Raw genomic sequence first — 70,939 nt, forward strand, 5'->3', positions numbered from 1 at the left:
AGAGCAAACAAACACCAACAAAATGTCACAATATTCCAGCACACCTGTGATAGTCTGACCGGTCCCCCATACAAACCCTAAACAATAGACCGGTCCACTCACACCAGCCAGTATGACTGACCTTTGCCTCCAGGCCGAACCATTGGTGGGGGTAAGTGAGACACAGAAGCAACGCACAATAAGTACAGAGTTGTTTACTTACACAACTTTGAATAATAGTGTGTATGTCAAAGCTGAGGGGAATGCTATGGAGAGACACAGGATCACTGCCATAACTAGATAACACAGCTGCTATCAGAGTAGCTGCCAGCCTGGGTGATGCAGTTAGCTGTGTGAGAACAGGTTAGAGTGGGAGACTTAGTAGGCAGCGTTTAGATGTCTGTATGGTCTAACTGGAGTTGACACCTCTACTCTCTTCACCACTACTTTCCCTCTAACATATCTTCTCCCTTTTACAGCCCTACTGCCTTTCTCTCAACTCTTCAAACATCTGCTGATGTTATCCTGTATCTGATTAGTAGTGAAAGTGTGGTTTTGGAGAGGGATAGTGTGGTTTTGAAGAGTGATAGTGTGGTTTTGGAGTGATAGTGTGGTTTTGCAAAGTGTTAGTGTGATTTTGGAGAGTGATAGTATGGTATTGAAGAGTGATAGTGTGGTTTTGAAGAGTGATAGTGGGGTTTTGAAGTGATAGTGTAGTTTTGAAGTGATAGTGTGGTTTTGAACAGCGATAGTGTGGTTTTGAACAACGATACTGTGGTTTTGGAGTGATAGTGTGGTTTTGGAGAGTGTTATTGTGATTTTGGAGAGTGATAGTGTGGTTTTGGAGAGTGATTGCAGAATCACGTAACTACTCTCAGAGTCCCAAATAACAAGTAATCTAGTGCAGTGTTTCTCAACCCTGCTCCTGGACGCCCACCTGCCCTGCATGTTTTAGATCTCTCCCTGCTCTCCCATACCTGATGTAGCTCTTGAAGGACTTGATAGTGAACTGATCATTTGAATCAGGTGTGACAGAGCAGGGAGAGATCTAAAACATGCAGGGCAGGGGGGCGCCCAGGAGCAGGGTTGAGAAACACTGATCTACTGCAACACTATACAGGGCTCTGGTCAGAAGTTGTGCATGAACTATGACTAGACTTGGACTGTCCCTTAACAGCCCTTCATTATAACACCAGCTAGATAATGACACACCTCTTCCCTTCATAACACCACCTAGATAATGACACACCTCTCCCCTTCATAACACCACCTAGATAATGACACACCTCTCCCATTCATAACACCACCTAGATAATGACACACCTCTCCCCTTCATAACACCACCTAGGTAATGACACACCTCTCCCAATTTTAACACCACCTAGATAATGACACACATCTCCCCTTCATAACACCACCTAGATAATGACACACCTCTCCCCTTCATAACACCACCTAGATAATGACACACCTCTCCCCTTCATAACACCACCTAGATAATGACACACCGCACCCCTTCATAACACCACCTAGATAATGACACACCTCTCCCCTTCATAACACCACCTAGATAATGACACACCTCTGCCCTTCATAACACCACCTAGATAATGACACACATCTCCCCTTCATAACACCACCTAGATAATGACACACCTCTCCCCTTCATAACACCACCTAGATAATGACACACCTCTCCCCTTCATAACATCACCTAGATAATGACACCTCTCCCATTCATAACACCACCTAGATAATGACACACCGCACCCCTTCATAACACCACCTAGATAATGACACACCTCTCCCCTTAATAACACCACCTAGGTAATGACACACCTCTCCCCTTAATAATAACACCTAGGTAATGACACACCTCTCCCCTTCATTATAACACCACCTAAATAATGACACACCTCTCCCCTTAATATCAACACCTAGATAATGACACACCTCTCCCCTTAATAATAACACCTAGGTAATGACACACCTCTCCCCTTAATAACACCACCTAGGTAATGACACACCTCTCCCCTTAATAATAACACCTAGGTAATGACACACCTCTCCCCTTAATAATAACACCTAGGTAATGACATGCCTCACCCCTTAATAATAACACCTAGGTAATGACACACCTCTCCCCTTAATAACACCACCTAGGTAATGACACACCTCTCCCCTTAATAATAACACCTAGGTAATGACACACCTCTCACCTTCATTATAACACCACCTAAATAATGACACACCTCTCCCCTTAATAACAACACCTAGATAATGACACACCTTTCCCCTTAATAACACCACCTAGGTAATGACACACCTCTCCCCTTAATAATAACACCTAGGTAATGACACACCTCTCCCCTTAATAATAACACCTAGGTAATGACATGCCTCACCCCTTAATAATAACACCTAGGTAATGACACACCTCTCCCCTTAATAACACCACCTAGGTAATGACACACCTCTCCCCTTAATAACACCACCTAGGTAATGACACACCTCTCCCCTTAATAATAACACCTAGGTAATGACATGCCTCTCCCCTTAATAATAACACCTAGGTAATGACACACCTCTCCCCTTAATAACACCACCTAGGTAATGACACACCATTCCCCTTAATAACACCACCTAGGTAATGACACACATCTCCCCTTCATTATAACACCATCTAGATAATGACACACCTCTCCCCTTAATAATAACACCTAGGTAATGACATGCCTCTCCCCTTAATAATAACACCTAGGTAATGACACACCTCTCCCCTTAATAACACCACCTAGGTAATGACACACCATTCCCCTTAATAACACCACCTAGGTAATGACACACATCTCCCCTTCATTATAACACCATCTAGATAATGACACACCTCTCCCCTTAATAATAACACCTAGGTAATGACACACCTCTCCCCTTTATAACACCCCCTAGATAATGACACACCTCTCTCCCTCTTTACAACACCACCTAGATAATGAAACTTCTCTCTCCTTCATAACAGCACCTTGATAATGACATACCTCTCCCCTCTCTTTCATAACACCACCTAGATAATGACACACCTGACTCTCTACTTCATAACACCACCTAGATAATGAAACCACTCTCCTTAATAACACCACCTAGATAATTAAACCACTCTCCTTCATAACACCACCTAGATAATGAAACTTCTCTCCTTCATAACACCACCTAGATAATGACAACTCTCCCCTTATTTTTAACACCACCTTGATAAATGAAACATCTCTCCACTTCGTTATCACACTAACTTGATAATGACACTTGTCTTTTTCTTTATAACACCACCCTGATAATGACACCTCTCCCCTTCATAACACCACCTTGATAATGACACTCCTGACTTTCTATTTCATAACACCACCTAGATAATGAAACCTCTCTTCTTCATAATACCAGCTAGATAATGAAACCACTCTCTTTAATAATACCACCAAGATAACGAAACCACTCTCCTTCATAATACCACCAATATAATGAAACCTCTCTCTTTCATAACATAACCTAGATAATGACACACCTGACTCTACTTCGTAACAAAACCTAGATAATGAAACCACTCCCCTTCAGAATACCACCTAGATAGTGAAACCTCTCTGCTTCATAACACCACCTACATAATGACACCTCTCTCCCCTTCTCTATAATACCACCTAGATAATGACAACTCTCCCCCATTTTTTTAACACCACCTTGATAATGACACCTCCCTCTTCTTTATAATGCCACCTAGATAATGATACATTTTTCTCCTTTATAACACTAGCTAGACAATGTCACCACTCTCTCTCTTTCTACATAACACCACCATGATAATTATATCTCTCTTTTATAACACCGCCTACATAATTACATCTCTTTTTCTTTTATAACACTACCTAGATAAAGACATATCTATCTTCCTTCTTACAACCCCCAGATAATGACACCTCTCTCTTCCTTTTAACATCATCTAGATAATCACATACCTCGTTCTCCTTTATAACACCACCCAGACAATAAAACACCACCTACATAATGACTGACACTTCTCCTTCACTGCAAAACCATTGAGATAACAGCACCTCTATCTCCTACATAACAGGACCTAGATGAAAACATCTCTTTAACATTCTTTATAAAACCAGCTAAATAATGACACCTCACTCTCCTTTATAACACCACCTAGATAATGACACCTCTGTCCTTCTTTTTAACATGATAACATCGCTCTCAATGAGAGAAAGGCAATGAAACCTTTCTCTTCTTCATAACACCACCTAGATAATGGCATCTATCTCTGCTTCTTTATAACACCACCTAGATAATGATACCTCTGTCTGTGCTTCTTTATAACACCACCTAGATAATGACACTTCTGTCCTTCTTTTTAACATGATAACATCGCTCTCAATGAGAGAAAGACAATGAAACCTCTCTCTTCTTCATAAAACCACCTAGATAATGTCATCTGTCTCTGCTTCTTTTAACACCACCTAGATAATGGCATCTGTCTCTGCCTCTTTATAACACCACCTATCTCTCTCGCTTCATCATCAATTAATACTAATTAATACTAATTAATACTCATTTTAACCACAACATTATGTTGCCATGACAACGACGGTGAGTCTAAAGTACGGTAGACAGCGCAGGCCTGTGGTTGGCAGGTGAGGGGAGAGGGGAGGGGCTGCAGCGGTGGTTAGGATGTAGGCGTGGTCTTGAGTCTTCAGTACGCGTGATTGGCCACGTAGAGAGACTGTCCCGCTGCTCCACTCTCTCCTGTAGACTCGTATTTCCCCTGGGCAGCCAGACCGTTGAGCTGAAGGTCATCAAATTAATAACAGAATGTAAACAGACAGCCAGACAGAACCCCTCCACCCACCTGGTACCAACCCCTCCACCCACCTGGTACCAAACCCTCCACCCACCTGGTACCAACCCCTCCACCCACCTGGTACCAAACCCTCCACCCACCTGGTACCAACCCCTCCACCCACCTGGTACCAAACCCTCCACCCACCTGGTACCAACCCCTCCACCCACCTGGTACCAAACCCTCCACCCACCTGGTACCAACCCCTCCACCCACCTGGTACCAAACCCTCCACCCACCTCGGCCCGTTTGATGAACTGCTCAGCAGCAGCCTTCTCGTTTTCTCTCTCTCCCCTCCAGGTGTTCAGCGCCGAGGCCTGGAGAGCCCGGCCGTAAGAGAAGGTGAGAGCCCAGGGCTTCCCCAGAGGACACAGGTTGATGGCATTCAGGTTAATACTGGCCTCCTCCTCTGATTGGCCACCTGACAGGAACGTGACACCTGGGGGAGGTGGACATGTCTCTGGTAGCAGTCCTTAGCTGTGGTACACTGGTCATTACATTACAGTGTTTAGTGTACGTGTGTGTGTACATGTGGGTGTGTGAGTGTGTTTAGTGTACGTGTGTGTGTACATGTGGGTGTGTGAGTGTGTTTAGTGTACGTGTGTGTGTACATGTGGGTGTGTGAGTGTGTTTAGTGTACGTTTGTGTGTGTACATGTGGGTGTATGAGTGTGTTTAGTGTACGTGTGTGTGTACATGTGGGTGTGTGAGTGTGTTTAGTGTACGTTTGTGTGTGTGTGTAGGGTGTGTGTGTGTGTGTGTGTGTGTGTGTAGGGTGTGTGTGTGTGTGTGTGTGTGTGTGTAGGGTGTGTGTGTGTGTGTGTGTGTGTGTACCTGTGACGGCAGGGGGCACGGTGCGGCGCAGGGCAGTGACAGTTGCCATGGCAATCTCCTCGCTAGTGTATTTCTTGGAGCAGGCGTGTCCAGGGGTCACCATGTTGGGTTTCAGCAAGGTTCCCTCCAGATACACGTGATGGTCAGAAAGGGCCTTATACACCGCAGCCAGGACCTACACAGACACACACACACCCCCAACACACACGCACACCCCCAACACACACGCACACCCCCAACACACACACACACATAGACCCAGTGGTTGTTGTATGGCTCTCTGAGCGAACACCCTCTCAGCGCCCCATCCATATTAATATAACAATATACACAAAAATAAGACTCATAAATATCAAAACAAAGTAAAGACAAATAGAAACAAATAATACAACATGAATATAATACAAATAAAAAAGATAATTAAATTCTAATACCACCAACAAATTCCTAACATATTGAATACTCATCATTATGCACAATTTATGAAACTTTCAGAAAAGAAACTTAACAAACCATACAACCTCCTTCGCTAATTCTAGGCATAAGACACCCAAAATGAGTCAATATATCACAAAATATACAAAATATCAGCATAATATAGACGTCTTCTAAGTTAGCCTACAGCATTGGAAATTCCCCTTACTGAGCTCAGGACCTAGTCAATACAATCACAGAAAGCCTTTATGATGTCACTCAAAGAAAGTTAACCAAGTCAATAATGTGCTAGTTAGGTTGTATCGTTTTGCTGCAGGCTACACACATTATCATGATGAAACTGTGTGAAACCCCTAGCACTGCCAACCAAGTGTCAATACATTACCCATCCCCTAGCACTGCCAACCAAGAGTCAATACATTACCCATCCCCTAGCACTGCCAACCAAGAGTCAATACATTACCCATCCCCTAGCACTGTCAACCAAGAGTCAATACATTACCCATCCCCTAGCACTGTCAACCAAGAGTCAATACATTACCCATCCCCTAGCACTGCCAACCAAGAGTCAATACATTACCCATCCCCTAGCACTGTCAACCAAGAGTCAATACATTACCCATCCCCTAGCACTGCCAACCAAGAGTCAATACATTAACACATCCCCTAGCACTGCCAACCAAGAGTCAATACATTACCCATCCCCTAGCACTGCCAACCAAGAGTCAATACATTAACACATCCCCTAGCACTGCCAACCAAGAGTCAATACATTACCCATCCCCTAGCACTGTCAACCAAGAGTCAAGACTAAACCAATTAAATGCGGGGGAGTGCAGACTGATTTTAGTTTATTCTTTTCACACATGCATCAGTATGTTTGTGAAACTATATATTGCAGTATTATCAATGAATTGTGGTTTAGTCTGTACTATTTTGTAGTGTGACTGATTTTACTAATTGCATTAGTACTGTACAAAGATAGAAGTAGGGTCAGTTCTCCTTCCCCACTAAGTTCTCTTTATACACTATAAATCAAATTTGATATGAGGAATGGATTTTCAAAATTTTCCCAGTCTCCTCCCGTTTTAAACTTTAGGAAGACATGAGGTCCTGGTCCACATCTGCGGAGTACCTGGTTTGGGGGGCCTGTTGCTGTCCCTGTCCAAAGTCCTCCTGGTTGTGTTGCAGATCAAGATGATACCTGGTTTCAGCTGCCACTGTGCTGACACCTCCCCTCCCCTGTGTTGTCTCTGTCCTTGTCCATCTGGTCATGCTTCTGACCGGGTCTAAATTCAAATTTAGCCCACATGCATTTATTAATTGTTCCGATTGGACTCTTAATATTTCATCCGGCACAGCCAGAAGAGGACTGGTCAACCCTCTGAGCCTGGGTCCTCTCTAGGTTTCTTCTTAAATTTCGGCCTTCTAAGGGAGTTTTTCCTAGCCACTGAAATTCAACACTACTGTTGTTTGCTCTTTGGGGTTTAAGGCCGGGTGTTTTTGGAAAAGCACTTTGTGACTGCTGATGTAAAAAGGGCTTTATAAATACATTTGATTGATTGATAAAGTACGCTATTTGATTGATTCCCCCGCTCCCCCTGCCTCAGGCTTCCAGTAGGGAGACCTACCCATCTCCCCCTACCTCAGGCTTCCAGTAGGGAGACCTACCCATCTCCCCCTACCTCAGGCTTCCAGTAGGGAGACCTACCCATCTCCCCCTACCTCAGGCTTCCAGTAGGGAGACCTACCCATCTCCCCCTACCTCAGGCTTCCAGTAGGGAGACCTACCCATCTCCCCCTACCTCAGGCTTCCAGTGGGGAGACCTACCCATCTCCCCCTACCTCAGGCTTCCAGTGGGGAGACCAACCCATCTCCCCCTACCTCAGGCTTCCATTAGGGAGATCTACCCATCTCCCCCTACCTCAGGCTTCCAGTGGGGAGACCTACCCATCTCCCCCTACCTCAGGCTTCCAGTGGGGAGACCTACCCATCTCCCCCTACCTCAGGCTTCCAGTGGGGAGACCTACCCATCTCCCCCTACCTCAGGCTTCCAGTGGGGAGACCTACCCATCTCCCCCTACCTCAGGCTTCAAGTGGGGAGACCTTCCCATCTCGTACTTTTGAGTGGCAGACCTTCCCAGGCAGTGATCTGCCTAGCTCACAATCCAGAATCAAGGCACCTACTGACCCCTAGTCACGCAGGGTGACATGATATCATTTACACGACATGCAAATGAGCAATAGAAAACCGATAACGCAAATATCACCATTCCAATTTTCTTTGTGTGGGCATCTCGTGCCGCCCCCATGCAAGATGCTGCCCTGGGCTGCTACCCATGTCGCCCATACCTAAACCCGAAGCTGCACACACACATGTACCATGTATTCCATTTTACTTCGCGTTGCAAAACAAATTGCCCCTAGGAGATAATAAAGTCTCTGCTCTGCTCTAGTTGAGTCACTGTTAGGGTGGTCAGGTTGGGTCAGTGTTGCCAGGTTGGGTCAGTGTTAGGGTTGCCTGGTTGAGTCACTGTTAGGGTGGTCAGGTTGGGTCAGTGTTGCCAGGTTGGGTCAGTGTTAGGGTTGCCTGGTTGAGTCACTGTTAGGGTGGTCAGGTTGGGTCAGTGTTTCCAGGTTGGGTCAGTGTTAGGGTTGCCTGGTTGAGTCACTGTTAGGGTGGTCAGGTTGGGTCAGTGTTGCCAGGTTGGGTCAGTGTTAGGGTTGCCTGGTTGAGTCACTGTTAGGGTGGTCAGGTTGGGTCAGTGTTTCCAGGTTGGGTCAGTGTTAGGGTTGCCTGGTTGAGTCACTGTTAGGGTGGTCAGGTTGGGTCAGTGTTGCCAGGTTGGGTCAGTGTTAGGGTTGCCTGGTTGAGTCACTGTTAGGGTGGTCAGGTTGGGTCAGTGTTGCCAGGTTGGGTCAGTGTTAGGGTTGCCTGGTTGAGTCACTGTTAGGGTGGTCAGGTTGGGTCAGTGTTGCCAGGTTGGGTCAGTGTTAGGGTTGCCTGGTTGAGTCACTGTTAGGGTGGTCAGGTTGGGTCAGTGTTGCCAGGTTGGGTCAGTGTTAGGGTTGCCTGGTTGAGTCACTGTTAGGGTGGTCAGGTTGGGTCAGTGTTGCCAGGTTGGGTCAGTGTTAGGGTTGCCTGGTTGAGTCACTGTTAGGGTGGTCAGGTTGGGTCAGTGTTGCCAGGTTGGGTCAGTGTTAGGGTTGCCTGGTTGAGTCACTGTTAAGGTGGTCAGGTTGAGTCAGTGTCAGGGTTTAGATAGTGTCAGGGTTGGCAGGTTGGGTCTGTGTTAGGGTTGCCAGGTTGGGTCAGTGTTGGGGTTACCAGGTTGGGGCAGTGTCAGGTATTAGATAGTGTCAGGGTTTGCAGGTTGGGTCAGTGTTGGGGTTTCTCTGGTTGAGTCAGTGTTAGGGTTGCCAGATTAGGTCTGTGTAAGGGTTTAGATAGTGTCAGGGTTTGCAGGTTGGGTCAGTTATAAGGTTTCCAGGTTGGGTCAGTGTTAGGGTTGCCAGGTTGGGACAGTACCTTCTCAGTGACGTACTGACAGCGCTTCAGGTCATGGTCTCCATCAGGAAGGATCTCGGGCTCTACAATAGGAACGATGCCGTTCTGAAAAGCACACACACACACAGTGTTACACACACCCACACAGTGTTACACACACCCACTCCTGAACACTCGCACTCACCCATTCCCACACACCCTCACACAGTTCCACTCACACCCACATCCACCCACATCCACTCTCAACCACACTTCCACCCACATCCCCTCCCACCGACCCACACCCACCCACAATCCCACCTACCCACCCCCACCCCCACCTACCCACCCACACACACTCCCACCTACCCACCCACATCCCCACCCACACACACTCCCACCTACCCACCCACCCACATCCCCTCCCACCCACCCACACCCCCACCTACCCACCCACACACACTCCCTACCTGTTGGCAGATGCTAGCATAGCGTGCCAGCACATTGGCATTCTCCATGATGGCCAGTTCGGACGGCGTGTGCTCGCTGATCTTCAAGACGCTCCGCCACTTAGCAAAGTCTGCTCCGTCCGCCTTATACTGAGCACAGCGCTCCGCCAGACCATCCAGACCTACACACACAGGTTCCATTAGGGTGAGCACCAGTGTTACTCTGTGTGTGTGTGTTATCCTGTGTGTGTGTTGCCCTGTGTGGTGTTACTCTGTGTGTGTTATCTTCTGTGTGTGTTACCCTGTGTGATGTTACTCTGTGTGTGTTACTCTGTGTGTGTTACCCTGTGTGGTGTTACTCTGTGTGTGTGTTATCCTGTGTGTGTGTTGCCCTGTGTGGTGTTACTCTGTGTGTGTGTTATCCTGTGTGTGTGTTGCCCTGTGTGGTGTTACTCTGTGTGTGTTATCTTCTGTGAGTGTTACCCTGTGTGATGTTACTCTGTGTGTGTTACCCTGTGTGGTGTTACTCTTTGTGTGTTATCTTCTGTGTGTGTTACCCTGTGTGGTGTTACTCTTTGTGTGTTATCTTCTGTGTGTGTTACCCTATGTGGCGTTACTCTGTGTGTGTTACCCTGTGTGGTGTTACTCTTTGTGTGTTATCTTCTGTGTGTGTTACCCTGTGTGGTGTTACTCTTTGTGTGTTATCTTCTGTGTGTGTTACCCTGTGTGGTGTTACTCTGTGTGTGTTACCCTGTGTGGTGGTCTCTCCATCTGTTCCTGCCAGAGGCACAACACCTTTATCTACCTAAAGACACAGAGACAGACAGGCAAATAGACAGACAGGCAAAGAGACCGACAGGCAGAGAGACAGGCAGGCAGAGAGACAGACAGGCAGAGAGAGAGACAAGCAGGCAGAGAGACAGGCAGAGACATGTCATCAGTTACACATGTCATTCACATGTTAATACAGTATATGTTGTGTGTGTTTGTGTACAGGTAGATGTAGATGTGTGGGTGTGTGTTTAGGTGGGTGTGTGTGTAGGTGTAGATGTGTGTGTGTATGTGTAGATGTGTGGGTGTTGGTGTAGATGTGTGGGTGTGTGTTTAGGTGGGTGTGTGTGTAGGTGTAGATGTGTGGGTGTGTGTTTAGGTGGGTGTGTGTGTAGGTGTAGATGTGTGGGTGTTGGTGTAGATGTGTGGGTGTTGGTGTAGATGTGTGGGTGTGTGTTTAGGTGGGTGTGTGTGTAGGTGTAGATGTGTGGGTGTTGGTATAGATGTGTGGGTGTTGGTGTAGATGTGTGGGTGTGTGTTTAGGTGGGTGTGTGTGTAGGTGTAGATGTGTGGGTGTAGGTGTAGATGTGTGGGTGTTGGTGTAGATGTGTGGGTGTGTGTTTAGGTGGGTGTGTGTGTAGGTGTAGATGTGTGGGTGTTGGTGTAGATGTGTGGGTGTAGGTGTAGATGTGTGGGTGTAGGTGTAGATGTGTGGGTGTTGGTGTAGATGTGTGGGTGTAGGTGTGGATGTGTTTGTAGGTGGGTGTGTGTGTATTTAGGTGGGTGTGGGTGTGAATGTGTGTCTAGGTGGGTGTGTGTGTTGGTGGGTGTGTGTGGACTGGTAGATGTGTGTGTAGGTGGGCGGGTGTGTGGGTGTGTGTGTAGGTGGGTGGGTGTGTGTGGGTGTGTAGATGTGTGGGTGTAGGTCTGGATGTGTGTGTAGGTGGGTTGGTGTGGGTGTGTGTGGTGTGTAGATGTGTGTGTCGTTGTGTAGATGTGTGTGTAGGTGGGTGGGTGTGTGGGTGTGTGTGTAGGTGGGTGTGTGTGGATGTGTAGATGTGGATGTGTAGATGTGTAGGTGTGGATGTGTGAGTAGGTGGGACCGTTGCTGTTCCTGTCCTTGTCCACCTGGTCATACTTCTGACCTAGTCTAAAATCAAATATACTCTGGATTTAGCCAAGAGAAATGTATTTATTATTCCAATTGGACTCTTAATATCTCACCCGGCACAGCCAGAAGAGGACTGGTCACCCCTCTGAGCCTGGGTCCTCTCTAGGTTTCTTCCTAAAATTCGACCTTCTTAGGGAGTTTTTCCTAGCCACTGAAATTCAACACTACTGTTGTTTGCTCCTTGGGGTTTAAGGCCGGGTGTCTCTGTAAAGCACTTTGTGACAACTGCTGTTGAAAAAGCGCTTTATAAATACATTTTGATTGATTTGATTGATAGGTGGGTGTGTGTGGATGTGTAGATGTGGATGTGTAGATGTGTAGGTGTGGATGTGTGAGTAGGTGGGTGTGTGTGGATGTGTAGATGTGTAGGTGTGGATGTGTGAGTAGGTGGGTGTGTGTGGATGTGTAGATGTGGATGTGTAGATGTGTAGGTGTGGATGTGTGAGTAGGTGGGTGGGTGTGGATGTGTAGATGTGGATGTGTAGATGTGTAGGTGTGGATGTGTGAGTAGGTGGGTGGGTGTGGATGTGTAGATGTGGATGTGTAGATCTGTAGGTGTGGATGTGTGAGTAGGTGGGAGGGTGTGGATGTGTAGATGTGGATGTGTAGATGTGTAGGTGGGTGTGTGTGGGTAGGTGGGTGTGTAGATGTGTGTGTGTGTGTGTGTGTAGGTGGGTGTGTGTGGGTGTGTAGGTGGGTGGGTGTGTGTGTAGGTAGGTGTGTGTGGATGTGTAGATGTGGATGTGTAGATGTGTAGGTGTGGATGTGTGAGTAGGTGGGTGTGTGTGGATGTGTAGATGTGGATGTGTAGATGTGTAGGTGTGGATGTGTGAGTAGGTGGGTGGGTGTGGATGTGTAGATGTGGATGTGTAGATCTGTAGGTGTGGATGTGTGAGTAGGTGGGTGGGTGTGGATGTGTAGATGTGGATGTGTAGATGTGTAGGTGGGTGTGTGTGGGTAGGTGGGTGTGTGTGTGTAGGTGGGTGTGTGTGGGTGTGTAGGTGGGTGGGTGTGTGTGTAGGTAGGTGTGTGTGGATGTGTTGATGTGTGTGTGTGGGTAGGTGGGTGTGTGTGGGTGTGTAGATGTGTGTGTGTAGGTGGGTGTGTGTGGATGTGTAGATGTGTGTGTGTGTAGTTGTGGATGTGAGTATAGGTGCCTACTTTTATTCCCACTACGATCCCCCGGTCCTTGATAAGCTGGGCAAAGTTAGTCCCATCGTCAGTGCTTTGGTAGAGCGTCTCGTGGAAGAAGATCACACCTCCAATGCAGGCATCCATCCTCTCATCCGCCGTGAACAACAGCTGGCGGTACAGACGGCGGTTCTCCTCTGTGTTGTCCACACCGATGGCACTCAGTCGCTTCCCCATGCTTCCTGGTGGGAGACCCACAAGACACCAAGCCAAAAACACAGGAAGCACTAGGTTAAACAAAAGGAGATAACGGTAAACCAACATATTTTCTAGTTTAACTACATCCGCGACTGGACAGACATGCATTTCAATGCCATTTCGCTTAAAGTTGGGACCTGTAATTGATCATGAATTAAAGTTACAAATCATTCCTTCAATAATGCAGTAGCTCATATCCATACAATGGTGATTTTAATGACAACGCAGTCCCAAATGATAATTGACTCAGTGATCAAATTATCATCTACTCTATGTTTAAATTATCATGTACTATGTAATGAAATTACAACCCTGTTTCCAAAAACATGGGAAGCTTTGTAAAATGCAAAGAAAAATAGAATGCAATGATGTGCATGTTATTTAAGCTATATATTTAATTGAAAATAGTACAAAGACAACGTCAAATGTTAAAACTGAGAAATGGTTTTGTTTCTTGAAAAATATATGCCCACTTTGAATTAGATTTTTTAATGTTTCAAAAAAGCTGGGACAGAGGCAAACAAAAGACTGGAAAAGTTTTGTAATGCAAAAACAAATGCTAAAAAACTGAACCTTGTGGAACATTACATAACTAATTAGGTCAATTGGCAACAGGTCAGTAACATGATTGGGTATTGAAAGATCATTCCGGAGAGGATGGGACTGTCAGAAGTGAGGATGGGGAGGGGTTCACCACTCTGTGATAGACTGTGCAGGCAAATAGTGCCACAATTTAAGAATAACATTTCTCAATGTAAATTTGCAAAGATCTCACTATCTACGGTACATAATATCATTAAAATATTCAGAGAAATGGAGAAATCTCTGTACACAAGGGACAAGGCCAAAAACCAATTTTGGATAGTCGTGATCTTTGGGCCCTCAGGCTGCACTGCATGGGCTGAATGGGCTCAGAAACACATCCAAAAATCACTGAATGGGCTCAATAACACATCCAAAAACCATTTGTCTGTGAGCACAGTAAGTGGCTGCATCCACAAATGTAAGTTAAAACTCTACAATGCAAAGGAGGAACTATATTTGAACAAGATCCAGAAATGCCGCTGCCTTCTCTGGACCTGAGCTCATTTAAGATGGACTGAGGTGAAGTGGAAAACTCCTGTGATCTGACTAATTAAAATTTGAAATAATTTTTGGGAATCATGGATGTTCTCCGGACTCAAGAGGAGAGGGAACCTCCGGCTTATTATCAGCGCACAGTTCAAAAGCCAGCATCCGTGATGGTATGGGGGTGCATTAGTGCACATGGTATGGTTGACTTGCACATCTGTGAAGGAACCATTAATGCTGAACAATATATACAAGTTTTGGAGCAACATATGCTGCCATCCAGACTACATCTTTTTCAGGGAAGGCCTTGCTTATTTCAGCAAGACAATGCCAAACCACATTCTGCACGTATAACAACCGCATGGCTCTGTAGTAGAAGAGTCCAGGTGCTAAACTGGCCTGCCTGCAATCCAGACCTGTCACCCATTGAAAACATTTGGTCTCCTCAATTTCCAAACGCTTACAGAGTGTTGTTAAAAGAAGAGGTGATGCAACAGTTTTTGAAACGTGTTGCTGGCATAAAATTCAAAATGGACATGTATTTTTCCAAAAACAATAACATTTCAACATTTGATATGTTGTCTTTGTTCTATTTTCACTTCAATGTGGGTATAAATGATTTTTACATCATTGCATTCTGTTTTTATTAGCATTTTATGCAGCATCCCAACTTTTTTGGAAACAGGGTTGTATGATACACTCTGTTATCAAAATATGTTTGAATCAGTGATTCAATAATCATCAATGCTGTCATCACATTATCAACTCTGTTTATCATGGAATTTGTTATCAAATTATAATCCACTCAATTATCAAATTATCACTGACTCTAGTATCACATTATAATCAACTCAGTGATCACACAGCCAATTACTGACCAGTGGACTCATCTGCTGCCAGGATTCCTTTCCCTGGAGTTGTGATCCTCTCTGCTATCTCCTGAAGCTCCTTCTTCTGCTCTGTAGTCAGAGCTGGGTACTGATGAGGCATCCTAATGAAGAGAGAGACAGACAAGAAGAGAGACAGAGAGAGACAAAGAGAATGGAGAAATAATGTTACATAGAATCTGTTTAGCTCAACTGTCAAAGTAAAGAAATTCTGACTTCTGGCAGAGAAAATATATGGTCAGGAATCGCCCTGACACACATGCACACTCGCGCGCATACACACACACACACACACACACACACACACAAACACACACACAATACTGCTCAACCGTTATTAAACAGGTTACGTAACCATGACTACTGCTTACTTTGCCTAAACAAAACTTTTAGAGAGGGAGAGAGAGGGGGAGAGAGAGGGAGAGAGAGAGGGAGAGAGAGAGAGAGAGAGGGAGAGAGAGATAGAAAGTGAAAAATAGAAAGGGAGGGAGAAAGCTAGAAATAGAGCTAGAGAGAGGGAGAGTTGTTACATAACGTTCCTTGTGTTCTGCTGTCAGACATCATCAGATCTGAGCACACAATAATCATTAAACACCACACACACTAACACACACACTAGCATACACACTAACACACACACTAACACACACACTAACACACACACTAGCATACACCAAACACTGTACTTCTGCAGCTTTTTGGCCTGTAGATGTGACCCAGGTTAACTTCACTACACTAGGTTAACTTTGAAAACATTAATACAATCAACAGCAATGACAGTTATTTTTTTATTATTATTACATTCTTTATCCATAATTGCTGGATATTACCATCCACACAGCTTGGAAATTTCCATTCCAAAACACTGCCTAAATTACCATCTTTCTGTCACTCTTCAGGCCATCAGTGTGTCCAGATAAAGACAGTATTATAGAGACAGGAGCGAATTGTCTCTGCTAATCCTCACATTACTGACAGATAACACACTCTCACCAACACACAAGCTGAACACAGCTCACTGAAGTGGTCAGACGGACTGGGGGCTTGGCTGGCTTTAATAACATCTATAATACAGATCACCTGTGTGAATGTTTGTGTCTTTCTTTTCCAACAAGATACTCAATTGAATGTTAGAGCCACTCAAGTCACATCCGGCTAAAAACTCTGTTCAGAAGAAAAGTCCCACCTAGTAAAGCATTCATTGTTTCAGAAGACAAATCAAGAAGAACAACTGATTAAAACAGAGAGCAGTGGATCCCCACTACAAGCAACCTACAGCCCACCAGAACACCATTCAGACTGAGACTGTGATTGGTGGGGATCTGTCTGTGAGGTCCCTCTACACAAAGTGAGATCACCTTCAGAGAACAGTGTGTTTTTTGCTGTATTCTAGTATTGTGATATTGGACCTGTGTACTTTACTGATGCAACATGGGCGGTCAAACAGCATAACCATGATATATTCACTGCAAACAGGACAGTTAAGGAGAGGAGAAAGGTCTATATGCTGACAACAGCGCTGACTTTAGGGCCTTGTGTGAGACATGGATTATCACAGAAAACACTTCAACAAGGCTGAGTTCCTGGACTTCTGGCCCCTGACTGAGACATGGATTACCACAGAAAACACTTCAAAAAGGCTGAGTTCCTGGACTTGTGGCCCCTGACTGAGTCATGGATTACCCCAGAAAATACTGCTACTCTGGCTGCTCTCTCTTCATGTAACTATGTGTACTTCCCACAGCTACTGAAGTCTGAAAACGTCTCACTGAGTGTATATAGGAGTGGAATGAGAAGTGATGTAAAAAGTCTGGTTCTGTAGGTCTTTCCAGCTCCAAACAGAATCAAACAAAAAATATTGTTGTAGTCTCATTGGCTGTTAGACCAGTAGTTCCAAACTAGGGTTACTAGAAAAAGGTTGGGAACTACCGACATTGTGCTGGAAGGCAGGGACATAGACCTCTGTAGATTTGTACTGGGATACAGTGACATAACCCACTGTACAGTTGTACTGGAAGGCAGTGACATAGACCTCTGTAGAGTTGTACTAGGATGCAGTGACATAAACCACTGGACAGTTGTACTAAAAGGAAGTGACATAGACCTTTGTAGAGTGGTTCTAGGATGCAGTGCCATAGATCACTGTACAGTTATACTGGAAAGCAGGGACATAGACCTCTGTACAGTTGTAATGGGACACAGTGACAGATCTTTGTACAGTTGTACTGGAAGGAAGTGACATAGACCTCTGTAGAGTTGTACTAGGATGCAGTGACATCGACCTCTGTAGATTTGTTCTGGAATGCAGTACCATAGATCACTGTACAGTTATACTGGAAAGCAGGGACATAGACCTCTGTACAGTTGTAATGGGATGCAGTGACAGACCATTGTACAGTTGTACTGAAAGGCAGTGACATAGACCTCTGTAGAGTTGTACTAGGATGCAGTGACATAAACCACTGGACAGTTGTACTAGAAGGAAGTGACATAGACCTCTGTAGAGTTGTACTAGGATACAGTGACATAGACCTCTGTAGAGTTGTACTAGGATGCAGTGACATAAACCACTGGACAGTTGTACTAAAAGGAAGTGACATAGACCTTTGTAGAGTTGTTCTAGGATGCAGTGCCATAGATCACTGTACAGTTATACTGGAAAGCAGTGACATAGACCTCTGTACAGTTGTAATGGGATGCAGTGACAGATCTTTGTACAGTTGTACTGGAAGGAAGTGACATAGACCTCTGTAGAGTTGTACTAGGATGCAGTGACATCGACCTCTGTAGAGTTGTTCTGGAATGCAGTACCATAGATCACTGTACAGTTATACTGGAAAGCAGGGACATAGACCTCTGTACAGTTGTAATGGGATGCAGTGACAGACCATTGTACAGTTGTACTGGAAGGAAGTGACATAGACTTCTGCAGAGTTGTTCTGGGATGCAGTGCCATAGATCACTGTACATTTATACTCGAAAGCAGGGACATAGACCTCTGTACAGTTGTAATTGAATGCAGTGACAGATCATTGTACAGTTGTACTGGAAGGAAGTGACATAGACCTCTGTAGAGTTGTACTGGAAGGAAGTGACATAGACCTCTGTAGAGTTGTACTGGGATGCAGTGACATAGATCACTGTACAGTAATACTCGAAAGCAGGGACATAGACCTCTGTACAGTTGTATTGGGATGCTGTGACAGATCATTGTACAGTTGTACTGGAAGGAAGTGACATAGACCTCTGTAGAGTTGTACTGGGATGCAGTACCATAGATCACTGTTCAGTTATACTGGAAAGTAGGGACATTGACCTCTGTACAGTTGTATTGGGACGCAGTGACAGATCATTGCACAGTTGTACTGGAAGGAAGTGACATAGACCTCTGTAGAGTTGTACTGGGATGCAGTGACATAGACCTCTGTAGAGTTGTTCTGGGATGCAGTGCCATAGATCACTGTACAGTTATACTGGAAAGCAGGGACATAGACCTCTGTACAGTTGTATTGGTATGCAGTGACAGACCATTGTACAGTTGTACTGAAATGAAGTGACATAGACCTCTGTAGAGTTGTACTGGGATGCAGTGACATAGACCTTTGTTGATTTGTATTGGGATGCAGTGACACAGACATCTGTAGATGCGTACTGGAAGGCAGTGACATAAACCATGCATAACTCTGGCGCCTATACCAGGTTGTGTGTGTGTAGTCACAGCAGGAGGCAGGGTTTCTATTTTGAGCTCTTACAACCCTTCATGTTGGACAGAAAACAAATGTTAAGAGGATCACCCAGGTCGCCACACGTGCACGCCACAATCTGTGCACTCCCCAAATCCATACTCATCTCCTGTTCACCTTCTCAACAGGCTCTGGTTGTGTCCTGTAAAGCCTTACTGTGGTGTTATCAGCCATGTAGGCCCACCAAAAATGCCTAGTCATGCAGGATACCGCCCAGCAGTGTAGATTTGCATAGCAATGCCATGCCCCTAGTCATCATGAATTAAGCTCCATAATGGTCACAGCACTGCAGAGAGGTGAACAGAGGAGAAGGAAAAAGAGGAGAGACAACTACGTGTTCTGGAGTAGATCTCATTTCACCATCACCCTATCATGACGGAGATACCTAACAACACATCCAATCAGCTAAATAACGTTAACCAATTCAGTATCGGACTGTGCTCTTCTGCCCTGATTTCAGCAAACATCGTTAATCAAATCAAAAGTGGAAGAGTGTGCTATACACCTATTGAGTCATAAACAGTGTTCAGGTGTCGTTATCAACCGTCTCCGTGCTAGCTAGCAACCATTCTCCTTTCTCTATTTTCTGATGTAGTAGCCAGGAGTAAATATGCGCAGATTACCTAGACTTTGGGATCTGTATTGCAGTTTAAACAATTGTTTATGGGAAAATGCATTGAAAGTAACCTTTTACCTTATAGACCTTACATTGTTTGGGCGATCTTTTTTTTTGTACTACGCAAATCTGATAAATCTGTCGGCAACAGGTCTGCAAGAGGCTTACAACTCCATCGTCATTATCTAGCTAGACTGCTGTCCCTAACGTCGCCTGCCTCTGTCTGCCTCCCTGTTCATTCACCTCCCACTGCGAAGTGGGCAATAACCTGCCTCAGCTACAGAAAGCCCTATTGTAATCAAGTTTACCACTATATAATACACATATTAATGTTCACAAACACCGACAAAGACAATTGCATTTGCCAAAATAAAAAACAATCTAATTACTGTATCTCCAGTTAGCGGTCTTGTCCGCAAAGGCTTTTGACATAGTTGGTTCAGCAGACTACGCAATAACTAATATGTAATACAATAACAAAATGACATGAAAACTATAATACAACAAAATGTTATGTTCTAGAACTTACAATTATCACAAGCATGACAGTGTCTCACCTGACAACAGGTAGTTCGATAAAAACGTTTTCGGTGTTCTGTGTTGACAGGACAGACGGATGCAGCGCAGAGAAGAGGTCCGCAGAACAGTGCTGCAGCACAACGTGACCCCCGCACTAAACTCTCAATCCAGGGGCGGGGCCAGGCGGAACAACCAGGACGCATGCGCAGGCGGTGATGGGGAGACTTTCCAGCATCACGACTGAGTGCGTATTTGTCAGGTGTGGCCAGCCTGGCTCTTGCCATAAGGCGTTTTGTGAGATTATTGACTGCCAGAGAGATGGGCACCTGCATCAAATGCCTATCTACAACCACCTAACCATCCCCCTATGAAAGAGATTCTTAATGATTCACCATCCCACTCTGTTCTACCGTCCTCCCTTTCCCACTCTCCACATCACACAATCCTCCTTCCATCCTCTACTCCCAAATCTCTCCAAATGTATACATTCTTTTTGTATACATGCCTGCCTGTATGTCTGTCTCCATTTCTTTCTCATATCACGATTCAATTTAATGTAAAGGGTTTTATTGGCATAAGAAACATTTGTTAACAGTACCAATGTGACTACAAAATAAACAACACATAATAACCCAAGTGAAAATCTAAATTAAAATCTAAATGAATAAAAAATTACACTGTTTTTGTATCCCTCTGAATTCCCCTTCCTCATGTCAGCAGGTCACACATCGGGCCATGGTAATTTGACCTAACAATATATTTATCAAGAGGTTAAGAAGTGCAGCTCAGTTTCCACCTAATTGTATGGTCAGTGTGACACAACATGTTTATTATTTCCATCTGAGATACTGGTAGTTACAAAATTACAGAGCAAAGCATCAAAGAAACCATCACAGGCAAGTGTTTAGAGGCCAGGGGTCAGTGTGGGTAAGAAATAAGGGCAGTCATGTATAAAACGCTCCAGTATGTAATCCTAATGATCCAGGTGTCCTAGGGTTTTAATGACAAGCTGGACAAATTACAGATTACACATTTTCTTGTTTTGACTTTGTATCCCACCACACTGACGAACAATGATTTAGAGGCAGACTGTCATGATCATTGTCAATGATTTAGAGGCAGACTGTCATCATCATTGTCAATGATTTAGAGGCAGACTGTCATCATCATTGTCAATGATTTAGAGGCAGACTGTCATCATTATTGTCAATGATTTAGAGGCAGACTGTCATCATTATTGTCAATGATTAAGAAGTGCAGATTGTCATCTTTAATTTGAGGGGCTTTACATTAATAACGGTGTGAACCGTGTAAGAATTTCAGACCTTTGTATATAAAGACACCCTCATCAGAGGGTCAAAAGAAATGAGACAATTGGCAGCTCAAATGTTTCTTGACCTGGTGTGTCATTGGATCATTAGTTCACGCAAACGACTGCTAAACAAAGATCTAGAGGTGATTCTAGGTGTGGCCCTTGTTTTTGGACTCTGTTGCTGTTGTCTCAACATGAGTAGCAAAGAAAGGACCTCCTCATGATCCAAAGTATACCCCCTAATCAGTGAAACATGGTGGATGAGGTGTTTTGGCTTGGGCATGTATGACTGACAGTGGAACTGGCTCACTTGTCTTCATTGATGATGTAACTGCTGAAAGTGGCAGCAGGGTGAATTCTGAAATGTATAGAAACATTTTACCAAACGCCTCAAAACTCAATGTACGGCCCTTCACCCAGCACCAGGACAGTGACCCCAAACCCAATAATGAAGCAATCAAAATGTAAATCACCCAACCTCAGTCCAAGCGTATGCATTCCACTGGCTGTGGCAAACTAAAGAAAAAATGCATTTGTAACGAACAGGAAATTAATATTGCAGCAGGTCAGGCCTGTGTATGGGTGACAGACTTTAGGCAGTCATAAAATGCGGGATTTGGATTCACGACTAAACATGACTGCTTTATTTAGGATTATGTTCATTTGTTTAATTACTTTTGGTGCCCTTAAATGGAGGGACAGTGGCACCAATTCCTACATGGTTCCAGGCTAAAATATAAAAACCTTCAGATTATTGTCCATCTGCACTTCAACTTCTTAGGCTTTTTTAATTTAAAATCAAATATGATTAAATACATAGCCATAACAACAAAACCGGCACTGTAGTTAGTTTGACAGTCTATAGCTGGTATATATATATAGGGGTTGTAGTAAAACTTAATTCTGTCTATATCACAACCCTAAAACAATAACAATGCCCTATTATCATTTCCATCAAGTCAATCTCCATCAACATCATCACCATTGGCATTACCATCATCACCATTACCATCATCAACATTTCCATCATCACCATTACCATCATCAACACCATCATAATTTCCATCATCACCATTACCATCATCAACACCATCATAATTTCCATCATCACCATTACCATCATCAACACCATCATAATTTCCATCATCACCATCACCATCAACATTAACTTCACTATCATACTTTCTTTAATGGCTTATTTCACATATTCAAATCCCTTCAATGGTTTCAGTCTCTTTAAATGAGTAATAGAAACATCAATACCACCATGACAAATATTCTGCAGGTGTTCTAAAGGGAGGGCCTTAAGGTCAGAGGTCAGCCTGTGTTGTCACGCTCAGAGGCAGCTAAGGACTCGTGAACAAATACCAGTGTCTGTGGTGTGTGTGTATAAAGACCAGTGTCTGTGGTTTGTGTGTATAATGACAAGTGTCTGTAGTGTGTGTGTATAAAGACCAGTGTCTGTGGTGTGTGTGTATAATGACCATTGTCTGTGGTGTGTGTGTATAAAGACCAGTGTCTGTGGTTTGTGTGTATAATGACCAGTGTCTGTGGTGTGTGTGTATAAAGACCAGTGTCTGTGGTGTGTGTGTATAAAGACCAGTGTCTGTGGTGTGTGTGTATAATGACCAGTGTCTGTGGTGTGTGTGTATAAAGACCAGTGTCTGTGGTGTGTGTGTATAAAGACCAGTGTCTGTGGTGTGTGTGTATAAAGACCAGTGTCTGTGGTTTGTGTGTTTAATGACCAGTGTCTGTGGTGTGTGTGTATAATGACCAATGTCTGTGGTGTGTGTGTATAATGACCAGTGTCTGTGGTGTGTGTGTGTATAATGACCAGTGTCTGTGGTGTGTGTGTATAAAGACCAGTGTCTGTGGTGCGTGTGTATAATGACTAGTGTCTGTGGTGTGTGTGTGTATAATGACCAGTGTCTGTGGTGTGTGTGTATAATGACAAGTGTCTGTGGTGTGTGTGTATAATGACCAGTGTCTGTGGTGTGTGTGTATAATGATCTCTCTATTCTTTTCACACAAATATCTCCTTCTTTTTTCCCTGTGTCTGAGGCTCTGAACCGCCTGGCGAGTGTGTGAGTGTTGGTCCAGACACAGCAGAGTGTGTGTCTCCATGGTGATTCTGGCCATCCAGGTCGGTTATAAGTGTGTGTAGGTGTGTGTGTGACTCAGCGTCCAAGTGTGTGTTTGAGTGTCCATTTTGGTCAGCCTGGTGTGTGTGAAAGTGAGTCTCCTTTTCCAGCTGTGTGTGTGTCTCCTGTTCCAGGTTTGTGTGTGTCTCCTGTTCCAGTTCTGTGTGTGTCCCCTGTTCCAGGTTTGTGTGTGTCTCTTGTTCCAGGTTTGTGTGTCTATCCTGTTCCAGGTTTGTGTGTCTCTCTTGTTCCAGGTCTGTGTGTGTCTCCTGTTCCAGGTCTGTGTGTGTCTCCTGTTCCAGGTCTGTGTGTGTCTCCTGTTCCAGGTCTGTGTGTGTCTCCTGTTCCAGGTCTGTGTGTGTCTCCTGTTCCAGGTCTGTGTGTGTCTCTTGTTCCAGGAGTGTGTGTGTCTCTTGTTCCAGGAGTGTGTCAGGCGTTGCTGCAGGACTAAGAAGAGCATCATAGTCAAACTCTTTCAGTGGTTGTAAGGAAAGGGTCAGTCCTCGTCTCGCCTTGGCCGCCCGGTCTGGTCGCTCCCGCAATGCCAAAATAACCTCCACGGGTCGTCGTTGTAGCAATGCCAGGTCAAAGGTCATGCCTCGGAAGAAGGTCTGACGTTTGTAGCGCTCCAGGGTCCGGAGCCGTCGGGTTGGTGTTTTACACAGCAGCTGTCAATCAATCAGTTAATCAGTAAGACAATCAATCAACCGTAAGCCCTGTTGACATCAGCTGGGGCGTGTTCATACCTCAGTGATTAGCAGAGCTAGTGGGGGGCTGAGGAGGTGGCGTGTTCATACCTCAGTGATTAGCAGAGCTAGTGGGGGGCTGAGGAGGTGGCGTGTTCATACCTCAGTGATTAGCAGAGCTAGTGGGGGGCTGAGGAGGTGGCGTGTTCATACCTCAGTGATTAGCAGAGCTAGTGGGGGGCTGAGGAGGTGGCGTGTTCATACCTCAGAGATTAGCAGAGCTAGTGGGGGGCTGAGGAGGTGGCGTGTTCATACCTCAGTGATTAGCAGAGCTAGTGGGGGGCTGAGGAGGTGGCGTGTTCATACCTCAGTGATTAGCAGAGCTAGTGGGGGGCTGAGGAGGTGGCGTGTTCATACCTCAGTGATTAGCAGAGCTAGTGGGGGGCTGAGGAGGTGGCGTGTTCATACCTCAGAGATTAGCAGAGCTAGTGGGGGGCTGAGGAGGTGGCGTGTTCATACCTCAGTGATTAGCAGAGCTAGTGGGGGGCTGAGGAGGTGGCGTGTTCATACCTCAGTGATTAGCAGAGCTAGTGGGGGGCTGAGGAGGTGGCGTGTTCATACCTCAGTGATTAGCAGAGCTAGTGGGGGGCTGAGGAGGTGGCGTGTTCATACCTCAGTGATTAGCAGAGCTAGTGGGGGGCTGAGGAGGTGGCGTGTTCATACCTCAGTGATTAGCAGAGCTAGTGGGGGGCTGAGGAGGTGGCGTGTTCATACCTCAGTGATTAGCAGAGCTAGTGGGGGGCTGAGGAGGTGGCGTGTTCATACCTCAGTGATTAGCAGAGCTAGTGGGGGGCTGAGGAGGTGGCGTGTTCATACCTCAGTGATTAGCAGAGCTAGTGGGGGGCTGAGGAGGTGGCGTGTTCATACCTCAGTGATTAGCAGAGCTAGTGGGGGGCTGAGGAGGTGGCGTGTTCATACCTCAGTGATTAGCAGAGCTAGTGGGGGGCTGAGGAGGTGGCGTGTTCATACCTCAGTGATTAGCAGAGCTAGTGGGGGGCTGAGGAGGTGGCGTGTTCATACCTCAGTGATTAGCAGAGCTAGTGGGGGGCTGAGGCTGTGGCGTGTTCATACCTCAGTGATTAGCAGAGCTAGTGGGGGGCTGATGCTGTGAGGTATGTCATAGGGAAAACACCGGACTTTCCTCAACATACTGCAATGGTCAGGCTCAGGAGAAACTGGGAACTAGAGAGGAAAAGAGAGTGAGGATGAGAGGAAATGAGGTACGACACACTAACTGAATCATCTGTGCTGTTTGAAAGTGTGTGAACCCTACAGGGATGATCATTACTTTTGTATAAAATATAAAAATTTACTAATTAAAACCTTATCTAAACCTCAATTAATAATATTAATAATTCAAAAATCCCATCCCCTCTCTGAAAGTATGTCGTGGTTGCGAATATGAGTAGCACATCTCGGAATACAAAGCTAAGATTTCCAAGTGTGTGATGTTTTCAGCTTCCAGATTTGTTTGTAAAATAGAAGTGCAAAATGTTTTTAAATAGTTTTCTGAACAACACCTTTTTAGGTAATGTTTCATAAGGTAATAAAAAAACAATGTTTGAGGAAATTTCTGAGCATGTATTAAAAATACCGACCCATAATCAAATAAAATGTATTAAAGGAATTTCACACAGGTGTAGCACTTCAGGATTAAAACCTAAATGTTAAATGGATGACATGCACTGCAATGTTGTTTTAACCTTTTATGTGTATAAATATAATATCACCTGACCCCAAAAAACGACCTACTTCCTGCTGTCCTTTGAGATCTCCTTTCCTATTGGCATGGTGTCTTTTGCATTCTCCTGTATGGGTAACACCAAACTGACCAAGGTTTTTCTCTTTATTTATCAGCATCCCACGTAAACTCATTCCTAAAGATCCTTCTTTTGACTGATTGGTTCATTTGGTAACCAATGATTCACCCACCTGATGCTACCTGCACTATTTCCTTTTATAATGTTGTTTTTCTCCTACACATACAATTTCCCTGGTAACCAAAAACCCGACGTCAGATAAAAAGAGACTGGTTCTGATTAAATAAAGATTTCATGGTGAACACAAATAAATAAAAAAGAAATAAAATCTTCAATAGCAAAAAGGGCTCATATTCTTTCAAACAACACTGTACATTTCACAGACAACAGACAGGTTCTTACAAGCAACATATAAAAAACTGAAACTGTCTAATATATGATTGGTTCATCACTGTTAAAAATCAAAACCCCAGGCCTTGTGATGGCCAATAGACCATTCATTATCATTCTTCTAGTAGCAGGATATTATGCTTGCAGTGCTAACTCAGATTTTCTTTTCTAAAACCAAAGCCATCATTGAAATATATAAGGCAATATAGTTAACAATCTAGTCTGTACATTTTATGTTTAATGTCCGTTCCAATGTTATTCCTGTCTGTTCTTTTTCATAGACTAGATTATTAACTATATTGCCTTTTACATTTCAATGATTGCTTTTATTGTGATAAAAAAATCTGAGTGCTGCCAGCATAATATCCTGCTGCTAAAATAACGCTAATGAAGCCTCAAATGGCCATTACTACCTGAGACACAGACACAGTATTAGTTTAGTGACTCACCTTCCCAGTGACCAATGAGAAGAGGAGGATTCCTAACGACCACCAATCAGCTGCATGGCTGTATGGCCCCCCACTCAGAACCTCAGGAGCTGGAGGAGAGGCAGCCAAACAGCAAACATAAAGGACATTAACATAAAGGATATTAAGATACTGTGTTAATTTGCTATAGAAACACTTCATTTAATCTGCTATACATTAACATAAAGGCTATTAAGTTACTGTGTTAATTTGCTATAGAAACACTTCATTTAATCTGCTATACATTAACATAAAGGATATTAAGTTACTGTGTTAATTGTGCTAAAGAAACACTTCATTTAATCTGCTATACATTAACATAAAGGATATTAAGTTACTGTGTTAATTTGCTATAGAAACACTTCATTACTAGGGGTTGCACAGCAAAAGACTGAAGTTTCCATTGTTTACACCCCAACATGTCCCAAACAATGTACTTACTACGTACTACACATAGAACATTTTGAAAGATTGTGAGAGTACTCACATTCTCGGCTATTGTAATGTGAAAAATGTACAAAATAAATATAATTCAGAACAAAATGTAATGATTTAAGAAATTAATTTAAGAAAATGTAATGAATTTTTTTTTTTTTTTTTTTCAAATATCTGCAATTTGAACCACTTTGCAAAGATGCGACAGACAGAAAGTTAGAACTTTTCATATCTTTGTCTACCTCGTTTAATTATGAAAATACCTCTTACCAAAGGTGAGATACTGCAACCACAGTAACCATAGCAATAGTTTTTTTTCCAACTTTTCAAAAACAGCTCCAATGGAAAATGCTTTCTGAATCAGACCGACCAACATGAAGGAACTCAAATGTAGATATACTTCTCAGCTACTAAAATCTGAAATTATTTTGAAAATATCTCTTTTCAACTGGAGTAACCAAAAACAGCTCCAATGGAAAGTACTTTCTGAACCAGATACAAACATTACCTAAATGTATCTCTACTTTCAACTACAAGAATCAGAAATATTTATGAAAATAACTGTCACCAAACTCGACATTTTGCAACCGCAGTGACCATAGCAACACGATTTTTAGCATTATTTCACAAACTACTGCTGTTTAACCCACTTTCCCAGAAAGATACAGAAAAAGCACAAATATTTTATATATTCCTCAGCATGTCTGCTATTTAAATCAGAAAAAAATACAAAAATAGCTCTAACCAAACTCAAAGTACTTCAAACGGAGTTACCATAGCAACAGGATTTTCGACTAAATTTCAAAAACAGCTCCAAAGGAAAGTACTTTCTGAACTAGATACACAAACATGCATTTACTTAAATGTACCTATACTTGTCACCTATTCAAATCAGAAACATACATGAAAATATCTCCCAATCATGAGATACTGCAACCACAGTAACAATTGCAATGCATTTTTTTAAATATATTTCCAAAACAGCAGCCGTTTAAACCACTTTCCCAGCAAGATACAACAGGATTTTTTGCAACTTTTCAAAAACAGTTTCAATGGAAAACACTATCTGAAACAGATACACAGACATGGATGTACTTATATGTATCAATACCTCTCACCAATTCAAATAAGAAAACATTTAAGAGAAATATTTTAACAAACATAAGATACTGTGACTGGATTAACCATACCACCATTTTTTGCAACTTTTATACAAACATGGATATCAGCTTTCAAATACTTTTCATACTGTGAAAACATATAATTTTTCAAAGTTTGCTGTACCAAAGAACCGGCTAAAACTTACTTTGAAAGTGTAAAATCAAGCCCCATTAAAACATAGCATAAGAATACAGAAATAGAATAAAAATGGGATGAAAACACAGGACGCTATAAAAGCTGTACGTTTAAACGGTGCGGCTAAGTTCAAGTGCTCATTCACAGGCGCGTCTACATCAACAATCTACACTAAAGATCTGTCTGTCTGTGTGTCTGTGTGCGTGTCTGTCTGTGTGTCTGTCTGTCTGTCTGTGTGTCTGTCTGTGTGTCTGTCAGTGTGTCTGTGTGCGTGTCTGTGTGTGTGTCTGTCTGTGTGTCTGTCTGTGTGTCTGTGTGCGTGTCTGTCTGTGTGTCTGTGTGTCTGTCTGTGTGTCTGTCTGTGTGCGTGTCTGTGTGCGTGTCTGTGTGCGTGTCTGTGTGCGTGTCTGTGTCTATTCACCCATGTACTGAATGGTTCCACAGATGGTGAAGGCTCTTCCTCCACGCTCCAGACGGCGGGACAAACCAAAGTCAGCCAGACGGAGGTGCCCTGGAACAAAACATTATTTAATTTCCTTATACAAAAGCAACTGGACAACATACAGCAACCAATCAGACTGCATATACAGATCACATAAAATGAGCCTAATAAAGACTACAGTAACAGATCAGATCATATACAGACCACAGGTAACAGGCCAACATAGACTACAACATCTACAATGTTGTAAAATGTTATTAAAATCTATAATCTATTATAATCTATAATTATATTGATAGAAAATTGCCATTTTTTATATTTTTCTTCTACCAATGACAACACTTCTTAATTTAGTCAAATGCTGCTACGGTCATTGGTTGTCACACGTATTATAATGCATAATGATCTAATTGTACCACTCTGGATAAGAACGCCTGGAAAATCACTAAAATGTAAATGTTCTAATCCAGAATGTTCTAGAATGTGGTCTGTTGCAACAGCTTCGCTGCCCCCTGCTGGTGGCTGATAACAATACATCTACAAACACACTGGTTAAAGGGATAGTTCGTCCAAAAATACTTTTTCATGGACAGTCCCCTAACTCCCAGTTGGCCCTTCAGGCACATAGAGTCATTTTTTAAAACAATCCATTATTCAGCTCTGTCTCAGTCAGTAATTAGCATTATTAGCATCATACAAATTTGTGAATGGAAATCGTACCTACCCCTATCGCAAAGCTGTATTGCAAGTAGAAAACTACTCCAAAACACTCCAAACTAAGATAAACGCTGTTGTATTCCTCAAAATAAAGTAAAAATTTTTGCGATACAATTCTCATTTAAAATAAACAGGTACTTCCTGTGTTTACCGGTCAGTTTTGTTCACAATTGTATCAATCCACGTGTTTTTTCGGAAAGAGTTAGTGCCTACACAGTAAACAAAAGTTAGTATTTGCGAGCTAGAAAGCAACTTGATGGAATCGCATTCGACTATAGTCCTCTTCTAAGTGAACAGGGGTCACAATCCTCTGTATTAAAATGTTTCTCGCAAAAATTGTACGTCTCGTTGGCAAAGTTGATCCATTGATTCTCCCACAATGTGACTCGGGGGAGGCAAAAGCATTGTCCCAATTGCAGAGCAGGTAGAATTTAATTAACTCGAGATCCACGAGCAGGCAAACAAGTAAGCAGTAGTTGAAATTGATACCCACAAAGGAAATCCTAAAGTTCAAATTTTTATTTATTAAAAGCACCAAATAACACAGCGTCGTTCTGCACATTGACATTCTTGTGACATGGCACCCGACATCTACGTAGTAAGAATTAAGATATATAGAAAGAAACTAGCAGCAATTTTAAAAAGCTAGGTGAAGCAACTTAACTTCACATAGCTTGTTGAGGTTGAAGTTCATGCTCACCTTCGATGATGTCACCGCTGAAGAACAGACGCTGTGTATTGTGGCTATAGGAAATATTTCGCTAGTGCCAGTTTGAATTCAGCCAATTCCACCGGCTGTTTCGTCAGTGTGCAGTTTAAAGAATCAATGCTACCGCGACAGATTACAGAATGTAGTCTGAAGTGTTTTGGAGTAGTTTTCCACTTGCAATGCAGCTTTGTTATAGTGGTACAAAACATTTCCATTCATGAATTTGGACGATGCTAATAACGTTATAGACTGGGACAGAGCTGAATAATGAATTGTTTGAAAAAATTACTCCATGGGCCTTCTGGAACATCTCTTGGTAAGTGAAAATTCAGAAAAGCATACATTTTGGATGAACTATGCCTTTAAATTACCTTGGTCTGTGAGCAGAACATTCTCCATCTACAATGAAACATACAACAGTCACGTTTATATGTTTACATATGACCAGAAAGTGTGGGGAAAAAACAATGTATTTTGCTGAATACATTCATTGACATTCACACATACAGACACGTTAATGTAAAGTAAAGACTGAGGGGTTGTGATATATATGGTCAATACTGACAGAGACAAGTAAAGACTGAAGGGGTTGTGGTATATATGGTCAATACTGACAGAGACAAGTAAGGACTGAGGGGTTGTGGTTTAGATGATCAATACTGACAGAGACAAGTAAGGACTGAGAGGATTGTGGTATATAGTCAATACTGACAGAGACAAGTAAGGACTGAAGGGGTTGTGGTATATATGGTCAATACTGACAGAGACAAGTAAGGACTGAGGGGTTGTGGTTTAGATGATCAATACTGACAGAGACAAGTAAGGACTGAGAGGATTGTGGTATATAGTCAATACTGACAGAGACAAGTAAGGACTGAAGGGGTTGTGGTATATGGTCAATACTGACAGAGACAAGTAGGACTGAAGGGCTTGTGGTATATGGTCAATACTGACAGAGACATGTAAGGACTGAGGGGGTTGGGGTATAGATGATCAATGTGGACAGAGACATGTAAGGACTGAGGTGGTTGGGGGATATGGTAAATACTGAAAGAGACAAGTAGGACTGAGGGGGTTGTGGTATAGATGATCAATGTGGACAGAGACAAGTAAGGACTTGAGGGGTTGCAGTAAAAGGCCAGAGTCATATAATGTACTTATAATAACAGAACAACCAACTCTGATGTGATTTCCTGTTTGTCTGTTACCTTTACATCTCTGTGGATGATCCCAAAGTCATGGAGGAACCCTGGAAACAACCAGAGCATAGTCAGTTTCCAGTGTGTGAGTGTAGTAGGGATGTGCATAAGGACAAGATTTTACTATCCGAATAGTTAGTTATTATTCGACTAGTATTCAGAAAAATGTTAACCGAAATACGTTTTTAAAAACCATCGACATAACATGAGCGCTCCTACATAACGTGAAGGAGTGGGTGTCGTTCTCATGTAACATCGGCTCAACAGACGTTTGTGTGAGAAAGGAGTGACCGTGCGTATGGAGGAAGCTGTGTGGTTGACACACAAAACTCTGCATCAGAACTAAAACACAATATGCATCTACACATAACATTCAGTTATGTGTAATTTCAATAGTATTTCGAAAAATTATATTCAGGTCAATTTATTTCAACCCCAAAAAATACATATATGTAAAAATAAATGGGGGGCAAGATTTCATACACACACTCGAATTACACTTGAAGTACTCAAATACTAAATTAATTTCAGATATTTGAATATTAGACTATCAGTGCCCATCCCTAGGGTGTGTGTGTGTGTGTGTGTGTGGGTGTGTGTCCTTTTTTTACAGTCTGAGTGAGTATGGAAGGTCCTAACTTTAACAAGAAACATCATCTGACTTGGTGTTAGGTTTAAGGTTAAAAATCAAGATTAGAATTAGTGTTAAATTTAGGGTTAGAATTAGTGTCAAGTTTATGCATTATGGTTAAAGTTAGGCATAATAAAGTTAAGTTCATGAGGTTAAGGTTAGGGTTAGGTAAAATATGTATTTGTAATTATACTAAATTGCCAGTCCTCACGTTAGTGATAGTAAAACCTGTGTGTGTTTTGTGTGTGTGTGTTTTGTGTGTGTGTGTTTTGTGTGTGTGTGGCATGTACTCACCGAGAGCACAGCCCAGCTCTGCAGCAAACACCCTGACAGCATCCTCATTGAACTGGCCAATCATCACCCAATAAGTATAGAGGTCCCCTGTACTGCAGAAATCACACACTGTACACACACATACAAACACACGCACACAGACACACACACACACACAGACACACACAGACACACACAGAAACACACAGACACACACAGACACACACACACAGACACACACACACACAGAAACACACAGAAACACACAGACACACACAGAAACACACAGACACACACAGACACACACAGACACACACAGACACAGACACAGACACACACAGACACACACAGACACACACACACAGACACACACAGACACACACAGAAACACACAGACACACATAGACACACACAGAAACACACAGACACACACAGAAACACACAGACACACAGACACACACAGACACAGTATGAGAAACAGTATCAAAATATGGAGAAAAAGAAGGAAGAGCTAGAAAGGCAAGTGGTGGAGGTGGAGAAGGAGGGGAAGGATAGGGAGGATGGGGGTGATAGAGGGTTGGGGCATAATAGAGGGTTGGGGAGTGATAGGGGGTTGGGGGGTAATAGAGGGTTGGGGGGTAATAGAGGGTTGAGGTGATAGAGGGTTGGGGGGTGATAGAGGGTTGAGGTGATAGAGGGTTGGGGGGTAATAGAGGGTTGAGGTGATAGAGGGTTGAGGTGATAGAGGGTTGGGGGTAATAGAGGGTTGAGGTGATAGAGGGTTGAGGTGATAGAGGGTTGGGGGGTAATAGAGGGCTGAGGTTATAGAGGGATGGGGGATGATAGAGGATTAGGGGATGATAGAGGGTTGAGGTGGTAGAGGGTTGGGGGTAATAGAGGGTTGAGGTGGTAGAGGGTTGGGGGTAATAGAGGGTTGAGGTGATAGAGGGTTGGGGGGTGATAGAGGGTTGAGGTTATAGAGGGATAGGGGATGATAGAGGGTTGGGGGATGATAGAGAGTTGAGGTGATAGAGGGTTGAGGTTATAGAGGCATGGGGGATGATAGAGGGTTGGGAGATGATAGAGGGTTGGGGGATGATAGAGGGTTAAGGGGTAATAGAGTGTTGGGGGATGATAGAGGGTTGAGATGATAGAGAGTTGGGGGGTAATAGAGGGTTGAGGTTATGGAGGGATGGGGGATGATAGATTGTTGGGGGATGATAGAGGGTTGAGGTGATAGAGTGTTGGGTTAATAAAGGGTTGAGATGATAGAGTGTTGGGTTATTAAAGGGTTGAGGTGATAGAGGGTTGGGGGATGATAGAGGGTTGGGGTGATATAGGTTATGGGGTGATAGAGGTTTGGGGGTGACAGAGCAACACCTTCCAAGCAACAGTTTCAAAATTCAATGGGAGGTTTTTAGCTGTGCTGGCAGAGAAAGTACCCCACTTGTGATTGGTGGGAATGGTAGGGTTGAAGGATATCAGGGTTGAAGGATACTTGGGTTGAAGGTATTGCGGTTGAGGGATATTGGGTTGGGGGATATTGGGGTTGAAGATATTGGGGTTGAGGGATATTGGGTTGGGGGATATTGGGGTTGAGGATATTGGGGTTGAGGGATATTGGGGTTGAAGATATTGGGGTTGAGGGATATTAGGGTTGAAGATATTGGGGTTGAGGAATATTAGGGTTGAGGGATATTGGGGTTGAAGATATTGGGGTTGAGGGATATTAGGGTTGAAGATATTGGGGTTGAGGAATATTAGGGTTGAGGGATATTGGGGTTGAAGATATTGGGGTTGAGGAATATTAGGGTTGAGGACATTGGGGTTGAGGGATATTGGGGTTAAAGAATATTGGGGTTGAGGAATATTGGGGTTGAGGAATATTGGGGTTGAAGATATTGGGGTTGAGGAATATTGGGGTTGAAGATATTGGGTTGAGGATATTGGGGTTGAGGGATATTGGGGTTGAAGATATTGGGTTTGAGGATATTGGGGTTGAGGGATATTGGGGTTGAGGGATATTGGGGTTCAGGTTAGATGTTTGATTGGTTTGGTGGGGAGAACAGGGTTAATGGTAATGGGTTTCAGGATAAGGTCTCTATGTAGATGACTGGTTGTGGGGCTAGGGTCAGGGATCAGATACAGTGTGGGGTTAGGGTCAGGGATCAGATACAGTGTGGGGTTAGGGTCAGGGATCAGATACAGTGTGGGGCTAGGGTCAGGGATCAGATACAGTGTGGGGTTAGGGTCAGGGATCAGATACAGTGTGGGTTTAGGGTCAGGGATCAGATACAGTGTGGGGCTAGGGTCAGGGATCAGATACAGTGTGGGGTTAGGGTCAGGGATCAGATACAGTGTGGGGTTAGGGTCAGGGATCAGATACAGTGTGGGGCTAGGGTCAGGGATCAGATACAGTGTGGGGTTAGGGTCAGGGATCAGATACAGTGTGGGTTTAGGGTCAGGGATCAGATACAGTGTGGGGCTAGGGTCAGGGATCAGATACAGTGTGGGGCTACGGTCAGGGATCAGATACAGTGTGGGGCTAGGGTCAGGGATCAGATACAGTGTGGGGTTAGGGTCAGGGATCAGATACAGTGTGGGGCTAGGGTCAGGGATCAGATACAGTGTGGGGCTAGGGTCAGGGATCAGATACAGTGTGGGGCTAGGGTCAGGGATCAGATACAGTGTGGGGCTAGGGTCAGGGATCAGATACAGTGTGGGGCTAGGGTCAGGGATCAGATACAGTGTGGGGCTAGGGTCAGGGATCAGATACAGTGTGGGGCTAGGGTCAGGGATCAGATACAGTGTGGGGTCAGGGTTAGGGCCATCTACTGTCTCCATAACTCACTAATATACAGGTGTCTCTGTGTCTGCCAGCAGTCCTCAAGGTCATGGACGAACGGGTGACGCACCTGACGCTAAGGGCAAAGGTGATAGGTCAGCCTGAGAGACCAAAGCTCAAAGGTCACTCACTCCCTCACTCACTATGACTTTCTCCTCCCTCCCTCACTCTTCCCTCACTCACTCCCCACTCCTAACTCACTTCTCCCTCCCTCACTCCTCCCTCTCTCCCTCCTCCCTCACTCCTCCCTCTCTCCCTCCTCCCTCACTCCGCATTCACCCACCTGTACTATAACCTCTTCTTTAGACTGTTCCAAAACACCCAGTCGCAAGATCTCTGACTTAGGAATGACCTGAGGATGGAATGATTCACAGTTAGAAATTACAGGGAGTTTGGGATGACTTCAGAATCTGATGACATTCAGAGCACATCCAGTGACAACATCATGTTAAACCACTTCTATTCAGAACAGATCCAGTGACAACATCATGTTAAACATCTTCTATTCAGAACAGATCCAGTTATAACATCATGTTAAACATCTTCTATTCAGAACAGATCCAGTTATAACATCATGTTAAACATCTTCTATTCAGAGCACATCCAGTGACAACATCATGTTAAACCACTTCTATTCAGAACACATCCAGTGACAACATCATGTTAAACCACTTCTATTCAGAACAGATCCAGTGACAACATCATGTTAAACGTCTTCTATTCAGAGCACATCCAGTGACAACATCATGTTAAACCACTTCTATTCAGAACAGATCCAGTGACAACATTATGTTAAACCACTTCTATTCCGAGCACATCCAGTGACAACATCATGTTAAACCACTTCTATTCAGAGCACATCCAGTGACAACATCATGTTAAACCACTTCTATTCAGAGCACATCCAGTGACAACATCATGTTAAACCACTTCTATTCAGAGCACATCCAGTGACAACATCATGTTAAACCACTTCTATTCAGAGCACATCCAGTGACAACATCATGTTAAACCACTTCTATTCAGAACACATCCAGTTATAACATCATGTTAAACATCTTCTATTCAGAACAGATCCAGTTATAACATCATGTTAAACCACTTCTATTCAGAGCACATCCAGTGACAACATCATGTTAAACCACTTCTATTCAGAACAGATCCAGTTATAACATCATGTTAAACCACTTCTATTCAGAGCACATCCAGTGACAACATCATGTTAAACCACTTCTATTCAGAACAGATCCAGTTATAACATCATGTTAAACATCTTCTATTCAGAATAGATCCAGTTATAACATCATGTTAAACCACTTCTATTCAGAACAGATCCAGTGACAACATCATGTTAAACATCTTCTATTCAGAACAGATCCAGTTATAACATCATGTTAAACATCTTCTATTCAGAACAGATCCAGTGACAACATCATGTTAAACCACTTCTATTCAGAACAGATCCAGTTATAACATCATGTTAAACATCTTCTATTCAGAGCACATCCAGTGACAACATCATGTTAAACCACTTCTATTCAGAACAGATCCAGTTATAACATCATGTTAAACATCTTCTATTCAGAACAGATCCAGTTATAACATCATGTTAAACATCTTCTATTCAGAACAGATCCAGTTATAACATCATGTTAAACCACTTCTATTCAGAACAGATCCAGTGACAACATCATGTTAAACATCTTCTATTCAGAACAGATCCAGTTATAACATCATGTTAAACATCTTCTATTCAGAACAGATCCAGTTATAACATCATGTTAAACATCTTCTATTCAGAACAGATCCAGTGATAACATCATGTTAAACATCTTCTATTCAGAACAGATCCAGTTATAACATCATGTTAAACATCTTCTATTCAGAACAGATCCAGTTATAACATCATGTTAAACATCTTCTATTCAGAACAGATCCAGTTATAACATCATGTTAAACGTCTTCTATTCAGAACAGATCCAGTTATAACATCATGTTAAACATCTTCTATTCAGAACAGATCCAGTTATAACATCATGTTAAACCACTTCTATTCAGAACAGATCCAGTTATAACATCATGTTAAACATCTTATATTCAGAACAGATCCAGTTATAACATCATGTTAAACATCTTCTATTCAGAACAGATCCAGTTATAACATCATGTTAAACGTCTTCTATTTGGAACAGATCCAGTTATAACATCATGTTAAACATCTTCTATTCAGAACAGATCCAGTTATAACATCATGTTAAACATCTTCTATTCAGAACAGATCCAGTTATAACATCATGTTAAACGTCTTCTATTCGGAACAGTTCCAGTTAGAAACATCATGTTAAACATCTTCTATTCAGAACAGTTCCAGTTAGAACATCATGTTAACAAAATAGTTACCTTGACAGCGTAGGTTTTTTGCCTGGTGTTGTCCTTGACCTTCAGAATGGGACCGAAGGACCCTTTAGCAATATAACCCAACACCTGGAGACGGCAGTAATCAACAGTTACAGTGTGTGTGTATGTGTGTGTGTTCCATGCATGTGTGTGTGTCCTACCTGGAAGCGTTGTGGTGCTGGCAGTGCTCTGTGGGGGAACTCCGGGAGGAACACTGATATGAAGCCGGGCAGAGTCCACTCTGCCCTCAGCCTATCAGGCCCACCCCCCAACAACACCTGGTCCGGGAAGGGAGGGGCCTTTTCTTCAATCATCCTCCGCTGGCCGCGTCGCAGGGTGGGAGGGGCCAGGCGACAGAGGCTGGCGGGGATGGAGAGACTGACGGAGGACAGGAGACCTTTCCACCCTGAAGGACACAGTTCCTCTTCTCCCACCTCTGACCCTGATGGGGATCGCTGTGTGGAGTGGGGATAGTACAGCCAATCACAGGACAAGCCCAACTGACCCCAACTCATTCCAAGATATCAATGGATGACAGTAGATGGACAGGACGATGATGAGGAAGATGTGATCTCTTCCTCATCCTCACACTCAGCCCTGGATTACCACACCACATTCCGTTACAGTCATCCAACCTCCAACACTGTGATCGCACACACAGAGGGCTAACGTATCTGTGTGTGTGTGTGTGTGTGTGCGCACTGTAGCGTGTTCCGTGTTAATTCATGCATAATGTCAGTATTATAATCTCATGAGAACAGAAACAGCAGCCATCCAGAACTACACCCCCATATAATACAAAACACTGCCCACTTCACTTAACTGACTTTTCTTCTGACCAATCACTCTCCATTTAGCCTTCTGCAGCACACCTTTTCCTTTACAGGAAGCCTAATTAACAATCCAGTAGCCAGTTTAGTTTAGTTATTTTTTTCCCTCATATATAGAATACAAGTTATTCTTTGTTTTGATTTTGTTTTGTAGCTTTGATTTGAGCACATCATTTCTACATGAATGGATGTATATTTTTTTCCTCAACACCGATAGTCCTGTCAAAACTCACACCCCTAGACCCACAGCAACCATTACTGACTCCACCTCTAGACCCACAGCAACCATCTCTGACTCCACCCCTAGACCCACAGCAACCATCTCTGACTCCACCCCTAGACCCACAGCAACCATCACTGACTCCACCTCTAGACCCACAGCAACCATCACTGACTCCACCTCTAGACCCACAGCTACCATCACTGACTCCACCCCTAGACCCACAGCAACCATCTCTGACTCCACCCCTAGACCCACAGCAACCATCAATGACTCCACTCCTAGACCCACAGCAACCATCACTGACTCCACCCCTAGACCCACAGCAACCATCTCTGACTCCACCCCTAGTCCCACAGCAACCATCACTGACTCCACCCCTAGACCCACAGCAACCATCTCTGACTCCACCCCTAGACCCACAGCAATCATCACTTATCCTGACAAATCTGGATCTCAACAAAGACAAAACCATGGAGGTGGTGGACTCCAAAGGCCACTTCTCCTCTGTAAGACTGATGTCTCAGGAGTTACTTTGGCTGAATCATTCCTTTTAGGTTGTCAAATAGATTTTTTACAGGACACATTCATTTAGGCCAGTCATATTTTGGTTCTGTTTGACCAATTTTTAAATGTTAGTCCAACAGAAGCTCTTTATTCCAGAAAGCAGAAATATTAATATTAACTAAGCTAGCTTTGTCAAGCCAGATATAACATCTGGGTTTGGTAACACATGCTCTGAACCAACCTCTACATTACAGACTACTGGACCTTGAATAGACCCTTCAGAATAATGTTTTTTTTAACGTTATCATATTTCCACAGTCAATGATCGGATGACCAGTAAAAACATAGGTAGTTTGACTTTGACTATACAAACTGTAGTGGTTTGAGATTTCCCCAAATAATTTTAAGTAACAACCCCCCAAAAGACAGACTGGAAGCGTGACAGAAAACAACTGAGTCAATTTGTAAGTGGTATATTTTAATTATCCATGATCATTGTAGGTGTTGACAATAATGTTTTGTTCCAAACTGCTTAAATAATGCACTCTATCTTTTGAATCATTTCCATCACGTTGTCTGTCATCGTCCTGAGATTTGTTTAAATGTTGCATGCACGTGCCAGTTTTTGGCTTAGCCAATCTGGTCTTCTTTTAATGATTTAAGCGAGAGAGAGCCATTCCGGAACTAAAAACTGCGAATACCAAATCTGGTTAAGAGGTGCCAGATATGGGACCCCTGAATTGTTGAAATGTTTCTGGAATACCCCTCTGTGACACCCCAATGATGCGTCGCGTCCCGGGATAAGTGCACCTGTCCCCCAAATAGCAGGGAGGGAACTCGAGCGCAGTCAGCTCACCTTGTTGGTTTTACTGGCGTCTGCCCCCATTTCGTCTCAAACATACAGACTCGTCATCCACAAGCAGGTCGTTGTCGTTCTTCGTTCCTGAACTAGCATCATCATCATAACATCCTCCTCATCCCAAATCGCACATCGCCTCGCCCGCTATTAATCGCTACCCAACACATACTCAGATCAATAAACACGACCTGTTTATTAATTCAAAATATAGTAATTATAATTAAGTAATTCAGAATATTGTTCTATCGTTAAAAACAGACTGCAAGACTGCAGTGTAGATTGAGCAGATATGGCGAGATCAACAAGATTATCTACACTGTGCGACACCTTAACCCCAGATCCGCCCACACTGCGGTTATCCAATCCGATTGGGAGTTTGTACTGGTGGGCGGCCCCCACCCGCCCTATTTCAACGGGTCAAATATACTCCGGAATGATACATAAATACAAAGAAATTGCAGGAAAGACAATTTAGCTGTATTCAAAATGTATCTAGATCAAAGTTGTTATAGGCTAGATTAATGTGTAAACTTTTACCTACAACACTGACAGTTGAACAACACTGTTAAGTAAATTGATAAATGTACGTGATGAAATAGAAAAGCTCATAACAGAGTTCAGCTGTCAGTGTTGTAGGTGAAAGCATACACATTAATCTAGCCTATAACAACTTTGATCTAGATACCTTTTGAATACAGCTGTCATTATTTTCCAATGTGGCAGTGGGTGTTAGCCTAAATCTTATATACAGTAGCCTACCAGAAGCTTGGACACATTCAAGAGTTGTGGAAAAGGTTCCCCTTCTAGTATAGACATTAATTGTTCGGATGCCCTCTACTGAGTTGATATTGCTATTACAAAGGTGTGGGGAGGATAGTTAAAGCGGACAGTGAAGTCACGTTACCTCAGACCTCAAGAAAGGACGTCGCTCTACATATTAAGTTGAAGCATTGAGTGCGCATTCGTAGAGCAGTAAGTTAACTGTTTGCCTGTTTAGTAAGAAGCTGGATATTGCATGTAACATGCTTACAGTAATGACGCTGTTCAAAACTCTTCACTTAACGCAACCCACACTTGCTATTGCTGGGAATGTTAGTTGGTTAAGTCAGTCATCTTATTTGTATCATATACTGTATATACTCTATGTTGAACGGTGTAGTAATTAAATAATGTGTAGACACTTTCGTTTGTAATAATAATGAGAACGACAATACGTTAAGTATGCTAACTGGCAACCTGTTATGCCAATCTGGCGTACCCACCAGTGACGCAGTTGTTAATCAGAATTGAGCGCCCTTAGGTGACCGTTAGTGAACAAAACGCTCTCATCTACACAAATATCGGAAGTAATTTCTCACTGTGAGATTCGTGTTATTGTATGGAGTAATTCATAGTTTTTTCCTGTTTATTCCTAGAACCACACCAACAAGCCAAAATAATGTAAAATAGTTGTTGTGTTTTGGGGACTAAAAAGGACATCAAGAGAAATACTCAGCCTCGTCCCTATTAAGACGCCTTGTGACTGTTCACTCTTACCAGGAGTCGAACACTACAAATTTTACAAGGCTGTTTTTATCTACTATTTTACAATACTGAAGACAAAATTATGTAAACATGTAGTAACCAAAAAGTGTTATTAAAATAAACGTATGCTTTAGATTCGTCCAAGTAGCCACCATCTGCCTTGATGACAGCTTTGCATTCTCTCAACAACAGTCTGCTGCCTTATTGTCTGACAGTCAACAACAGTCTGCTGCCTTATTATCTGACAGTCAACGACAGTCTGCTGCCTTATTATCTGACAGTCAACGACAGTCTGCTGCCTTATTATCTGACAGTCATGGACAGTCTGCTGCCTTATTATCTGACAGTCAACGACAGTCTGCTGCCTTATTATCTGACAGTCAACGACAGTCTGCTGCCTTATTGTCTGACAGTCATGGACAGTCTGCTGCCTTATTATCTGACAGTCAACGACAGTCTGCTGCCTTATTATCTGACAGTCAACGACAGTCTGCTGCCTTATTATCTGACAGTCAACGACAGTCTGCTGCCTTATTATCTGACAGTCAACGACAGTCTGCTGCCTTATTATCTGACAGTCATGGACAGTCTGACTAACTGTCTGATGGAATGATAATCTGCCTGTTTGACAGTCAGGGCAGGGTCATTAAGCCAGGCTTCAATGGGTGTACTTTGAACTGAACAGTTTAACTAGTATGTTTAAACATTTGCTAATGCCACAAACCCCTCCTGAATGTTTTCCAGGGCATATGTAATTAACAGAAGGATCCTTTAACAGTTGGGAACATACCAGTTCTGATCAACCATGAACAGGTAGGCTCTCTTTGACTTTTTGCTAACATTAATGATAGAAGAACATCTGCTAGCTGGGGGAGTTATGCAAACTTTTTTGTGCAAGGACACCATTTGTTCTCCAGAATATTCTGTGGGGGTTGGGGGTGAAATGTCCGCCAATTCACGTTTTATTGACATCCCAACTATGTTAATTTCAGCCCACAATGATGAATTGTACCAATTTGCCTTTCTTTCTACTGGTTATCTAAATCAGCGGTTAACTGATTACCCACAAACCTACAGCAAAGTAACCCCTTTTGTTAGCCCTCTTAGCAAGCTAGCCCCTCATCAAGTGGTAGCCCTCTTAGCAAGCTAGCCCCTCATCAAGTGGTAGCCCTCTTAGCAAGCTAGCCCCTCATCAAGTGGTAGACCTCTTAGCAAAGTAGCTAACTAAGGAAATGAAAAATACAACAAAAAGTTCCTTTACCAAAACATTGTTTCCAGTTCTTTCCTATATGGACAGCCGGTCACCATTTTATAAAGCGTTAATTTTCACTGCCAGTTACAACATAATTGCTGTTGGGTGAAATCCAAGCATCTCCATTTTTACCCATTTTTATTTCTTTCACTTACAGATGCTGGTCATATAATTAGAATATCATCAAAAAGTTGATTTATATCAGTAATTCCATTCAAAAAGTGAAACTTTTATATTATATTAATTCATTGGACACAGACTGACATATTTCAAATGTTTATTTATTTTAATTGTGATGATTATAAATGACAACTAATGAAAATCCCAAATTCAGTATCTCAGAAAATTAGAATATTACTTAAGACCAAAACAAAAAAAATATTTTTAGAAATGTTGGCCAACTGAAAAGTATGAAAAAGGGCCATACCGAACAGCTTCCTGGGCCATACCGAACAGCGTCCTGCGTCATACCGAACAGCGTCCTGCGTCATACCGAACAGCGTCCTGCGTCATACCGAACAGCTTCCTGCGTCATACCGAACAGCTTCCTGCGTCATACCGAACAGCGTCCTGGGCCATACCGAACAGCGTTCTGTATGACTGCTGTTCGGTATGACTGCTGTTCGGTATGACTGCTGTTCGGTATGACTGCTGTTCGGTATGACCCAGGATGCTGTCAAACAGGCCAGGCAAAGTTGACAAGTGCCTGTGCATCTCAACTTCCCCAGTCAAGTCCTAAAGCCATGACAAAAGCCATAACAAGAGGCGTCAGCGTTTTCTTCTCATTCTCGTGAACCCTGTATCGTCTATCGTCTTGTCTCATGAGCTAAGTGTATCGTCACACCCCTAGTATTGATTTATGACAAAAAATGTAAATCTGGAGATACAAGGTTTTCACCTGACAGCGACGTTATGAAGTTTCCTACTTGAATTTCAGTTTTGTACAATTCCTGAAAAGTGTCTTGTTTGGAAATGTGTAGTTTTCATACGACAACGATGATATTTCTCAACCAGGCAGTAATACTCCCATACATACAGTATAGAAATGAATATCTGCATTTCCTGTAAAAAATAAATACATTTTAATCAAAATATGGCGACACCACTGAAATTGGTTTTGACAGGTCCTCAATGTTGAAACATTTCAGACCTCTGTTCATGTGTAAAAAAACAGCAGTGAATAGTCTGAGGAATTTTTGTAACATCTAAATCTCTTCAGTATAAAATGTTTTTTTAAATTGATTTTAAAACTTTTAAAATCTGGTGGAAGTAAAACAACTGGAATGGGAAGCGTGAATTCGGGAGTGAGGTAAAGTTGGTTTTATAAGGGACATTTGGTGGACATTAGGTTTGCATGTCAATTTCCATAGTCAGGGAATGCTTGGCTTAACAGCAGTCGATGAGAGAATTCAAATTTTAAAATACTTTTTATTATGAAACTAACTTTAGCTCACTGTAAATTCACCATGCTTCCATATGGAGAATATATCCTATATACTGCTTCAATCCGAACATGAACCACTGTTTGTTTAACTTTTGCAGAGTTTGACTGACAGCTAAGATATGCCACCACATCACATAATTAAAATGTCTAGCTGTAATTCGGATGCTGCAGATTTGTCAAGGGGAGTTTTGTTTAGAGATGAGGTTACATCGTATTTTTCCAGTCCCCTTTTTCAGTATATAACCAGTGCTCACCACTGCCTCTCACAGCTTCTTCCTGATGCTAGCAGATTTTATTTAGCATTTACGTTTTGGTCATTTAGCAAACTCTTTTGTCCAGAGGTACTTGGAATTAGCGTCTTCAGACAGTTAGTGTAGGTGGGACAACCGCACAATCAAGTAAATTTTACTCAGTTACTGTATGTAGCTATCAGCAAAGTCAGTGCTAAAGGAAGTGATCCTCCTCCTGTCAGTCTCTTTCCTGAGACATTCCCAGTAACTCATTCACCACAGACATTCCCAGTAACTCATTCACCACAGACATTCCCAGTAACTCATTCACCACAGACATTCCCAGTAACTCATTCACCACAGACATTCCCAGTAACTCATTCACCACAGACATTCCCAGTAACTCATTCACCACAGACATTCCCAGTAACTCATTCACCACAGACATTCCCAGTAACTCATTCACCACAGACATTCCCAGTAACTCATTCACCACAGACATTCCCAGTAACTCATTCACCACATTGGCATGACGTTCCAATAAGGAGTTGTCAAGAGTTTCAGTCAAAGAGAGAATTGCTGTAGCATGTATGCGTTGCTAAATCAGAGCTTTGTTTCTTAGGTGTGATCTAGTTACACTCAGTTCTCAGAGATCCGGATACAACATATTTACCTTCCACTCAACAGGATTATCAGCACAATGTTGGATGAGCGGAGAGAGAAGGACAGCAACACAGACGGCTGTGGAGTAAAGGGAGGAGAGCTGGAGGAAGTGACAGAGCAGAACGAGGTGAGAGCAAAACAAGAAGACAAGCCAAAGGAGGAGATTGAGGAGGGAAAGGAAGAGGAGAGAGAAGGAGCAGGAAGAACAGAGAAAAAAGGAGCATTAAGACAAGAGGAGAAGAGAGAAGATATGTGTTTTAAACACAATGAGCCACTGAGGATGTTCTGTGACAGAGATAAAGAGTGGATCTGTGTTAGCTGCTGGGAGTCAGAACACAATGATCACATGATCAAAACCCTGAGGCAGGCCGAAGAGGAGATGAAGAAGGAGGTGACTGCATCCTTGGTGCTACTTCAACATGGCATTGAGGATGTGGATGAGCTTAGGAGAAGGCAGGAGATCATTACCTCATCTAACAGACAGAGAAACCTCTTAGTCAGAACCCATATCTCCTCGCAGTTTAAGAAGGTGAGGGAGCAGCTCAGAGTGCAGGAGGAGCGGGCAGTGAGACAGATTAAAGAGCTGAATGAGGATGCCGACAGGAGGCTGACTGAGATGGAGGAGGTTCTGAGGGGGGGCAGGGAGAGGGAGGCCCTGCTGAAGGCTGGGATGGAGATGGAAGACTTTGGTGGGTTTTTCCACTGGTGGACTGAGACTGGGCGGGCTGAGTGTGAGACCCAGAGCCCACTGAAAGAGAAATGTCCAGAGCTCAGTAATCTACTGCTCAGCTTTCAGAGTTCAAAACAGGAACCAGGGTTTGGATCTGGACTGGCCCAGCCAGAAAAACGGGCACCAGGATTTGGTTTCGGAATTTCCCATCCAGAGAAACAGGCACTAGGGTTTAGTTTTGGAACGGCCCAGCCAGAGAAACAGGCACTAGGGTTTAGTTTTGGAACGGCCCAGCCAGAGAAACAGGCACTAGGGTTTAGTTTTGGAACGGCCCAGCCAGAGAAACAGGCACTAGGGTTTAGTTTTGGAACGGCCCAGCCAGAGAAACAGGCACTAGGGTTTAGTTTTGGAACGGCCCAGCCAGAGAAACAGGCACTAGGGTTTAGTTTTGGAACGGCCCAGCCAGAAAAGTTTAGTTTTGGACAGAATGCTCTTGGGCAAGGATTTATAAATTGCTCAGATACATTAACAAGACCGAAACAGCCTGTCAGTCTGTTGGAGTTCATTGACCTCAAGGCAATAGAGGTCAGCATCTTTAATACCATTGCAGAAACTCAACGACCTCAGGGCAGTGTGTTTGGAGCCTCTTCAGAACTCCAACAACCTGGGAGGTTTTGTACAACATCATATCCTGTGTTTGGACTGCACTCTTTGAAAGGCCTAACCCCTAAACCCTAACCCCTAAACCCTAACCCCTAACCCCCAACCCTAAACCCTAACCCTTAACCCCTAACCCCCAACCCTAAACCCTAACCCCCAACCCTAAACCCTAACCCTAACCGTATGATTTTAGTATTAATTTGGAGTTGTTTGATTTGCCAGTTGCGCAGAGAGAGTTAGAATTTTTTACAAAATAATTACTTAAACAGAGCATATCATAGTATATAGTTGACATTTTGTTTATAGTCGGCCAAACACTGTATTTGACATGAGCTGTAGTTGTGTTGTTGTTGGGTAGTGTGTTGTGTAGGTGTAGTTAAACTATAGTGGTAGCTGTAGTTTGAGCTGTAGTTGGAGATGAGTTGTAGCTGTGTGTAGTTGGAGATATTAGCTGTGTGTATTTGAAGACATTAGCTGTAGTTTGAGCTGTAGTTGGAAATGAGTTGCAGCTGTGTGTATTTGGAGACATTAGCTGAGGCTGTAGTTGGAGATGAGTTGTAGCTGTGTGTATTTGGAGACATTAACTGAAGCTGTTGTTGGCATAATTCATTATACATAGTCTCAACACCATGGTGCCTGGTTTCTGCCGCAACAATTGAGGTGTGATATGCTATTGTGTATCTTTTTTCTATTATTTAATTATATATGAAATACAGCATGTTGGGTTAAACTGATTGCATGTTTTGAGTAATCAGTTTATCTGTTAATAAATACTGTGTGAAAATCCTGTTTCACTTTGTCTTTCATTTCCAGCTAATATGGCTTCTTGTAGAAATGTTATATAAACAGACTTTATATTTATGCCATTTAATGAACAGCATAAAATGTGTGTTTGGGGATGATATAATCAGATTTGTATAGAAATGTTGTATAAAAAGACTACTGTTTTGAAAAATATAAAAATACTTTATTTATTACATGCAGATTTTATACACTGCTCAAAATAATTAAGGGAACATGTTATCATCAAGGTATAACACCAATTCAATTAATAAACTTCAGGGACATGAATCTGTCCAGTTAGGAAGCATAAGTGATTGTAAATCAGCGTCACCTATTTTGGTGCAAATGAAAGTGACAACAGGTGCACTGGAGAGGCAACAGCAAGACAACCCCTGAAAAGGGAATGGTTTTGCAGGTGGTGGCCACAGACAAGTGCTCTCTCCTCATCCTTCCTGATTGATTCTTCTCTAGTTTTGTGTTTTGCTAGTGTCCTTGTCACTACTGGTAGCATGAGGTGGTACCTGCAGCCCATTCAGGTGGCACAGGTTGTCCAGGACAGTCTCAAGAGCATGAAGTAGATACCAGGAGACGGTCCGGTACACGAGAGATGGACAGGGCCGTAGAAGGCCATCAACCCAACAGCAGGACCGGTATCTGCTCTTTTGTGTGATGAGGAGCAGGAGGAGCACTGCCAGAGCTGTAAAAAAACCTCCAGGAGGTTACTGGTATGCATGGTTCTGACCAAACTGTCAGAAACATGGTGGTGGGTCATTGATGGTCTGGGGAGGCATATCCTTGGAGTGTCACACAGACCTCCATGTGCTAGCCAACCGTACCTTAACTGTTGTTAGGTACCTGGGATGAAATCCTCAGACCCATCGTCAGACCTTAAACTGGTGAGTGGACCCTGGGTTCCTCCTGATGCAGGACAATGCCTGGCCTCATGTGGCCAGACTGTATAGGCAGTTCCTGGATGACAAAGGCATAGATGCCATTGACTGGCCCACATGTTCCCCAGACCTGAATCCAACTGAGAACCTCCGGGACGTTATGTATCATTGCCACACCTGCCAACAAGTAGCAACATTAGGACTGTAGCTAACTACGGGATCTAAAATGTTTCCACTCCTGTCCACACAGTGTCGCATACCTGCCAACTTTTCAAAAAACCTTGGAGTGAGATTTTGTCAGGGGTGACCAAAAATATTAGACACACACAAGTTGTTGGCTCAGATTTCAGAGAATTGGAATGAATTTGATGTTGTACCCATGTTGTACCCTGCATTCTGGGGGTTTGTGGGGAGGCCCAAAGCCGTTGATAGGGGCAGCCTATTGGAGATGGACAATATTAGATACATTCTGATAAGCAGATATAGCTGAAGGTCCATCCCCAGGAAATCTTGGATTAAGTAGATGTGATTTCCTGCATTCTAGTGGATTTTTGAGTGGTCTGCTAAAGATGTGCAATACCTGACCTTACTCTGATTCATGTTCGGCATCATTACTTGTAGGGCCTTCTAGACTTGAGCTTAACATTCAACCAGAATACTATTGTTGTGTCTAAATGCCTATGTACCACAATAAAGCCTTATTCATAGACCAGTGTTTAAGATTTGACCTAGGTAGGTTGATTGATATTTTGATTAGAATGGTATTAAACTAATTCTTTACTAGAACCTAACCCATGTTGTGAATAATTGTATTCTTAAGAGCATTTAATGATTTATTTTCAGCCAAAAATGACAAGATTAGTTAGGGAGGGACATTATTCTTCATTCACAGCCCACCAAATGGTCCATCAGACACAAATAAAGTGCAACAAGCAAAGTGCTTAAAGTACTTAAACAGTACAACTTTTTCCAAGCATAAAACAGATGAATGCATTACAAAAATGACAACAAAGTGAGGCATAATCAGTATCAGATGCAGATCAGAAGCTGGTTAAAGTCCTTGTCTATGATCTGTGGGCATGGTTATACTGGCCTCAGGCCTTCTTGGGGGCCTTGATGATCTCGGAGGGGGGCTCCAGACTGGCCATCTTTATGGTCATTATTGAGGACAGGGTGCCATCCAATGATAGGCTGTTTCTTCTCTTGGTTTTGTTCAGTCCCTCTCAGCGTCTGCGTTTGCATGGGGCAACACCCGGACGAGCTTGGTGACGGCAGCAAGCCTCTCAAATTCCTGTCACCTATGGAAAAACATTCCTTGATTTTTGATTGATTAATACTGGAAGTATACTGTTGGTTGATCCATTAACAGTTCAGATAAAACAAGTTCAGATTAAACATGGATAATTTGCAACATGTAGCCAAACCACACCTACAAAAGGAAAGACAAAACAAACACAACATTGTTACCTTATGTTTCCTGTTTGCCATTTCACCCTAGAAGCTTTCCACTTCAGTTTCATCCTGCAGGGATTTCATTTGCATGGTCTGATCATTTAGAAACTCCTCACCCAGAAGGTCATGCTCCTCTGGCCCATGGTGTGGGAGGAGATGGGGAAACCTATTTATGAAAGTAGAGTTACAAGTTGTTTTTGGTATATAGTCATCAAGCAGCAGCAGTTCATACACATCTTTGAGGAGAAGCTACATAAGAATAGCTCATGTGTAGTTTAGGAGTGAAAATACCTCATCATAAAATGCAGGGTATTTTAGCTAAGATAATAGACAATAATTAGAGAAAAAGAACTAACCTTTCAACAAAGAACAGGACATCGTTGATGTCACTTTCAGCCCTCTGCCATACATCTACAAATGTTGCATGTTTGATCAGTGGCTCTTCCAGTGGCAGCTTCTCAAGTGCATAGTCCACAGCACTTGTCAGGAAACACGACACAGCTTCTTAAGTAATGTTCAACTTTCTTCCTGTCACCCAATAATGAAGTAAACATTTGTTTAACAGTAATTTAGTTTTACTGCGAACCGTCACAGGAAGTGCTTTTATTTTGAAGTAGTCTACACAGGAGTTGTCTGTTGGGTACTCTTGCTAGCTTACTGAGATGAACGTGAGACGCTAGCTAGATGCTAAACATGTCCTTCAAGCTTAAAGCACTAGAGAACTTTTCCCGCCTCATTGGAACTACAGCTGGCATCGAGTAGCGCGAGCTGTAGTTCCAATGAGACAACCCCTGTAGGGGGACCAAAGCGGGACAAGTTCTCAGAGTGTTGCTTTAAGAGCTGTACAGACATTCAAATGGAATCACACATCACCTCAGCTCCATACCATCTGTCGTCTAAAGGGCTCGCAGAAAGAGCTGTACAGACGTTCAAAGAACTAATGAAAAAGAGCTCCGGGGACACTTTAGGAACAAAGCTAAGCAGGGTGTTGTTCAACTACAGGATCACCCAGCTGTCTACCATGGGACGGTGGCCAGCAGAAATGTCGATGTGGAGAAAGTTACGGTATGTGTTAGACCTAATACACCCAGACATAAAGACTGGAGGCAAGACTGAAAGATCAAAAAGCTTTCCATGACAGGCATGCGAAGTATCGCCGTTTTGGTCAAGGATGTGGTGTCTCTGTGAGAGATTTTGGGTACGGCCTAAAAGGATAGTAGTTCCGGACATCACAGGGCCTGTGTCCTCATACAGTGTTGTCAGGAGACAGACACATAGTGTGGAGACGTGGATCAGTTCTTTTTCACAGACTAGATTATGTATATACATAGAATTTGTAGTTTGGAATTGGTTTTGATTCATGAAGGGAGGGATTTTATGTTGTAAGTTCTTACTCCGACCAAGAGGTGGCGGTGGTAAGCCAAGAACGTTTATTGGGAGATTGGGCAGAGCACGCTTGTTGGCTATATGTTCTGATACTAAACCTTCAGTAAAGAAGCGTTAATAGCAATTCACTGTGTCCATATATTATTATTTTCCTGACCTGGGATACTACAACATTGCTAGCAATGTATTCTACTACTACTTGCTTCAGTAGGAAAATGTAAAACTCGAAGAGGTAGTGAAATTTAGGGTGGACAAAACATTATATACAACCAATGGGATGGACTTTCAGCCAAGCCAATCAAAAACATAACTCCGGAAATGAAATTATCAGTTTCGCCAGTAGAATGTCACAGCAATCAACACATGATTGGTTAACTGGGAATATAAAGCATAGTTTGAAAAATCCATTCTAATTATTGGAAATAAAAATGGAACATGAGAAAACAAGCATTCAGAGTTGAAGAAATCAATGTTCTTCTTGACGAGGTAGAGGCACCAGCACCGATCCATCAAAGACAGCAGCCTACCAATCAAAAAAAATCAATCAAAATGTATTTGTATAGCGCTTTACAACAACCAGCAGGTATCCAAAGTGCTTCACATCAGGAACCAAGAATAAAACAACATATAATGCAATAAGAAAAATTAAACGTAGAAAACAGTAAAATCACAAAAGGTTACATCTCAGATAAGTACTCTGGGGCCAGGCCATTTAGGGCCTTAAAAACAAACAATAACATCTTAAAATCTATTCTAAAACCAGTAGCCTACAATGCGGGGTTTCAGACTCCTGAATGTTAATTTTGAACACCTTTTCTTACTTATTTCTTGTTTTATGTACGTTTTTCTTTATCATCAGTTGATAATTACATTCAATTACATTCACATCCAGTCACGCACTTATGTCATTTGTCAAAATAAATTGGTCTAAATGAAAACTGTTTTGATAATTGTTCTATTGCCTTGATATTAACTGTTTGCGGGAGGTGCTATTTCCCAAATCAATAAAGTGCCCCAGGACGTCTCCCTAGGGAGGTGTTCCAGGCACGTCCAGCTGGGAGGAGACCTCAGGGTAGACCCAGGACTAGGTGGAGAGATTATATTTTGACACTGGCCTGGGAACGCCTCAGGATCCCCCAGTCAGAGCTGGCAAATGTGGCTCGGGAAAGGGAAGTTTGGGTTCCCCTGCTGGAGCTGCTGCCCCCGCGACCCGATACCGGATAAGCGGATGAAGATGAAACGGCTAAACTGTTGAACTATACGTCTCTTTAAACAGCGTCTGGGAGGCTGTGGTTGCTGCTTCAGCGGACATTGACTGTGAACAGATCAAGAAACTGAAGACTCCATGGATGGAAGGCTCATGGCAGTTATTGAAAAGAAGGCTGGCTATATTGGTCACTGAATATTTCTGAAAGGCCAAAAATGTTATTAAATTGTGATTTTGTGTTACTTATTTGTTGTACTTACTCAAAAAATTGTGAGGTGGGAGAAATTATTTTTCAGATTTTGTTGCCCAATATTTCTGCACACTTGTGTATTCCCTTGAGAAAGACAAAACTCACTTTTCCTTTGTTTAACATTCAGGTTTGAGGTTCAATAACATTTTGGATTATTTTGTTTGTTGAACAATAAAATAAATCCTGAGCAATACAATTTGCCTTATAATTGTGCATGCAGTGTAAGTTATATATATTTATGTGTATTAGATAATATGGATTGAAAGTTTTTTTAATTAACCTTCAGACAATGCCATAGCTTTCTGAGGCAACATTAACAGCTGTCATCTTAACAGGCGACGGCTTAACGGGTGTCGGCTTAACAGGTAGAGTGGAATCTTTATTTAAGGTTTTGGCTTAACAGGTAGAGTGGAGTCTTTATTTAAGGTGTCGGCTTAACAGGTAGACTGGAGTCTTTATTTAAGGTTTCGGCTTAACAGGTAGAGTGGAGTCTTTATTTAAGGTGTCGGCTTAACAGGTAGAGAGGAATCTTTATTTAAGGTGTCAGCTTAACAGGTAGACTGGAGTCTTTATTTAAGGTGTCGGCTTAACAGGTAGAGTGGAGTCTTTATTTAAGGTGTCGGCTTAACAGGTAGAGTGGAGTCTTTATTTAAGGTTTCGGCTTAACAGGTAGAGTGGAGTCTTTATTTAAGGTTTTGGCTTAACAGGTAGACTGGAGTCTTTATTTAAGGTGTCGGCTTAACAGGTAGACTGGAGTCTTTATTTAAGGTTTCGGCTTAACAGGTAGAGTGGAGTCTTTATTTAAGGTTTTGGCTTAACAGGTAGACTGGAGTCTTTATTTAAGGTGTCGGCTTAACAGGTAGACTGGAGTCTTTATTTAAGGTTTCGGCTTAACAGGTAGAGTGGAGTCTTTATTTAAGGTTTCGGCTTAACAGGTAGACTGGAGTCTTTATTTAAGGTGTCGGCTTAACAGGTAGAGTGGAGTCTTTATTTAAGGTGTCGGCTTAACAGGTAGACTGGAGTCTTTATTTAAGGTGTCGGCTTAACAGGTAGAGTGGAGTCTTTATTTAAGGTGTCGGCTTAATAGGTAGAGTGGAGTCTTTATTTAAGGTGTCGGCTTAACAGGTAGAGTGGAGTCTTTATTTAAGGTGTCGGCTTGACAGGTGTAGCTTAACAGGTGTTGCCTTAGCTAGGGTGTCATAACTTTTGACTGATGTCATAGTAGATTAAAGTTGTCATGTAGCTTTAGCAACTCCTGGCAGGTTGGTTTCCTGAAAGCTCTATCAAGTAACAGGCTGGAGAATGTTTCCTCTGGCATGTAAGGATTGTAATATAAACTTCCTGGTTGACCAGATAAAGAAGAATCAGAATGGCATCCGTTGTGCTTCAGAAGACATATCTCAACATCAATTGTCCCGTATTTGTTGGAAGATGCTATGATGAACCTTAGTTGGAAATCACAAAATACAGGACAAACAGAAATGTCAGATTAAAGATAGTTAAGATATGTTTTAACAAAGTTATTGTTTACATCAAAGTAAAGATATATAATAGTAAACTTATGTCATATTAAAGTTTATACACTGATGACGTCGATGAGTAGAACTTGTGGGCTAAATAACTGTTGGTGTTAAATAACCACACCTACAGCAAACTGTACACAAGGTAGAGAAAAGGGAGTGATGGCGGCAGAGCAGGAGGTGAAAGGGGAGGGACTGAGCTACAGCAGGAGAGAACCAGTCAGTGTTGTTTGATACAGAAAGAGGAGTGGTTCAGAGAGCAGAGAAAGTCAATGAAGGAAGAAGCACAAGGGTGACAGAAAGAGAGAGTAATTAAGAGGATTTAGGAGGACCCAGTTGTAGAGAATACTGCCGGAGTACTTGCTGTGACAATGGAGTTGTGTGACTGGAGTGTGAGTCTGTGTGTGTGGTTTGTGAGTGCGTGTGCGGACCTGTGTGAGCACTGGCCATGGAGGTGTGTGTGTGTGTGTTCGTTGTTTTTCCGGCTGCTCCACACGGCGCTGAGGAGGCTCCCCCGTCCTGAGAGGGTCTGTACACACCCATGGAGGAACTGGAAGTGGAACAACCTGTCTGTCTCCATGGTCCACTCCACTGTCACTGCTGTCTGGGCCCACGCAAGGTGAAAAACAAAGACGCACCCACACACACATAGACACACACACACATAGACACACACACACATAGACACACACTCACATAGACACACAGCCACACACACACACACACACATAGACACACACACATAGAGACACACACTCACATAGACACACACACACACAGAGACACACACACACATGGACACACACACATAGACACACACACACACACACACACACATAGAGACACACACTCACATAGACACACACACATAGAGACACATAGACACACACACTCACTAAGACACAAACACGTAGAGACTCACACACACTCACACAGATGTAGAGACACACACACTCACATAGACACACACACGTAGAGACACACACACTCACATAGACACAAACACATAGACATACACACACACATAGACACATAGAGACATACACACTCACATAGACACACACACGTAGAGACATATACACACACACTCACACAGACACACTTGTTTATCTATACTTGTGGGAACAAGAATATACACTCACCTAAAGGATTATTAGGAACACCTGTTCAATTTCTCATTAATGCAATTATCTAATAAATCAATCACATGGCAGTTGCGTCAATGCATTTAGGGGTGTGGTCCTGGTCAAGACAATCTCCTGAACTCCAAACTGAATGGGAAAGCAATTTTGAGCGTGGCATGGTTGTTGATGCCAGGCGGGCCGGTCTGAGTATTTCACAATCTGCTCAGTTACTGGGATTTTCACGCACAACCATTTCTAGGGTTTACAAAGAATGGTGTGAAAAGGGAAAAACATCCAGTATGCGGCAGTCCTGTGGGCCAAAATGCCTTGTTGATGCTAGAGGTCAGAGGAGAATGGGCCGACTGATTCAAGCTGATAGAAGAGCAACTTTGACTGAAATAACCACTCGTTACAACCGAGGTATGCAGCAAAGCATTTGTGAAGCCACAACATGCACAACCTTGAGGCGGATGGGCAATAACAGCAGAAGACCCAAACCGGGTACCACTCATCTCCACTACAAATAGAAAAAAGAGGCTACAATTTGCACGAGCTCACCAAAATTGGACAGTTGAAGACTGGAAGAATGTTGCCTGGTCTGATGAGTCTCGATTTCTGTTGAGACATTCAGATGGTAGAGTCAGAATTTGGCGTAAACAGAATGAGAACATGGATCCATCATGCCTTGTTACCACTGTGCAGGCTGGTGGTGGTGGTGTAATGGTGTGGGGGATGTTTTCTTGGCACACTTTAGGCCCCTTAGTGCCAATTGGGCATCGTTTAAATGCCATGGCCTACCTGACCATGTCCATCCCTTTATGACCACCATGTACCCATCCTCTGATGGCTACTTCCAGCAGGATAATGCACCATGTCACAAAGCTCGAATCATTTCAAATTGGTTTCTTGAACATGACAATGAGTTCACTGTACTGAAATGGCCCCCACAGTCACCAGATCTCAATCCAATAGAGCATCTTTGGGATGTGGTGGAACGGGAGCTTGGTGCCCTGGATGTGCATCCCACAAATCTCCATCAACTGCAAGATGCTATCCTATCAATATGGGCCAACATTTCTACAGAATGCTTTCAGCACCTTGTTGAATCAATGCCACGTAGAATTAAGGCAGTTCTGAAGGCGAAAGGGGGTCAAACACAGTATTAGTATGGTGTTCCTAATAATCCTTTAGGTGACTGTATATTCTATATTTATTAGATTCAAAAGTATTGTCATTGAACAGTACCAGTAGTGTACAATGAAATGCAGTGTTTATATATGTTTATGTAATGTTTATGTATACACTACCATTCAAAAGTTTGGGGTCACTTCGAAATTTCAACCAATCAATACAATGTAATTATATAAAGCCCTTTATACATCAGCAGTTACCAAAAGAGCTTTTACGAAATGTCCTTGTTTCTCATGAAAACCTACATGAAATTAGTTTGAAAAAGAAATATAGCAAAATGAATATAGTTATTGACAACGTTAGAAATAATTAATTAATTTAAATAATAATTGTGTCCTTTAAACTTTTGTCAAAGAATCCTCCATTTGCAGCATTGACCGCCTTGCAGACCTTTGGCATTCTATTTGTCAATTTGTTGAACCAATCTGAAGAGATTTTATCCCATTTTACCCCATCCTGATGCACCTCCCACAAGTTGGATTGGCTTGATGGGCTTGATGGGCACATCTTATGGTCACGCTGCTCCCACAACAGCTCAATAGGGTTGAGATCCGGTGACTGTGCTGGCCACTCCATTATAGACAGAATACCAGCTGACTGCTTCTTCCATAAATAGGTCTTGCATAGTTTGGCGCTGTGCTTTGGGTCATTGTCCTGTTGTGGGAGAAAATGGGCTCCAAACATCTGCCGTCCACAGGGTATGGTGAAATGGTGATAGTCTTCCTTCTTCAAGATCCCTTTTACCCTGTACAAATCTACTCTACCAGCAAAGCACCCCAGACCATCACATTGCCTCCACTGTGCTTGACAGATGGCATCAAGCACTCCTCCAGCATGTTTTCATTTGGTCTGCATCTGTTCTTCTTTGTGATCCGATCACCTCAAACGATTAATCTGGCCACAGCACTTTTTTCCAATCTTCCTCTGTCTAATGTCTGTGTTGTTTTGCCCATCTTAATCTTTTCTATTTATTGGCCAGTCTGAGATATGGCTTTTTCTTTGCAACCTAGAAGGCCAGCATCCTGGAGTGGCCTCTTCACTGTTGACGTTGAGACTGGTGTTTTGTGGGTACAATTTAATGAAGCTGCCAGCTGACATCATCTTCAGCGTCTGTGCTAGATCATCATGGGAGTTCCTACTATTCATTTGATGTTCTTTTAATGGATAAAGAAATGTGCATTTCTTTCAAAATAAGGACATTTCTAAGTGACCCCAGACTTTTGAATGGTAGTGTAAACTTAACCTAAGCTTAAGGCCTGACCCTAAACCTAACCCCAAATGCCAAAACCTAAAAATCTAATTCTAAAACTAACCCAATCGTAAATACTTTTTCCATTTGTCGATTGGCTAAAACACCCAGTGAGGACCAATTCGTCAGGTTTTACTATCTTCATAGTGACATGTACAGTAAAACCAGGATGACACACATGATGCTGTTTGAGACGTGTCTGAGTTTAATGGCCCCTCCCTCTTCCCAGCGTGGCCCATTCACCTGTCATGTTGGAGGACATGTATTCAGCCAGCAGCCCTCTGGCATACCTGCTGGTCTGCTTCTCAACAGGTCAGAACACTTTGGTTGTCTGTGTGTGTGTGAAACTGGTAGTACTTTGTTTTTATACAGTACCAAGACCAGGGCTCGCCGGCAAGCGCCTGGTGGACGGGTTTGCCACGGAGCCCGGAAGGGCATAGCCCGAAAAAGCAACGTGGCACCCCCCTCTTCATCCTATGGGCCCACCACTCATGGGAGGAACCACTGAGGTCGGGTGCGCTGCCATATGGGTGGCAGCGCACCCTCACAAGCCCCCGGCTGAGTGTCGCTATGTTGGAGTTTACCCCAGTGGATGAGAGGGTCACCTCCCTACGCCTACGGGTTGTGGGGGGGGAATCTCTGACTGTAGTTTGTGCATATGCCCCGAACAGCAGTTCAGAGTATTTGGCCTTCTTGGAGACCCTGAATGGAGTCCTGTATGGGGCTCCAGTAGGGGACTCCATAATTCTGCTGGGGGACTTCAATACACACGTGGGCAATGATGGAGACACCTGGAGAGGCGTGATAGGGAGGTACGGCCTCCCTGATCTGAACTTGAGTGACCAGAGGGTGTGTGCCAATTACAGGGCTATCACACTTCTCAGCCTCCCTGGGAAAGTCTACTCAAAGGGAATGGAAAGGAGGGTTCAGCAGATAGTCGAACCTCAGATTGAAGAGGAACAATGCGGATTCCGTCCTGGTCGCGGAACAACCAGCCAGTTCTTTACTCTTGCAAGGATCCTGGAGGGGGCCTGGGAATATACCCATCCAGTCTACATGTGTTTTGTGGATCTGGAGAAGGCGTATGACCGGGTCCCCCGGGAGATACTGTGGGAGGTGCTGCGGGAGTATGGGGTGAGGAGGTCCCTTCTGAGGGCTATCCAATCCATGTACGTCCAAAGTGAGAGCTGTGTTCAGGTTCTCGGTAGTAAGTCGAACTCGTTCCAGGTGGGGGTTGGCCTTCGCCAGGGCTCCGCTTTGTCACCAATCCTGTTTGTAACTTTTATGGACAGGATATCGAGGCGTCTCTGGGTCGTGTTCACGGGTGAGGGGACAATGGAGTGGGAGATTGGCCGGAAAATCGAAGCAGCGGGGGCGGTATTGCATTCGCTTTACCGCACCGTTGTGACGAAAAGAGAGTTGAGCCGGAAGGCAAAGCTCTCGATATACCAGTCAATTTTCCTTACCTATGGTCATGAAGGCTGGATCATGACCAAAAGAACAAGATCGCGAGTACAAGCGGCTGAAATGGGTTTTCTCAGAAGGGTGGCTGGCTTCTCCCTTAGGGATAGGGTGAGAAGCTCAGCCATCCATGAGTAACTCGGAGTAGAGCTGCTGCTCCTTTGCATCGAAAGGAGCCAGTTGAGGTGGTTCGGGCATCTGGTAAGGACATCTCACAAGGGAGGTGTTCCAGGCATGTCCAGCTGGGAGGAGACCTTGGGGTAGGCCCAGGACTAGGTGGAGAGATTATATTTCGACACTGGCCTGGGAACGCCTCGGGATACCCCAGTCAGAACTGGCAAATGTGGCTTGGGAAAGGGGAAAAGTTTGGGGTCCCCTGCTGGAGCTGTTGATACCGGATAAGCGGATGAAGATGAGATGACCAAGACCAGTCTGGTAGTAGTTGTAGGTTTATATACCAGTACCAAGACCAGTCTGGTAGTAGATGTAGGTTTTATGCAGTACCAAGACCAGTCTGGTAGTAGATGTAGGATTTATACAGTACCAAGACCTGTCTGGTTGTAGATGTAGGTTTTATACAGTACCAAGACCAGTCTGGTAGTAGTTGTAGATTTTATACAGTACCAAGACCAGCCTGGTTACAAGTGTGATCAGATTTGATTTTGTACTAAGAGTTGAACAATTAACAATTATCTGGTGATTATTGTTCATGAGTCCTCAAATCCAAATGTACAGGTTTTCTGAACTGATCGAGATGCCCTGAATGCTAGTTCTTACCCCTAACATTGACAGCTGAACGCTATGTCCAATTAGAGTTGAGTGTTGTTGCGTTGTCCCTCCACCCAATGATGCGTGTTGAGAGCATTAAACACCAGGTCAGTGAGTGTGGGGCAACCTGGCAGGTGAGGGAGGATGGGAGGAAGGTTCTGGAAAAGTCCCTCAAATCACACAGTTCAAGTCAAACTTAAGTAACCAGTCATAGTCATCAAGACTAAGTCAAGTTACAAGGATTTTCTCTTTTTACCAAGTCAAGTCTCAAGTCTCAAAAAACATTTAGGTCCGGAAATAATTGGACTCAACATCCAGCCAAGTGAAGAACAGTCTCCAGGAGGTAGGCATATCATTATCCAAGTCTACCATAAAGAGAAGGCTTCACGAGAGCAAATACAGAGGGTTCACCACAAGGTGCAAACCATTCATAAGCCTCAAGAATAGAAAGGCCAGATTAGACTTTGACAAAAAACATCTAAAAAAGCCAGCCCAGTTCTGGAACAGTATTTTTGGAGAGATGAAACTAAGATCAACCTGTACCAGAAGGATAGGAAGGAAAAAGTATGAAGAAGGCTTTGAATGGCTCATGATCCAAAGCATACCACATCATCTGTAAAACCATGGAGGCAGTGTGATGGCATGGGCATGCATGGCTTCCAATGGCACTGGGTCACTAGTGTTTATTGATGATGTGACAGAAGACAGAAGCAGTCAGATGAATTCTGAAGTGCATTGGGATATATTGTCTGCTCAGATTCAGCTGAATTCAGCAAAGTTGATTGGACGGTTCTTCACTTTACAGATGGACCCAACACAAACTGTGAAAGCAACCCAGGAGTTTTTTAAGATAAAGAAGTGGAATATTCTGCAATAGCTGAGTCAATCACCTGATCTCAACCCGATTGAGCATGCATTTCACTTACTAAAGATAAAACTTAACTAAAGACAGCTGCAGTAAAGGCCTAGCAAAGCATCACAAAGGAGGAAACCCAGCGTTTGGTGTTGTCCATGCGTTCCAGACTTCAAGGAGTCATTGCCTGCAAAGGATTCTCGACCAAGTATTAAAAATGAAAATGTTATTTATGATTGTGTTAATTTGTCCAAATAAAAATGGTTGCAATTCCTAAATGTTTCATATGATATTTTTGTTCAACCCCTTGAATTTAAGCTGAATGTCTGCACTTCAATTGCATCTTTGTTGTTTAATTTCAAATCCATTGTGGTGGCGTACAGAGACAAAATTATGAAAATTGTGTCAGTGTCCAAATATTTGGTTACTTTGGTTGGTCCTCTTGAACATGCTGCAATGAATCCCTCTGTATTGTTCTGATTGTTTTGTGTGTGTGTGTGTTCTGTTATACACACACATAGGTGATTCACATTTATTAACCTACCTGGCCCATACTGGAGTCGCTCTTCTGTCACACTTCCTTATGCACTCTTTCTCTCTAGATATACATTCTATTTCTGAATTGCTCTCTAAATATACACAGTATTTCTGTATCGGTCTTTAAATATGCACTGTATTTCTGTATTGCTCTCTATATTCACACTGTATTTCTGTATTGCTCTCTATATTCACACTGTATTTCTGTATCACTCTAAATACACACTGTATTTCTGTATCGCTCTCTAAATATACACTGTATTTCTGTATCGCTCTCTAAATGTACACTGTATATCTGTATCGCTGTCTAAATGTACACTGTATTACTGTATCACTCTCTAAATATACACTGTATTACTGTAACGCTCTCTAAATACACACTGTATGTCTTTGTGTATGTACATAGGGTCTTAAGGTAAACAGCTGATATACAGTCATAAGGAATCAGGTGATATAGGGTCTTAGAGGACCAGCAGGTATAAGGTCTTATGGGTTCAGCTGGTATAAGGGTAATATGGGTTCAGCTGGTATACGGGTAATATGGGTTCAGCTGGTATAAGGGTAATATGGGTTCAGCTGGTATAAGGGTCATGTGGGTTGTGATGGCCAAACTAGGCTTCATTAGCGTTATTTTAGCAGCAGGATATTATGCTGGCAGCACTCAGATCACAAAAAAACCCATCATTGAAATCTATAAGGCAATAAAGTTAACAATTTGGTCTGTAATAAAGAACAGACTGGAACAGACATTAAACATAAAATGACAGATTAGATTGACAGGCTAGATTGTTAACAACATTGCCTTATACAGGTGCTGGACATAAAATTAGAATATCATCAAAAAGTTTATTTATTTCAGTAATTCCATTAAAAAAGTTAAACTTCCATATTATATTCATTCATTACACACAGACTGATACATTTCAAATGTTTATTTCTTTAAATTGTGATGATTATAACGGACCACTAATGAAAATCCCAAATTCAGTATCTCAGAAAATTTGAATATTACTTAAGACCAATACAAAAAAAATATTTTTAGAAATGTTGGCCAACTGAAAAGTATGAACATGAAAAGTATGAGCATGTATAGCACTCAATACTTAGTTGGGGCTCCTTTTGCCTGAATTACTGCAGCAATGCGGCGTGGCATGGAGTCGATCAGTCTGTGGCACTGCTCAGGTGTTATGAGAGACCAGGTTGCTCTGATAGTGGCCTTCAGCTCTTCTGCATTATTGGGTCTGGCGTATTGCATCTTCCTCTTCACAATACCCCATAGATTTTCTATAGGGTTAAGGTCAGGTGAGTTTGCAGGCCAATTAAGAACAGGGATACCATGGTCCTTAAACCAGGTACTGGTAGCATTAGCACTGTGTGCAGGTGCCAAGTCCTGTTGGAAAATGAAATCTACATCTTCATAAAGTTGGTCAGCAGCAGGAAGCATGAGGTGCTCTAAAACTTCCTGGTAGACGGCTGCGTTGACCTTGGACCTCAGAAAACACAGTGAACCAACACCAGCAGATGACATGGCACCCCAAACCATCACTGACTGTGGAAACTTTACACTGGACTTCAAGCAACGTGGATTCTGTGCCTCTCCTCTCTTCCTCCAGACTCTGTGACCTTGATTTCCAAAGGAAATGCAAAATTTACTTTCATTAGAGAATGTAACTCAGCAGCAGTCTAGTCCTTTTTGTCTTTAGCAGGCGAGACGCTTCTGATGCTGTATCTTGTTCAAGAGTGGCTTGACACAAGGAATGCGACAGCTGAAACCCATGTCTTGTAAACATCTGTGCGTGGTGGTTCTTGAAGTACTGACTCCAGCTGCAGTCCACTCTTTGAGAATATCCCCACATTTTTGAATGGGTTTTGTTTCACAATCCTCTCCAGGGTGCGGTTATCCCTATTGCTTGTACACTATTTTCTACCACATCTTTTCCTTCCCTTCGCCTCTTGTCGTGGAAAACCCAAGTCCACAACGAATAAAACAAAGAGCGCTTCAACTCAGAAACTTGTGAATCCAATCGACTTTAATGAAAGATCATACAAGAATGACAGACATTAAAGCCAGGTCCTTCTGCAGATACACCCCCTAACTACTGAGCTCAGGACCGTGGCTTTTATACAAAAACTTCTACCCAGAACACCATCTGACCATCTTTTAAGAGTCCCCTGAGATGGGGCCCTTTCCCTTGTTCTCTAGTTCTTTCTGCATGTTCTTAATTAAAATGTGCTTACTCTTGACAACTTTATGGTTCATTTTTGGGTCACCCCTCCAATGAACTTATCACAGTTATACATTTTCAGGTTTGCAGCTGTCCGTGTACAGGACATGTACAGTACTCCTCATGTTAGGGAGTCTTTCTGTGGTGACCCCTGGGTCAAGATGCACATCATGGTAAGGGCTCGGCTCACTGTTCAGCTGCGCGTGTGGGTGGACTAGATCATGTAGGGAGTCGCTGCCGGTATATCTGGGCTTCACATAAATAACATTTCTTAATGTTTCATAGGCTTAAACTTTATCATGCATAATGATATATTCGTGACATGTGGGATTATAAAATATTTCACAAAATTAAACTTCAACCTACATAATGATATATTCATAATACGTGGGGTTATAAGCATTTTATAGAAATTCCCTCACACTCGCTATTAATGTGCTTGGACACAGAGCTCTGAGAACAGCCAGCCTCTTTAGCTATGACCTTTTGTGTCTTGCCTTCCTTGTGCAAGGTGTCAATGGTCGTCTTCAAGTCAGCAGTCTTCCCCATGATTGTGTTGCCTACAGAACTAGACCGACAGACCATTTAAAGGCCTTTGCAGGTGTTTTGGGTTAATTAGCTGATTAGAGTGTGGCACCATGTGTCTTCAATATTGAACCTTTTCACAATATTCAAATTTTCTGAGATACCGAATTTGGGGTTTTCATTAGTTGTCAGTTATATATAAAGTTGTCAAAATTAAAATAAATAAACACTTGAAATATATCAGTCTGTGTGGAATGAATGTATACATTATACAAGTTTCACTTTTTGAATGGAATTACTGAAATAAATCAACTTTTTGATGATATTCTAATTTTATGACCTGTATAATTCAGCACCTGTATAATTCAATGATGGCTTTTATTTAAAAAAATTAAATCTAAGTTAGCACTGTCAGCATAATATACTTCTGCTAAAAGAATGGTAATGAAGCCTCGAATGGCCATCACTACATATGGGTTCAGCTGATATAAGGGTCTTAGGGGATCAGGATGCTGCTGACATCATCTTCAGCGGCTTTGCTAGAGCATCATGGGAGTTCCTACTTCATCACTTTCTGGTGAGTCAGGTGCTGGCAAAGACAGGGTTGTTTGTTGGGTTGATTCCCATTGAGGGGCAGTACTGAAAGGTGTGAACATGTATGTCCAGTAAATTACTAAAATGTAATGCTACCTGTGTGTTGTCTGTAGGTGGTGTGTTACTGATTCATATCTGGTCTGCAGGTGTTATTTTGTTATCAGTGCTTGATTGTGATGCGCCATTATGTCTCAGTTGTTATTGTGGCATTGTTTGTGGAGGTCAACAACATTTTGCTCCACACCTGACAGATGATCAGCTGATATAGGGTCTTATGGGTTCAGTTGATATAGGGTCTTATGGCTTCAGTTGATATAGGGTCCTATGGGATCAGCTGATATAGGGTCTTATGGTATCAGTGGATATAGGGTCTTATGGGTTCAGTTGATATAGGGTCCTATGGGTTCAGCTGATATAGGGTCTTATGGGTTCAGCTGATATAGGGTCTTATGGGATCAGTTGATATAGGGTCTTATGGGATCAGTTGATATTGGGTCTTATTTGTTTGGCTAATACAGTGTATAATGTGATCAGATGATTCTTATGGTTATTATGGTCCTGTTTTAGGGTATTTCATCCAGGATGCTGCTGACATCCTCTTCAGCGGCTTTGCTAGAGCATCATGGGAGTTCCTACTTCATCACTTTCTGGTGAGTCTCTTCTGTGTAGCTCAGGTGCTGGCAAAGACAGGGTTGTTTGTTGAGTTGATTCCCATTGAGGGGCAGTACTGAAAGGTGTGAACATGTATGTCCAGTAAATTACAGAAATGTAACGCTGGTCTGGTGGTACCTGTGTGTTGTCTGTAGGTGGTGTGTTACTGATTCATCTCTTGTCTGCAGGTGTTATTTTGTTTCCTGTACTCGATTGTGACACGCAATTACGTCTCAGGCGTTATCGTGGCATTGTTTGTGGAGGTCAACAGCATCTTCCTCCACACCAGGCAAATGATGAGGCTGGCCGGTGCTGACACCTCTTCGTATCCCTACTCTGTCGTACGGCTGCTCAACCTCATCACCTACGTGTTCTTCCGCCTGGGAGCACAGTTCCTCATCACCCGCTTCATCCTCCTGAACTACACCTGGTTAGAACACGCCCACTACTTCCTGGCCGCCATTGGAGCCATGAACATTATGATGCTGGTGTATCTATGGCGACTGGTTCGTGCCGACTTCATGACCCGGCAACAGCCCTGCCACCATGACAACGGAAGAAGCAGAACCTGTGACAAGGACCACAGGTTCCTAAAGGAGGACTAGACAGGCTCTGAAAATCCCAGGCCCAGGTCTCTATTCCAAAACATCAGTAGGGAACTACTGAGAAAACACCTGATCTGCCTATTTTCATAAATACAGCTTCCGCCACTATGTAAAGATATAGCTTCACCCAACTCCATATAAATACAGCTTCCCCCACTATGTAAAGATATAGCTTCACCCAACTCCATATAAATACAGCTTCCCCCACTATGTAAAGATATGGCTTCACGCTACTCCATAAAGATACATAGTCAACCTACTCCATAAAGATACATAGTCAACCTACTCCATAAAGATACATAGTCAACCTACTCCATATACAGTGCCTATAGGAACTCATCATACCCTGTCAAAATCCTTACCTTTTGTCATATTACACCATGGAAATTAAAATAAATTAAATCTATCTTTTTCCAGCTGTATTTACACAGTATAACCCTTGACATCAAAGTGAAAAGAACATTTAAAAAAAGTCTGAACAATTATAAAAATGTGATTAGTGAAATACCTGGAGTAACCATTATAAACTTGCTCAGGTACAACCAGTCACTTCCCAGATAATACCCCTGACCTGACATCAAATGTAGTGGTAGCCCTGACCTAAATCCAATGGAAAATCTGTGGATGGACTTGCAGACAGCAGCCAACACCACTCCCCACGAAATAAAAAGGCAGAATGTAAATAAAGCCAGAACCAAAAATATATTTTAATGGGTTTTGATTTCAGGCTGTAAGACAAAAAAGTTAGTATTTCAAAGGAGTATGATGATTTTCTATAGGCATTGTAGATATAGCTTCACCCTACTCCATAAAGACACAGCTTCACCCTACACCATATAGATGCAGCTTCACCCTACTCCATAAAGACACAGCTTCACCCTACTCTATAAAGCCTGTGAAGATAATACAACTTTTCTCTACTAGACACAGTGGTCCATGTCAAATGATAAAATGTCCAATTAAAGGGATAATAAGGGTTGGCTGTTTAAGTACTTTGGTTAACAATCAGGCTGGTTATAAATTTATCTAAATTTGTCCCTTACCATCAGGGTAAGGTTGTCAGCACACAGGTTCTATGTCTGGTTAAAAAAACTAAACACTGTATTCAGTGTCATGATCTGGGGATGCTTTGCTGCATCAGGATCTGATGGTGGCAGCATCATGGTCTGGGGATGCTTTCCTGCATCAGGACCAGGTGGTGGCAGCTTTGCTGCATCAGGACCAGGTGGTGGCAGCGTCTTGGTGTAGGGATGCTTTGCTGCATCAGGACCTGGACAACTTGCCATCACGGAAGGAAGCATGGAATTCTAAAGGAGAACGTGAGGTCATTCGTCTGTAAGATGTAGCGCAGCTGGCTCCTGCAGCAAAGCAATGGGAGCAAATGTTTTTTCACAGCAATGTATTATAACCCAGCTATAGCCAGGCATCTGCCCACACAATGTTGACATGACCAGGGTTTTCCCACTCTGCTCATCTTTCCTGGGATTCAACACGTTCGCTGCCATGTTTTCACTACTTTGATATTTTGGCTTGTACAGAGACTTCTGTTATAGGTATCAAGTGTTTTATGGTGTAAACATCAGCACAATCTCAGCTACACTTAAAATGACATCATAACAGTTTTCTGAGACACTGAAATTTTGTGTGTAAACATGCAAAAAAAATAATCACACTGACACTAAAGGATGCTTTTACAAAACAACCAGCCATCCGGGAAGCAAAAGCTCAGGGATTCCCTCATTTGGTTTAGAGAAGGCCGATATGTTGGGGGAACCCTGAAATTGCTGTTTTCTGTAATACCCCCAGAGTGCAGAAGTAAGCAAATCAATGAAACATTAGACATGCCTAGAAAAACATATTTTTCCATCATGACATCTACTTCCATAAATATGGATATTTTGTAAAAATCCAATCAAGAATAAAATATAACCTTGGAACACTGACATTCATGTTTGCAGTCAATGTTTTTTTCCAGCAATTTGATTCATCGTCAAGTTTTTCCATATGAATAAAGATACAGACTGAAGGCTACATCATGAGTGTTCCAGGGAAATCAAAGCCGTACCCCACCCCACCTGTCTCCATGTAACCGGTCTTGTGTCAACCCACTGGCATGTCATTGGCTTATTACTTCTGTTGAGTCAACAACCAAAACCAAACAGAAGTCTCCGATTGGACTAAATTCAAATTAGATATCTTGAATGACTAGATCCACATGTATAACAAGGAATGCCTTTTCTACCAGTCATGAATCTGTCAAATCCACAGGCTGTTCATAAAGTATGAAAACAGCTTTCCTTTAAGACCCTGGTAAATAAAATGCATCTTAGAAAACCATAATAGTGTGTTACTAAAGAATGTACAAGTAGGTTAGACATAGAATAACACCTTAATGTAATCAGTCAGATTAATAAATCAGCCACCCGATATTAATACCTAAATGAAGCGTAAAGAAACAAGTTCTTCATGTGACAAGTCATTACAAGTATGTCAAATGTAGACACCTGCCTGAAGACTTTTGTTTTATCATTCAACAAGACTAAACATTATTCTGGACTTCCTGCTTTATTAATACCTGCATAATAGCAGCAATCAGTTGCTTTAAACGGTGGTCACAATTGGGACTCTTGTCACATTAAGTGTTGAGTACTTCTACCCTCTTCAATAAAAAAAAAAGGAGCTAGGTTGGTGAAAATTAGGCCTTTGAGTCAGAACCAATAACAGACGAGAGGCTTTATGTTTTTACAAACATTTATTCCTTTGTACAACACCCCAGCAGCCGTTTAGATGATACCAATCTGAAAGAAAAGACATAACAGGCGTTAGCCGGACGTGAGGAGGTTATATTAATTCACAGTGTTTATAATGCGTCATAGAGCAGTCTGGCATCAGTGGTTCCTTTGAGTCTGTCAGCGATCATCAGAAATTAAAACATAATGCATCATCTGCTCAGAGCCACTCTAGACATTTGATTGGACACAAATATTGGTCTGCAGCACTATTGGCTGAAAGATGTATCAACATAAAATTAAAGCCATTAGAAAGAGTTATTCGCAGCACAGCAGGGCTACACGGCTCCAGGTTAGTTGTGGTTTTACTGTCATGCTAGTTCTAAAGGACCCTTCCAGGCCCATCTCCAGGTTAGTTGTGGTTTTACTGTCATGCGTTTTAAAGGACCCTTCCAGGCCCGTCTCCAGGTTGGTTGTGGTTTTACTGTTTTATGACTGCGGAGTCCCACCTTGTTGGCAACATCCAAGGCATCATAATCTGGAGCCAAACGCACGTAAGCCTTCTTCTCCCCATCAGGCCTGCAGGAGACAGGGAGGAGAAACAAAGGACACAGAGGAGGACATTATTAGAACAAGACTATTGTCCAGCAGGTGTCCACGATGTAAAGAACTACATTTCCTAGGTGTGTCAGTGGTTCCTTTGATGACATCACACATCAGACCAGTGTTTTACATCATGTACACCAGAACGTCCAGCAACCAAGCAGTGCAATCATGCACCATCCTAAACAGCTGAGGGACAGTCAGCCCAAATCTTTCACTAGTTAGTAGTGATGGCCTTTCAAGGCTTCATTACTGTTCTTCTAGCAGCAGGAAATTATGCTAGCAGTGCTAACTCAGATTTACTTTTTCTAAATAAAAGCCATCATTGAAATATATACGGTAATATACATTTTATGTTTAATGTCTGTTCCAATGTTGTTCTTGTCTGTTTTTCAAAGACAAGACATTTCAATGATGGCTTTTGTGATAAAAATCTGAGTGCTGCCAGCATAATATCCTGCTGCTAAACACTAATGAAGCCACAAATGGCCATCACTACTAATTAAACCTTTGACTAGTTAAATCTGAAAACATTCACGACAAGTCAAAAGAGCAATGAGTTTAAAAGCAGAAGTGGGCGGCCCGTGTGAATGCGGGGTACGCTGCCAAGCTACAGGGGCAAGGGTTGGGTGTTGCTACCTGATCAATGTGTTGACCTTTGCCACGTCGATGTCGTACAGTTTCTTGACCGCGTGTTTAATCTGGTGCTTGTTGGCCTTGACATCTACAATGAAAACAAGGGTATTGTTGTCCTCGATCTTCTTCATGGCGGACTCTGTTGTCAGAGGGAACTTGATGATGGCATAGTGGTCCAACCTGGGAGTGGGAAGGAGAAACGTCATAATCAGTTCCCTCCAAGCTTTGGTGCAAATAGACCCAATTTTGTTCTGAAAATGTCTGACGCAAAACACCTAAAGACCAGAGTGTATCGCCGGGCACGGTACATCAGTGTTGGTAAAGATGGAATCATTGGATTTCATACTTTGATCGCTGTTACCATCATTTGCACCCCGAGCAAAGAAATTGGCCTGAACTACAGACACCCCAATCAGAACAGACAGGTCATTCCAGAACAGAGAAACTGGTATGTATGCGTATGAGAGCGTTCTGAATGGCTGGAATCCCAACTGCATTTTGACTTTGAATGACGTACTTGTTCCTGCGTGGGGCGCTCTTGCGGGGGTACTTGGGTTGTCTGCGGAGGCGCAGGGTTTTGGGGCGGCGGAAGGTTGGAGAGGTCCTAATCTTCTTCTTCCTCTGGCTGTGGACTCCCTTCAGAACAGCCTTCTTGGCCTTCAGAGCCTTCACCTTGGCCTCAGTCTTGGCAGGGACAGCTACAAGAGACAACCCAGTAAAGTGTTTACAAACTAAAACACTGCCTCTACAATTACAACCGTTGTACACCTGCCAACCCGCTATTGAAACAAATGACCCAGGCACTGCAGTAAGCCACCACTGAGTCCACATAATGA

At 42.9% G+C, this 70,939-nt stretch overlaps 5 protein-coding genes, 1 long non-coding RNA gene and 1 other non-coding gene across 19 annotated transcripts in view; 2 read left to right on the forward strand and 5 right to left on the reverse strand.

The window, feature by feature from the left end:
- Positions 1 to 600: 600 nt before the first annotated feature.
- On the reverse strand, positions 601 to 20,413 carry aldocb (aldolase C, fructose-bisphosphate, b). Of its 10 annotated transcripts, none has more exons than XR_004575953.1 (10): positions 20,284 to 20,413; positions 15,359 to 15,471; positions 13,182 to 13,393; positions 10,829 to 10,883; positions 10,100 to 10,260; positions 9,672 to 9,755; positions 5,707 to 5,881; positions 5,113 to 5,312; positions 2,867 to 4,819; positions 601 to 1,855 (listed from the first exon to the last, which is right to left on the reverse strand). XR_004575953.1 is itself a non-coding variant. In XM_034293247.1 (9 exons), the coding sequence occupies exons 2-9, from the start codon at positions 15,468 to 15,470 to the stop codon at positions 4,727 to 4,729; spliced, it is 1,092 nt and encodes a 363-aa protein (XP_034149138.1). In that variant the 5' UTR covers position 15,471; positions 20,284 to 20,413; the 3' UTR covers positions 601 to 4,726. The 10 variants fall into 10 exon arrangements, 1 of the variants encoding a protein (XP_034149138.1); XR_004575949.1 differs by having other exon boundaries at positions 601 to 2,191; XR_004575952.1 differs by having other exon boundaries at positions 2,679 to 4,819.
- Positions 20,414 to 21,863: 1,450 nt separating this feature from the next.
- rskrb (ribosomal protein S6 kinase related b) lies at positions 21,864 to 40,761 on the reverse strand. Its single transcript, XM_029120760.2, has 13 exons — positions 40,419 to 40,761; positions 38,167 to 38,460; positions 38,009 to 38,092; positions 35,892 to 35,960; positions 35,615 to 35,684; positions 32,785 to 32,892; positions 31,869 to 31,909; positions 31,032 to 31,059; positions 29,214 to 29,303; positions 27,044 to 27,132; positions 25,516 to 25,626; positions 24,041 to 24,366; positions 21,864 to 21,915 (listed from the first exon to the last, which is right to left on the reverse strand). The coding sequence occupies exons 1-13, from the start codon at positions 40,446 to 40,448 to the stop codon at positions 21,864 to 21,866; spliced, it is 1,392 nt and encodes a 463-aa protein (XP_028976593.2). The 5' UTR covers positions 40,449 to 40,761.
- A 322-nt stretch (positions 40,762 to 41,083) lies between these two features.
- Positions 41,084 to 47,618, forward strand: LOC105006425. Of its 3 annotated transcripts, XM_013131745.3 has the most exons (4): positions 41,084 to 41,393; positions 42,690 to 42,758; positions 45,559 to 46,426; positions 46,469 to 47,618. In XM_013131745.3, the coding sequence occupies exons 2-4, from the start codon at positions 42,751 to 42,753 to the stop codon at positions 46,940 to 46,942; spliced, it is 1,350 nt and encodes a 449-aa protein (XP_012987199.2). In that variant the 5' UTR covers positions 41,084 to 41,393; positions 42,690 to 42,750; the 3' UTR covers positions 46,943 to 47,618. The 3 variants fall into 3 exon arrangements, with proteins under 3 accessions (XP_012987199.2, XP_012987198.2, XP_012987197.2); XM_013131744.3 differs by having other exon boundaries at positions 41,085 to 41,393; positions 45,494 to 47,617; XM_013131743.3 differs by having other exon boundaries at positions 41,086 to 41,393; positions 45,559 to 47,617.
- A 1,902-nt stretch (positions 47,619 to 49,520) lies between these two features.
- LOC117594713 lies at positions 49,521 to 50,469 on the reverse strand. The gene is made up of 3 exons (XR_004575929.1): positions 50,346 to 50,469; positions 50,005 to 50,155; positions 49,521 to 49,835 (listed from the first exon to the last, which is right to left on the reverse strand). It is a non-coding gene; the product is annotated as an uncharacterized LOC117594713 (long non-coding RNA).
- A 2,666-nt stretch (positions 50,470 to 53,135) lies between these two features.
- On the forward strand, positions 53,136 to 68,080 carry LOC105006430 (TLC domain-containing protein 1). 2 transcript variants are annotated; one of them, XM_034293452.1, is made up of 5 exons: positions 53,136 to 53,600; positions 53,791 to 54,971; positions 58,146 to 58,228; positions 65,447 to 65,529; positions 65,719 to 68,080. In XM_034293452.1, the coding sequence occupies exons 2-5, from the start codon at positions 54,724 to 54,726 to the stop codon at positions 66,133 to 66,135; spliced, it is 831 nt and encodes a 276-aa protein (XP_034149343.1). In that variant the 5' UTR covers positions 53,136 to 53,600; positions 53,791 to 54,723; the 3' UTR covers positions 66,136 to 68,080. The 2 variants fall into 2 exon arrangements, with proteins under 2 accessions (XP_034149343.1, XP_010863265.1); XM_010864963.5 differs by having other exon boundaries at positions 53,136 to 54,971.
- Positions 68,081 to 68,872: 792 nt separating this feature from the next.
- The window catches only part of rpl23a (ribosomal protein L23a), a 3,243-nt gene continuing 1,176 nt past the window's right edge, over positions 68,873 to 70,939 (reverse strand). Inside the window, exons 2-5 of the mRNA XM_010864959.3 lie at positions 70,621 to 70,801; positions 70,107 to 70,283; positions 69,374 to 69,443; positions 68,873 to 68,933 (exon numbers count right to left, since the gene is read on the reverse strand). Coding sequence (XP_010863261.1) covers positions 68,919 to 68,933; positions 69,374 to 69,443; positions 70,107 to 70,283; positions 70,621 to 70,801 — 443 coding nt within the window. The 3' untranslated portion in view covers positions 68,873 to 68,918. The remainder of the gene's footprint in view (positions 68,934 to 69,373; positions 69,444 to 70,106; positions 70,284 to 70,620; positions 70,802 to 70,939) is intronic.
- On the reverse strand, positions 69,548 to 69,608 carry LOC114839601. Its single transcript, XR_003781997.1, has one exon. It is a non-coding gene; the product is annotated as a small nucleolar RNA SNORD42 (small nucleolar RNA).

Source organism: Esox lucius, chromosome 7 (genome assembly GCF_011004845.1).
Source record: "Esox lucius isolate fEsoLuc1 chromosome 7, fEsoLuc1.pri, whole genome shotgun sequence".
Classification (NCBI taxonomy): domain Eukaryota; kingdom Metazoa; phylum Chordata; class Actinopteri; order Esociformes; family Esocidae; genus Esox; species Esox lucius.

Bases quoted from the DNA above. Each gene is read 5' to 3' on its own strand.
- rskrb (XM_029120760.2), bottom strand. From the start codon at position 40,448: ATGGGGGCAGACGCCAGTAAAACCAACAAG. The intron at 31,060-31,868 runs GTAACAGACAAA...GTTTCATTGTAG, and splicing joins TCATCCACAGAGATGTAAAG to ATGGAGAATGTTCTGCTCAC. The intron at 21,916-24,040 runs GGAGACACACAC...TATACATTTCAG, and splicing joins ACACACACAGACCTGGAACA to AATTCACCCTGCTGCCACTT.
- aldocb (XM_034293247.1), bottom strand. From the start codon at position 15,470: ATGCCTCATCAGTACCCAGCTCTGACTACAGAGCAGAAGAAGGAGCTT. The intron at 13,394-15,358 runs GTCAGTAATTGG...GTCTCCCACCAG, and splicing joins GGCAGCAGATGAGTCCACTG to GAAGCATGGGGAAGCGACTG. The intron at 5,882-9,671 runs GTACTGTCCCAA...GTGTCTGTGTAG, and splicing joins GTCAGTACGTCACTGAGAAG to GTCCTGGCTGCGGTGTATAA.
- LOC105006430 (XM_010864963.5), top strand. From the start codon at position 54,724: ATGGAGTTGTGTGACTGGAGTGTGAGTCTGTGTGTGTGGTTTGTGAGT. The intron at 58,229-65,446 runs GTCAGAACACTT...GTCCTGTTTTAG, and splicing joins GCTGGTCTGCTTCTCAACAG to GGTATTTCATCCAGGATGCT. The intron at 65,530-65,718 runs GTGAGTCTCTTC...TCTTGTCTGCAG, and splicing joins TCCTACTTCATCACTTTCTG to GTGTTATTTTGTTTCCTGTA.